Raw genomic sequence first — 72,089 nt, forward strand, 5'->3', positions numbered from 1 at the left:
TACCCATTAAAAATAAATTAAAATAATAATAAATAATAAATTAATATATTTTAATTCAACTATTAAAAGCATCATTAAATGACTCTGAGTAAGATCTTAAAGTTTTAATATTTTCCTCTATTTTTCTCCTTTTTTACTTCAACAAAACTTAATGTCTCGCGTCACTCTACCAACCTTATGCTCGTTATTTAGTATATAATATATATATATATATATATATATATATATTATTTAATATCACATTTATTGACAATACAGTAATTCCAGAAAGGTTTAAAAAGCCAGTGTCAAGGTTGGCTGTACACAGATTACGATCGTTAGCTGTTTAGCAGTAATCACATGATTCTGCAGCTGAGATCAAACCGTAATGTAAACGTCAATTTAAATTATATTATCATTTTTTGTCATTCAGACCATTGATAATTATTTTTTAATAAATAAAATTAAAACTTTTAATAAAAAATAATATATATTAAAGTAATTAACACAATTAAATATATATTTGTGTAAGTTCATACTCACATACACGTGTATGTATTTATTTGAACAATAAATATTGTTATATTTATATTTATAAATATTAATTAGAAAATAATTTTTTTATATAAGTTTAAAAAATTTTATATTTATTTAAATCTTTTATTTAATTTATATCTAACGGTTAATTTATTAAATGTAAATTAAATAAAAGAATAAAAAATTATAAATTTACACTAGTGTGAGAATATCTTGTCTCATATTAAATTTAATATTTTAAAATATATTTATTAATTTATTTAATTTTAATAAGTAATATAATTCCTTCTTTTTTTTATCATTATTAATTAGTGCTGATAATGAGAGAGTTTCTTCAGCATGTATGTTCACTTGTAATAATTTGAGTAGCCTTGTACAATGGTACATACATATATATAATAATTTTCTGTAGAAGTGAATTTGTAAAATTATTTTATTGTTTATTTTAAGGTTTATAAAAACTAATTATTCTAATTCTTAATTTATTGATTATATTCTATCATTAATTATGTGCTTATTATTGTTTGTCATGTAATTTTTTAATAAAATTTATCAACAAAAAATTTAAAAATATTAAGTTAATAAAATTAAAGATCAAATAAAAATAAGACAAAATATTTTGGACTTAACGTTGGCAATTACTATGAAACCATAAAAAAAAAATGATCTATTTCATTAATGAGTAATCTTATATAAGTTTGGATACTTAATAGGTACTAAAAAATGTGTTAAAATAAATAAGTAAAAAAAGAAAGTATTATTACTTATCCATAACAAAGGTAACAAAACGTGAGTTCAGCCAGGGATGAAATAAGCATATAAAGAAGGTTAGGTTCCAATTCGATTCCTTTTCTGTAAGAAACAAAAACTTCAATTTCTTTTGTAAAAGGATCACTTCACATTGGTTGGTATGTTTAGAAAACCAAGAAAACAAAAAATTAAACATTATATTTTACAGAAAAAAATTGTAAAATTGTAAAAATTCTAATATGATAACAATTAAAAATTTTCAAAGATTAATTTAATAATTTGAACCTTTAAAAAACTTATTAGATGCTATTTTTATTTTTGAATAACTAAAATTAATGTTTTCTCTTCTCATTGCTTATAAGGGAAAATTAAAGAAGGAAGGGAGAGAAATTTGAGATAAAAACAATGCAATTAAAATATATAAAAAATAGTATTTCATAAAAAAAATATAATAATAATTGCAAGAAAAAACTATTTTTTGGTTAAATATATACATCATGAGACTTAAAAAGAAAGATAAAATAAATAAATTGGTAAACGTTACAAGAAAAATATGTATAAAAAACATACAACTGGTATAAAATTTGAATTATATAAAATGGAAATATTTTTCACAAAAAAACAAACTAATTGATACCCTCTTAGGCATCTCACATTTTCTTACCCACCCCCCTTCTCTCTCTTTCTCTTTCTCTTATATATAGGAGCTGCAGCATTGGACACTTTCCATATCTCATTTCTCAGTCAGTGTGATCCTTTTCATTTCTCTTTCTTCTCTCTGTCGTCTTCATCTTCATGAAGGTTTCTTTTTTTAAAGTTTTCTTTTAATGCAGGTATATTCGTAACCCTTTAAAGATCTCAACTTGATTTTCCTCACACACTCTTTCTTTTTTCTCTTTTTTTTTTTTTTCCTGCAGATGGCTCCTTCAACGAAATGGGTCACACATGAAAGGAACAACAACAAAGGTGGTGTTGCTGCTGCTGCTCCATCTGAACAAGAAAGCGCTGGCAGCAACCGCCTTGGTCAAATGCTTGTTTCTGGCAAAAAGGTTTGCGGATACTGCAAGCGTGAATTCAAGTCTGCAAAAGCCTTGGGTGGACACGTCAAGTTCCACTACAACAAGGACAATGCAATGGCCAAGCTGAAGATCAACAACGGCACCATCAAGCAAACAGGGGTGCAATCACGTGTGGTACCCCACAGCACTCTTAACAACACCCTCAGCAGAAGAGACAAAAAAGGTGGCGGTGGTGATGTGGTCATCACTGATTTGTCCAAGTCTTTATCTGGGCCTGGTTGGAAGGGTCAGAGAAAGAGGGGTGGTAGTGGTGATGCTGGTGGTAACGGCGAAAAAGATAAGAAAAAGAAGAGAAAGATGATACAAAATGAGTGTGATGACGATGAAAATGACGAGGATGAGGAGTATGAAGAGGATGATGAGGATACATATTATGATGAAAAGTTGTTGATGGAGAAGTTGAGGAGGTGTCGTGGACACAAGATTTGCAAGACTAGGAGGTTATACAGGTGCAAAGTTTGTGATGAGGATTTTGCTACAATGCAGTCGGTCCTTTGTCATGTGAATGAGTATGCAACATCCAGTGATGATGATGATGATGATGATAAAGGGACTAAGGGAATTAAAGAAGAAAAGGGAAAGGTGGTGAGTGAAGGTGCTATTTCCATTGAAGTTGATCAACTTGTTGCTCGTGAGATTGATGGAGAAGGAGCAAAAGGTTCCAATGAAGTTTCTGAAGTAGTGAATGAAATGGATCAAGAGGTGTCAACTGCAGTTCCTCCTCCAAAAATGGTAGCTTTTGATCTGAATGAAGTGCCTCCTAAGGAAGATGGAAGAACAAAAAAGAGTTTGAATTAAACAAATTAATAATGTTATGTTTAAGCTAAGTGTGTTATGTAATGCTTTGTGTTAATTAAAGTTATGCATGTCTAGAAATATCTGAACTCATCAGATATAGGTTTTGTTGGAAAATGTTGTTGGTTTCTGTAATGATGGTTTTATTTCAACCTCGTTTTCTTTGTGAATCTGTGTATCCGTTTTCCTTTTCTTTAAGATCTGTGAGAAGAAAAAGACACAACTTAAACTGCTTGCTGCGTTAGATAATCATGGTGTTTGAACCGCTTAAATTGTCTCATTCTTTTCTCTTATAGCATTGCTGTTATATTCTAAAGGAAAATTTAATGATAGGTTTAGAGTCCTTTTTCTCAGGTGTGCTTTTTTATGTCACAAGCTCATGGCACGTTTCACTCATGTTTACTCTTTTTATTTGAATATTTAAAGGAAAGAAACTCTTTTTAGAGGGCCAACTCTATATCCCACTTAGAAAGATCAAAGGTTCATTCATTGAAAAATGAGTAACTAAGCTATATTTTCAAAAAAGTTATATATATGAGCTTGAAACTGAAGTAGATGGCTAAGTTTACCTTTCAATTGGCATATTAAAATATTTAAACTATAATGTGAATTTAATTTCATGGAATGCTACCTCCACTTTAAATTAATGAATATTTAGTAAAGGAGTAGATATTGACACTCCTTTAATATATATATATATATATATGTGTGTATGTAATTAATAAGGTATTATTAACATAATTTATAAAAGGGTGTCTATATATACTATCAGTAAATAATTCATTGATTAGCTTATAAAAATGAATATTGACACCCTCTAATAAATTATATCGATAATACTTTATTAACTATATATATCGAAAGGAGCGTTGATATCAAAATTTATTAACTTTTTTACACATTTTAAAATTTAATAATTTTAAATTTGAGAACTAGAATAATTTTAATATTTATCAAATTTATTAAATGATACTAATTCAACAAGATTTATTGTTGAAGTAAGTAAATTTATACCCACATGTACGCGTGCACATATACATTAACAATTTTTTCATGTATTATACAAGTATTATTTATTAACTTAAAAAATTAATGAAAATAATATTTTGAATTAATAAATATTTTATTATATCAAATAAATAAAACTATTAAAGTTAAGAAGAACATTATAAAAATAAATTAATAAATTAAAATAAAAATTCATTAAAAGATAAAAATATTATATATATATATATATATATATAACTAATTTAATAATTTTCAATATCTACACAATTAATCTAACTCTTAAGAATTACTTCATCTGATAATTTGCTACAGTTATATTAAACTGCTGAAAAAATATTTAGTACAAAAATATTATAATACCAATGATGCATTGACTCGTCACCATCATTTATTTCTCCCATTACTGAAGGATGAAACCAGCTATATGGTTTCGTCTTTTATTTTAATCATAATTTTGGAAAGTAGAAGATGAAAACAATTCAATTTACTGTTGTCATCTTTAATTCTTTCATATTATTTTCATTTATTTATTTAGAATGTCTATTTTTATTTTTCATTTAATTGCATCACTTATCATTTTTCCCCCATCTTTATCCTTCATCTCACGCTCTACCACACGTGAAATTTTTTTTTTAATCAAATAATTATTTTTTTAAATATAATTTTTCTTTTATTTATTTTCCATTATTTCGTTCATTTTATCTCTATTTTGTTATCTCATCTTTTATTTTCTGTTTTTTTTTTAATCTTATATTTCTCTTCACTGAGCCATTTCGTACTCCAATTTACAGTGTGAACACATTATTTCCCTTTTGAATAATGCCTCTTCTGAATCAATGCTTTCCGGCAACATTCAATAAGTAAACTTCGTAAATCACTTGTCGCAACTCTTTTTTTTTTTTTTCAATTGAAAAGGTAATAATTATTGCTTAATATTATTGGTTAAAATTTTTCATAAATCCAGAAATTTTTTTTAAAATACCACAGAATTTACTTTTTTTATTTCCTTATTTTTCCGAGTGAAAACAATTGAGCCCAGCCGAGTTAATGCTCTTAAAGAAATTAACAAAAGAGTGGTTAATTAATTTTTACTATGATATTAAGTATACTCGTATAATTAACCTTATTATTTCTCCCATAAAATTGATAATAAGAGTAAACACCAAAGCTTATTATAGTGTAAATTCTACCACCCATAAAATTGAAAAAAAAAGAATAATAATAAAATAAATTACTTTTGTGACTTTCAAACATGGCCAAACACATGCTATTACTGAAGCTGCCGATACCATTCATTTTAAACAGTTCTATTATAACATAAGGCAAAGGACTCTAAACTCTGTGAAGGAATCACATTAAAATAAAATTTTAAAAATGATCAAATATCATGCATAAGGTTACTGCAATTGAATAAGAAGCATGCTCCTTTCAGTTGTGCGCTCATAACAATTTCAAATATCAATCTTCCAGTACGAGCACCATGACAAAATAAAATTGAAATATCCGCCATAAAAAATTGAAATATCTGCCATAAAGAAATGAAATATCTGCCATAAAATCTCTGATCATCCTAACTGAGGGTTCTAAAGGTTACTGGGAATTAAGAAAACTTGACCTAATAGAGTTAAGAAAGTTGATCTAAAAAAATGCAGTTATATCATGAACAAGCATTACATCAAGGCCAAAGCAATATCCACCCACTTGTTATTGCTTACCCTGAAAATCATCACCAAGAAGTGCATTTAGAAAAGCACCTTTTATAACAGATTGATCATTGCCATGCTCAATGTTATCCCCAAACCAACCTAGGTCAAATAAAGCATCTGACTGTGTAAAATCTATCTGATTCAAAATTTCTTCTTTCCTGGAATTGTAATCAGGGAGCTGTGAAACTGTTTCATGCTTGATATCATGATCTGTAAAACAAGGAAACAGAAACTTTTATTCATTCAAAATATGGGAATATTCCATATTTTAAAAACTAAAGGGTATGAATAGTATGCTAACCCTGAGTGATTTCAGCTAGTGCCCCATCCACGGAGCACATGCTCATAGGAGTATAGTCTGTCATAACTAAAGCAGCAGATTGAGCAAGGGAATATGGCTCCCCTTGTTCATCCCATTCTGTCTTGACTGCTTCGTTGGGCATATTGGTTGTCTCTTGCAAAGAATCATTGTTTGAGCCTTTTGAACTCTTTGAATTGTAGACTATTGCTTCTAGCAAGCCACTGCTCTGTGGATAAACAGCTTCTGATTGAATAGGCTCAATCGGAGTTGACTGAATCAATGTATCAACAGACTCAAGTGAAGGAAGTGAGGATGTAGGCCTGCCCCAGCTACCATGTTGAGTTTCTGCATATTGGAGTGAAGGGAGCTCCAACTTCATTGCCCCATATATGGGCGCAGAAGAAGAGGTAATGTTGCCATTTAATGAGGCATGGCTGCCAGTAAGGTTACCATCATAAAACTGATCACTAGTGTCAAGAAGAGGATCATATGGAGAAGACAATGTAGGATGGTCAGGAATGTTCTCACAAGGGTAATTGCCATACTGATTGAATACCGGGACAGTATTACCTATACAACTTCCAGAACTAGTGTATAGCATATCTGACTCTCGAAGGCGCTTTGAGGAATGCATTGGCGGGAACATGTTATAATTATGAGGTGAGCCTGAACTTTGTTCAAACAAGCTGCTGTCAAGCATATCAAAAATTGATGGCCCATTTGATAGACCCGGGCAGAAATTGAAAGTTTTGAAATCCACATCAGGTATATCAAAATTGTCAATTTGCGAAAAATCATTGTGTTGGGTTGCATCATTTGTCAAGTTGCCAACATTTTGACTTTCTTCATTGCCATTAAGCAACTGTTGGCATAATTCATCAGGGTAGATTGGTAAGCCAGCCCTTTGCATTCTTTTAACTCTTGTATTCCAATAATTCTTGATTTCATTATCTGTACGTCCAGGCAACTGGAACAGAAAAAGGAATGAACACAAAAACAAATATCCCAAAAAGAAAATGCAAGAAATACATTGAATTCTCCATACCAGAAAACACATAAGTAATGGTGACTATGCAGAATTAAGAAAGAATGCCATAGAGAAGGGTATTATAGTCATTATGTAGTGGGTATTTTGCAGCTTAATATTGAATTCTTTGTCTATCCCTTTCCCCTCTACCCTCTTATACTCTGTGCATTCGCGTGCAAGCTCACCTTAGAATGTGACAAGAAGCCTGCTTTAGGCTATGTCCGCAAAAGACTCTCCCCAGCTTTGGCCATACTTGCTGCCAGCAATTATCAAGTCCGAGCTTCACTAGACAAATTTTTCAAGTATTTTATTCTTTAGCTGACAGATAAAGATGGTTTCCATTTAGGATTAAAATACAGCATAGCTTACTAAGACCATAGTACCCATCTGCATAACACATGTTCACTACACTATTTTATTTTCCTTAATTTTATTTTCTGCTTCCACATTTCTCAATTCAAATTTATGGATTTTGCAAAAACTATGAGATTATCATCCTATCTTACCAAAGTTTTAAAACGTTTACAGAAATCATGTCTTCATAAGAAACAATTATAATATGGAATAAAATTAACTAAGAAATCGATAAAAATAAACATTGCATTTCAGAAACTATGGATCATACAGCAGCATGCAATACAGATGCACACCATTTGCGTGTCATAACATACACAGAAAACAGATACAGTTTAAACTATCTATATCCAGATAACAATTAATTCACATTAACGATGTACAAAATTTTATTAAGCATATTGCTATACTTGCACATGGTCTCACTGAAAATCATAGAGCTTGCTGAAGTCCATAAATTCTAACAATTAACCATAAGTGCCTATTTGAAAAAATTATTTCATTTTTATGGCAACTTCAGAAAAATTAATTTAAATTGTTTTTATACAATATTTATAATTTTGTTTCTGTAGCTTGAGCAATAATAAGTGTATTCCATATATTTGTTGAGCATGGAAATAGCCAATGTATTGATTAAATTTATATACAAAAACAAGGTTTATTTAATTCAAAATTTATGTGGAAAGATTCCTACATACTACTATTGCTGAATTTGCATTCTTTCCTTTTGGGAGGGAGGTGGAGGGCTTATTTGGCTTAAGTGGCAGGTAGGTTTACATTTAGGGATGGAGGGAGTAGAGGCAAACCTAAGTAAGAGTATATTTTGTACAGAAATATCTTTTCTACCAGATCAAAACTTAAATGGAAAATTTTTTCCTCTTATCAGCTTTTTGTGTTCAACCCTACTCAGGTTATAAACATTAAAACCAAAAGCAAGAGAATAATATTACTTAAAATTACCTGTGATGCTCAAACAACAGCAAGAGAATATTCACAGATATTCTATCTTAGCTTTTGCAATTTAATGGAACTACATGCTTCATAGAATATAATCAACAGATATAATCTTCTTTCCTCAGAAAGTACAAAAACTTTGTACTAAACATGTTACCTTTAATCTTTATTAACTCCTTAAAAACTTCTGTAACTTAACACCCCATAAAGCTTTTATTTGGCATTTAGAGGTCAAAATTGAGAGGAGGAAGCACCTCAAAGGCTCATCAAATCAATCAAAGAATGACATAGTTTTACTGTCAGATAACTTAATAATCATTGCAGTAAAATACTCAACAGAATATTCATATAACATTATAAGTTCTTGGTAACAAATATCAGAAAACCAATCTACATCAACAAGAATGAATCAAGAAGCAGAGATATTAAGCAGTACAAATCAATTATTCATTAACATGGGATCACACAAGCCCTTAAAGCTAAATATACAATAATACAGCAAAATCATGCCAAAAGTTTTGAAATGTTATTTGCAATGACATTACCATGACAAATTCACAATGCTTACACGATCCAACAGAATCAAAACCACCCAATGAAAATTGTATTGTCTAAGTGCCAACTATAGATTTGCAAGCATCAAGAAGAATGAGTAAAAATATAACTTGGGAGGAGCACCATGCTGAAGAATGAATCATATATAGATATGTTTATATTGACAAAATAGTATTATATTCTATTAATATAGCATTCTCCATACCAGAAATTTGTCTTTAGCTTCTGACTCCTCTCCATGTCATAAATGAAGTATTTTTCAGATGCAAATGACTATTTGGATAAGCTTCTTGCATGATTTAGCTAAAAATTAGCATAATATATGATGACAAAACATCAAAGGAAGATACATTATAACAAACCTCTGCAGCCATTCGAGCCCATTTGTTTCCCATCTTAGCATGGAGCTCAATGATTTTTCTCTCTTCCTCAGATGTAAATGCACCCTTTTTTAGATCTGGTCTTAAATGATTTGCCCATCGTAGACGGCAGCTTTTCCCACAACGGGCAAGTCCTGACTTTGTCAGGACTGCATTCCAATTGCCCTCACCGTACTTTTTGACATATTCTACCAAAATTGCATCCTCTGCTGCTGTCCATGGACCTTTCTTTAGAGGACCTTCTCCTCCCGAGCTACCTTCACCACCAGCTTCATCACCCATTGATGATGATCGGCGACCCCTCAAACATTTTCGAGAATCACCCCTACTTGTCATGCCACTCATGGCTCTCAATTTACCTACAAAAGTAGAGAGAAATACAAAGATTAAAGAGGTTAAACTTAAAAATAATGCTTCCGAACGTATTACAGAGTTTTTCAGCATAGTAAATTCCACATTCGTTCCAGTAATTCTAATGCCTAATCCTGTTATAGCATCTGTGTATCATTTGTCGTATTAAGAATTAGATTATAATTTATTTCTTTAGTTACAGCATAGTAAATTCCACATTCAGATTTCAAGTTTTCAGCCATGCATATAAGATGGTTTTATTTGAAATTGAAGCTTGTGAAGTTCCAAAACCCAAACTTACATACCGATCAACCACTTGAAGAATCAAAATCAAGGGAACCCATTAAGTCTACAATGTGTGTTACTTTAAGGAATAAGACTAAGGAGGATAAACAATAAAAAAATAACAAAAACGCAATTTGAACCCAACAAATAAACCAAAAATCAAAGATAAATAAAATTCTTCAGCAACGAAGGTAGCTAGCGCATGCTCATTATTGCATAGAGCAAGCAGAGATGAATAACAAAAATTACATACTACAACCATCTTAGTGCGTGGAATTACGGAAAACTAAAGTCGCAATTATATTTTTGTCAATATTGGAACATTTAAGTCCTCATTAATAACAGTCTTTGTAAGACAAGAAAATAAAACCCATGGTCATTTTCACTCCTTGCACTAGTTCAACATATTTCAGCCATGTTGATAAACAAAGATTTTATCAATCAAACCAAGAAAACATAGAAAAACTGAACAGAGCATAATAATAGCATGCATGGAGATTAACCTGAATAAAAAGATTTCCAGCTCAAACAATGATCTTCGGAGCTAAAAATGCCAATGGAAATGGGATATAGAAAATCAACAACCCTTCAAAGATAAGACCAAATATTTTGCTGAATTATGGATAATTGAAAGCTGAAAAACCCATGAATTGTTCAGAGAAAGCACAATGAAGATCTGGAATTACGTCACAGCCACTCCACGTAGAGAATCACATTTTTGAATTGAATTCAAAGCTGAACACAGCCACACCCCATTACTCCAAAACAAACAAAGAAAAAATATTTACACAGTGGAAAGAAAAACTCACAACCAGACATCCCTAAACAAAACGAAAAAGTTAAAATTGCAACGCCAAGCAGACAAAAAAAAACAAATAAAAGAAAAAAAAATCCCGAACGCGATCTGAGAAATGACCAGGAAATTGAATATATTTAATCAATGAAAATGGAAAAGTACAGATCCACGCGTAAAAGGAAAGAAGAGCTTAGTTTGAACGAAAAAGAGAAAGAAGAGTTTGATGAGTACTTGGTGTTTATTTTCACTGAAGAGGATTATTATATTGGTAATATTTAAAAACATTTTAATAAAAATATAAAAATAAAAAATGTATAAAGAAATTATTATTATTATTTGAATTTAAATTTTTTAAAAATAATATAAAATTATAATAAATAGATTTTTTAAATAAATTAATATATAATTAATAATTATTATTAATTTTTCTTGTATTATATAAAAGTGAAAGAAAGCAAATTTGAAAGCAAATTTGAAGGAGTAGATGGCATCTAAAGAGGAAATCACTCACAAATAACAGAATCAAAAGCACGGATGGCATCTAACCAAGTCTTCACTCTCTTTACAACTGAAGAGTAGGCAATATAATAGGATAGAGAGATTAAAGGTATATTTAAAAGAATTCGTGAATACTTGCTAAAAAAAGTTATTTTTTGGTTTATTTAAATAAATTTTTAGAATATTTTTCTAAAAAATTAATTTTTTTAAAATTACTTTATTAATTTTGTGGTATAAGTTGTTGTTTAAAAAATTATTAAATAAGTGTTAAAATAAATTATATCTAAATGCACCATCAACAATTACATTTTTAATTTTATAAATTTATTAAAATCAGTTTCGTTTATCACTAAATTCTGTAGAAAAACAAAGAAAATAAGACTATCAAACCTTTTTTGAATAATAACAAATGAAACTTTTTGGATTGATACTTTAGTTGTGTTCTACTTAAAATTAGATTTAATTAGAATTTATAAATTTCGTTTTTCTATCCTTCAAAATAAATAATAATAATTAGTGTAATTAATAAATAACAATTCATTATTCAACCAATCTTTGACAAGGTAAAATAAAATAAATAAATACAATGATTTACTCTCAAATGTTTTAAAATTTTTCCTTTACTCAGGGATTCATGGGATTATCGTAAGAAAAATAACAAATTAAATATAAAAGAAAGAAAGAAAAAATAAAGATAATAAAAAAAGTCATCATCGTAATTTTTAAATAAACTTTTAAAAAATAATTTATTTAACTAGAGTTAAGTGTTATTTATTTAAAGTAGAAAGAATTATTTATTTTTATATTTTAACATATTTTGAAATAAAAAAATAATTTTAAAAATAATTAATTTTAATGAGTTTTGACTATCACTTTTACGAATTGAATTAAATTTAACTTAATTGAAATGGAGGCAACAACGCCCTTAAATCTTTATGTTTAAGTTAAGCAAAGATTGATTATATTAGTATTTTATTTTAGAATTTTAAAATTGCGCTTAAATAGGTTTAGAATTTAAAAATAAGTCGTCGTTACTTGATTTTACGTAAGCAACACTCTATTCACATAAGCAAATTAGTAATGGTATTAAAAAATAATACAAATACATTTTGCTAATTTAGCAACAAAACATATATTGTTCAATTGAAAATTTGCACACACCAATTATGAAAAAAAAAATATTATTGTATAGTAAAATGAAACAATCTTTGAGTTGGATATAATACCATCATTAAAAGGAATTATTTGTCTCTTTTTATGTTGGGAACAATTTCAAATACAACAAAGTCAGATACAATCATGAAAGAATTTAGTTATTGAAAATATAACACTAACTTCACAAATACATATTTATGTTTAAGATATTAAACGTAATTAGCCTTTTTTTAAGGCTTGAAGTATGTTACTTGACTAAACTCTATGTTAATGAGTGAGACTATTAGGAAACGCAACATAACGAGCATGAACCATGAAAGAGTTCAAAATTCTATAAATTGTATCATGTAAATTAAAGTATATATTTATATGCTCTTATTCAAAATATTAATACTCTAAATTATTTTATTTATCTATTATAGAGTATAAACAATCAATTGTTTGCCATAAGTAAACCTGTTGAAGGCATGTTGTCAACCACAATTAATGTTATTTTGAACTCAATGTTAACATTGAAAGTTTATTACAAATGTCTATTAATGTTGTCTACTCTGTGAAAATGAAACAAGTCCAAAACACTGAACACAATAGAACTCATCCTAGAGCCATTAACAAGTTATATCAAACATAAACAATGCCCATTTAGAAATAAAGACAAAACAAAATAAGATATTGAAGGACATATAATTGGTCATTTTTAATGTATCCTTTTAAGATGATGATGAGAACAATAACCTACCTTATTATAAAAAGGACAAAAGTCATTGAACACTTATTCCACTAATTTATAGAACCCTATATCATACCTTTTCAAGAGTGTAGATGGCTATCATGATACAAAGAGTACTAAAAAATGCAAGACAATATGAGGGATATCACTTGCACATAAATCATCATAAGAAAAAAGAAAGAAAGAGTGCTTTAGAGTCTAATGATGCTGAAGACTTTTATTCAACATTGCTCCTAACACACGCAGATCTTTGTATACTTAGAGCTTACCTCATCTTTTGCACATGAATTAGATGAGGTAGATATAACAATTATTTAATTATTTACAAGGAGATACATTAGTTTATAATCTTCAATCCTTCACAATAACTTTTACACCTTTAAGATTCTTAAACTTGGTCACAACTCTTTGCAAAGTTCGTGAAGTTAAGAATATTCTTAAGGCTCAATAACCTTTCATCCTACCCAAATGACCCATGCACACTTCATAAAAAGTTACTGCCTTAACCTCTTAGAACAAATGCAACCTTAGCCTCATTCTCCAACCTCCACCCTAACACCTTTTGCCCTAGCAATCATCGAATCCCATTTGATAGCTAATTTAGATAATTTTGTTACTCATGTTCCATGGCTTAGGGATGATCTACTCTTTTTAGAAGGAGAGGGAAATGAGGGATATGGAAATGATGTAACAAATGAAGCAAGAGCTAGAGAAGAAGAAGAGTATCAACTACAAAAAACTAGTGATGGAAACCAAATGGATGACCTAATTGAAGACCTTGTAAGAGAAGGGAGTTGAAGGACACATAAAACTTAATCATTAATACTGTAATTTGTTAAATATCTCATAAGTCCATGTTGATTTGACAACCTTATTGTTTGCTATTGCAAAATTTTTGGTACACTTGCTAAAGAATCGACAACCACAATTGTAAAACTAGTGAAAATAAGCCAACTTGGTGTATCAATCAAAACACATAAAACGCTAAAAAAGAAAAAAAAAACTAAGAAGGATAACAATGATCACATCAACCTTCACACCAAGTTCAATCATATTGAAGTAATATACTTAACCATTGAGAAACTATAGAGTTCAAATTTGTCCCTGTTAGTATCTAAAATAGGAAGCAGTGTTATGAATACAAGGTAGAAATATCATTCATTCAATAAGAAACTTTTAATTGTTACAACCTACAAATGATGCATTGAGTTAATTATTCAAAAATACTTAGTTATTTTGCATTGTAATTCTTACTTACTCGAGACATGTCATCTTTTTTCAATGGCAAAGATGATTTAACCACAAATTGTGTCATATACTAAAACTACATAAGTGGTGAACATACTTATTACGCATGTAACAATTATATTTAGAGCACTTTCTTGAATTCTTTGACTTATTTATCATATGATGAGAACTAATTTCTCCTACTTTTGCTACTAAGAGGAGCGCATCTCTTAATTCATTATGCTCAATGTTAATTTCATCTCAATCATTTTGACCTATATAAGAATTTTTTTTATTTTAGAACCTCAAGTGCTCTTGTGACTCTATCCCTTTCATTATAAAAATCCTCTAAACTTTAACAAGCAAATACAATTAATTCCTTATATTGATACATGGATATAATAAGTCTACCTATGAGATGTAAGAACCAATAATTTGATCCATTAACCAAAAGGGTTTAAATTGAATCCTTTGCATTATTTGTCCATCTGATTAAATATTAGACATTTTGGAAATTCTACAAGCACTACAAGAATATGGTCATATCATATTTATAGCTGCAATACTTTGATATCAGATAAATATCGTATGTAAATGACTCTTTAAATCAAATCAAAATAATTATGGATAACCTAACTAGTGTAAGTACTCTAGCAATTGCCCTTTCAATGCTTTATTAATTTATTTCCAAATAATGGGTCACCACGCATGAAGGAAAAGTTAGCCTCAAGTTTTTTTTATATCAAATACAATTTAGGTACATATAAAATTATTGTAACAATTATTTTAAATTACATGAGTTAACAAATCTTTCAAATTTGCTAGTGAAAACGTTCACATAAGGAAGTTATCCTAAAGCCAATAAAAAATTACCATGTATTTCACATGTGACTCACATCTTCCCCCTTTGATATATCTCTGTAACCTAACCATTGTTTCACATATCAAAATTATACACGATTTCACTCTACTTATATTGAAACTTATCCATATCATAATCAAATAACATGTATTTCTTAAACTCAAAAGTAAATGCAAAAACATCTGACATTCACAATTGCATTACGAAATAGATGAGGCACACAATCTACTATGCGTATTTGACCACACCTTTTTTATGACCTTTCTCATTGCCATATCTTCATCGATAATTATTGATACAAGTGTCTTGTCTTCCTTGCTTCTCCAAGTTGTTCTAATATCTACACAATTTTTTTTAGTTTCATCTCCTATAATTACAACAATAAACAATGTAGTTTGCTTGTGATGATTTACACTTCAAACTACTAAAATTGAACAACAATACTTATCTTCTCATATATTGTATCAAATGCCACAAACTTACCAAATATTTTATTATCTTTTCAATTAAATTTATAACTAAAAAATAAATATTTCAATTTACCTTCCTCATATATAGTATAATAGCAAAACATCAGTGAATCAATCAATTTCAACTAATTAAGGTATTGTAAATCACTCATAAAAATTAATACATGCATGTTTTTTTCCTTCAAATCTAATTATACATCTCTTTTTAATGAAACTTTATTTTTCATATCCCTCTAATTAGGTAGCAAAGGAACTATATATAAGGCAAGGCTCTATACTAACCTTATTGAAACTATTCACTTGTGTTGATCCTAAAAGTTTGTAGGTGGTGTACTTGTTTTATACGTGGTATGCAAGACTAAATAGTTTTCTAACGAGAAAAAACACAATCTTTTGAAATAGTAAATATGAGATGTTCCAGCAAACATTCGTTTGTTATAGGCAAAGATTTCACGTGAAGATTTCAACCAATGAAAATCGTGAGTGTCAAAGTAAACCTTTAATTAGGTATGATTGCAACCAAAATTTGAAGTGCATATGAATTCTAGTCAATGGTATGCAACCTATTTTTTTAATGATCACAATCATGAATTACTAGATGAATAGTTTTGTAGAATGCTTCCAACATATAGGAAATTGTGCAAGTTAGATATAATTTCTTATTTAGTCATGGCTTAAGATTTTAATATCAATGTCAAGAATGTCTTCTAAGCTTGGTCATTGTCATCTACTTCAGCCATTTCATCATCTCTGTCAATGTCATCTGCATTAAAAAAAAATAAAATTTGAATCCATGATAAAAAGATTGTACTTTTATTCAAGTGACTTTAATAATATCTTTATTAATGCAATTGCTTTGGGAAACAAATTACTTGTTACTTCACTACTCATGTTATTCTTCATGTGTTAGTCATATATTACTAGCTTCTAATCACTTTAGCACTCAACATAAAGTAAAATTCATATGCACTTTAAATTTCATATGGCATGATTAAAAAGAAAATACAATCAAACAATAATATTTACCCAAAGATTGACATATATATTATTATAGCTTATAAAATATTTATATTTTACGTGCTTGTCAAGTATATTTGATTAATGTAGTTTTTGTTTATAAGAAAAATTTTATGGAAAATTGTTAAAATAAATATTTATTTTTTAAAGTATATCGTTCTTTTTTAGAGTTCAAACTTCTTTCTTTAATTATTGCCTTTGTTCCTATTTAGTTATGTTATTTGTCGTGAAGAAATTTGCAAAATTAAATAAGAAAAATTGTTAAAACTTATCATCATTATAATAATTTTTTAAATAAATATTATGCAATGTTATTTTATTGAGAGAAAATCTATTATGAATTATTTTTAATTATTCCTAGTTTCGTTGTACCTTAGGCAAAAAGACTAACCACCTATGATTGTCAAAGAAAGAGAACTTGTAGAAAGAAGACAATAGTTGAGATATTATAAAAGAATCGACAATTGTTAAGCCCATAGTTGCTAATGCAAAGTTCATTCATATATTTATAATTTGTTTTGGACTTACCAGAATTGAAGAATGTAAAAGTAATGGTTCATATTCATATTTTGATTACAGCTCAATATCATTCATATTTCTTATGAATATAGCATTAGTATTATAAAAATATGTAATCCTTAGAAACAAAACATGTACACACTATATTTTAAGCACTCACTATTATTGGATACAAATAATTCTCAACAAATAAAGTCAATTATTCATGTAAGCAGTTCAAAAGGAATTAACACAAACTAATAACAAGACAAATGGACACAATCATTAGTTTTACCTTTTGCATTTCTCCATTGTTGTTATTCTATTATTTTTATCAATGTATAAATCCCAAAAAGTTCATCCAACTTCATTCCTAAACCAGATTGCATCTTATAAAAAGCAATTATCATGGATTCATTGATAGAATAGAAGAAAAGTAAATTGCAAACATGACTTTGGTTCAAACTTAAAATTGTTTCAAATTCAGAACTTAATCCCCTTGAAGTGTTTGGTTCTAATGATTCTTAATAGATGGTTTTGCAGTGATTATTGCTTATGCGCACGAAACTGACGCTGTTTTGCTGATCCTTAGACGTTGATTATATGAAATACATTCATTATATTTCTTGAACTAATTGGAATTATCTCGAATGTGTTAGGTAATTTCAATTCAAGAATATCACTTATATTTTGAAAAAGAAGCATGCATGATGTGATTCCTAAAACGTAAATGAGATGAAGCAACTAGAATGTGGCATTGTGTATAAATTGAAGAAAACTAAAATTAAAGTACAGACCTTTATAGTTTGAGTCCTTCTTTCTCCTCCTAAGTATGACAACGTGGAATCCTAAGAATAAAGATTCAATTATGATTTGAGAGGAGCATTGAGAGTGATGATCGTCAAAATCCTCTCTGTTTAGAGATTGAATAACAATTAAAAAGAAAATAAATAATTCAAAAGTCTCCAAATCAAAACCCCCCTCCTCTAACTTTTTACATGACTTTTTATATGGCTAAGTCAAAGTTACCCAAAAACATAGTGTGAGGAGTGTTAGTTTGTTAGCAAAATCTATTATGAAAAAACCTTTTTTAATAAATATTGGTTATTTTTATGAAATTATTAAACGTTTAATTTACCTTTATTTTGTTACTTATCTTTTTATTATATATCTTCTTATTGCTTATTATACGATTACTTTTAGTCTTTTAGTTTAGAAGATAATTTTAATTTTTTCCTATACCTTTGGTGAAAATCAACTTTTATTTTTATTATTTTCATTTGTTTAGTTATTTAAAAGACTATTTTTTTTTAATCTTAGTTGTAGCATTTTTGTTTATTTTTACATCATTTTAAAATATTTCATATATTTTTATAAATTTTATTTATTATATATTTCTCGTAAACATGCATCTTTTATTTTTATTTTTAAATAAATTTTATCATTGAATCTAAAAATATTTTGTACTTAGTGATACATTAGTTCCTTAGGTTTGTACACACGTATATAAGTGATTACGTCGGTACATATGCACGTACATATGCACACCTGTATGAGTCCACATACACTCTTTCACACAAACATATATGGAATATTTTCTTATACTTAAATTTAAACTATTTCTAGAGTACACTTAAAGCCTTAGAAGAAATCAATATGTAGCCAGACCATAAATCATAGTGGAACAATGGAGCCAATATTCTTAAAAATTATGCTACAACTGTTCTAGTTTACTCAGCTAACTCACCATATATTACCTACACCATAGATTGTGTATTAATTAAAGACCGTAGTATTAAAATCAAGACTTAAATGCTATTTGAATTAGCTTACATTATGTTAAAGAAAAATTTAAAATGAAAATATTCATTCAAGAAAGTTTTGTTAGAATTACAGTTATTAAGTAAATAAAAAAATACACATGCACTTGACTACAAATACAACGATGACCATGGTTTTTGGTCAGTCAACGTTTATGAAAAACAAATGAATTAAAAAAAAAATATATGTTCACGCGCTTAAAACAGCGAGTGTGAAACCAAAACAATGTTGACTAGACTTCAGCACTACAATACCTCGAATTTTCACGACCACAGATGTGTATCTCGTTCAACATTTAGCAAGAGATTTAGAGTTCTGATACTGTTTGAAAAAAAGAGAAAAAATGGCCTTGGCTATGGTGGGAGAGGCACTAATATCTGCCTCTGTGGAGATCTTTTTAGATAGAATAACTTCTTCAGAGTTTCGAGATTTCTTTGCCAAGAGAAGGGTCGATGTTTCTTTGTTAGATGAACTGAGGATAAAGCTGCTGGCACTTAATGCTGTGTCCAATGATGCTGAGGAGAAGCAGATCACGGATCTCGCCGTGAAGGCATGGCTTGATGAGTTGAAAAATGCTGTCTTGGATGCAGAAGATTTGTTGGATGAAATCAACACTGAAACTTTGAGATGCAAGGTGGAGGGAGAATCTAAAAGCTTTACTACTCAGGTGAGATCATTACTTTCTTCCCCCTTTAATCAATTCTACAGGAGCCTGAATTCCAAGCTTGAAGCAATATCTCGAAAGCTAGAACATTTTGTGAAACAGAGAGATATTCTTGGTTTGCAAAGTGCTTCTAGGAAAGTCTCTTGTAGCAAGAGTACAGATTCGTTGATTGAACCTGTTGTGGTTGCTAGAGAGGATGACAAAGACAAGTTACTGAAGATGCTTTTATCTGATGTTGATGCCAGGTCTAATAATATAGAAGTGATCACAATCCTAGGCATGGGAGGTCTGGGCAAAACAACCCTTGCTCAATACCTTTATAATGATAGTGAAGTGGAGAAACATTTTGATTTGAAAGCTTGGGTATGGGTATCGGACGTTTATGACCTTTTCAAGGTAACAAAACACATTTTTGAGTCTGTCTCGTCCAAAGATTGTAATAGTACCAATCCAGATGTTATTCGTGTTGAATTAAAAAATAGCTTGAAAGATAAAAAAATTTTGCTTGTGCTCGATGACCTCTGGAATGAAGAGCGTAATGACTGGAATCAATTGATAACTCCTTTTGCTGGTGCGATAAAGGGAAGTAGGATCATTGTGACAACCCGACAACCAGAAGTTGCAAAGTTTACACATACATTTCCCACTTATGAGCTGAAATCTGTGACAGAGGAAGATTGTTGGAGGATACTCGCAAATCATGCATTTGGAAATGAAGGTTATGTCAAATATCCAAGTCTAGAAAAAATTGGTCGGCAAATTGCAAGAAAATGTAATGGCCTACCATTAGCTGCTAAAACATTGGGAGGTAGTTTGCAAACAGTTGATGAAAAGGAATGGAAAAGAGTTCTAGACAGCAAGTTGTGGGTACACAAGGATGTTTTACCAGCTTTGCGCATAAGTTATCTTCATCTTCCAGCACATTTGAAAAGATGTTTTGCCTATTGCTCAATCTTTCCAAAACAACATCTGTTGGACAGAGAAGACTTGATTTTGTTATGGATGGCCGAAGGCCTTCTACAACAATCCTCAGAGAAAGAACTGGAAGCAGTTGGTTCTGACTGCTTTGATGAGTTATTATCCAGATCCTTAATTCAGAAAGACAAAGCTGTTTCAGAGGACAAGTTCCGAATGCATGACCTCATCTATGATTTAGCTAGACTTGTATCAGGAAAAAGATCTCACTATCTTGATTTCAGTGAAATTCCAAAAAATGTGCGCCATCTATCTTTTTCTACGGACTATTATGACGTCTCTAAAAAATTTGAGAGCTTCTATGAGCTGAAATGTTTGCGGACATTTCTACCATTGAATAAATGGGCCTGTAACATAACCAGAAAAGTGCCACAAGATTTGTTGCCAAAACTAAAATGCCTACGAGTTCTATCATTATCAAACTATGGAAACATCACTGAGCTGCCTGATTCTATCGACCTCTTGGTGCTTCTGCGGTATCTTGACCTTTCCTCTACTTCCATCAAAAGGTTGCCCGATGCAACCTTCAAGCTTTACAATTTGCAGACTTTGAAATTGTCAAACTGTAGATCTCTTGTTGAGCTATCTGATTCCTTAAGCATGTTGGTGCTTCTGCGGTATCTTGACCTTTCTTCTACTTCCATCAAAAGGTTGCCCGATGCAACCTTCAAGCTTTACAATTTGCAGACTTTGAAATTGTCAAACTGTGAATCTCTTGTTGAGCTACCAGCACAGACAGGAAATTTGGTCAATTTACGACACCTTGATATCAGTGACACAAATTTGACGGAGATGCCAACACAGATATGCAGACTGCAAGATCTCCGTACATTGACTTCCTTCATTGTAGGCAAAGAAGATGGATTAAGGATCAGTGAATTAAGAAAATTTCCCTATCTGCGGGGTGAGCTTTCCATTCTGAAGCTGCAGAATGTTTTTGATCCCAGAGACGCATTTCAAGCCAACTTAAAGAACAAAGAGCAGATTGAGGAGCTTATGCTGGAGTGGGGCCGCGACCCACAAGATTCACAAGCTGAGAAGGATGTACTTGACAACCTGCAACCATCAACGATGTTAAAGAAACTGAGCATCAGATACTACAATGGCACAAGTTTCCCAAATTGGCTGGGTGACTCTTCATACCGTAATATTCAAGTACTGTGTATCAGTGACTGCAACTATTGCCTGTCACTTCCACCGTTTGGACAATTACCTTCTCTGAAAGAGCTTGTCATTGAAAGGATGAAAATGGTGAAGACAGTTGGTCAGGAGTTCTACTGCAGCAGTGCAAGCTCCCAATCTTTCCAGCCATTTCCATTGTTGGAAAGTCTTGAGTTTGAAGAGATGTCAGAGTGGGAGGAGTGGCTACCATTTGAAGGTGAAGGTAGCAAGTTTCCTTTTCCGTGCCTGAAGATTTTGCGTTTATCCGAATGTCCCTTGTTGAGAGGAAACTTGCCCAGTCATCTACCTTCTTTGGAAAAGGTTGATATCGCAGGGTGCAACCAGCTGGAGGCAAAATCATGCGATGTGCAGTGGAATACATCAATTGAAGTGACGAGTGTTAGAGAAGGGGGAGAGGGGTTGTTGTCTTTGCTTGACAACTTGTCTTGTCGTCACCTATCAATTGAAAAGTGTGACAGCTTGCAGTGTTTGCCAAGAATGATTCTCAATGCCAATTGTCTTCAAGAGTTGAATCTTACAAATATCAAGTCTTCGATTTCCCTCGCAACTGATGGTTGGCCCACGTCATTGCAATCACTTAACATCTCTAATTGTGAGAAGTTAGAATTTGTGTGTGATGAAAGATGGCACAAATGCACATCACTTGAACGCCTGGTAATCTTCGATAGTTGTGATTCGCTCATGTCCTTTCCGTTAGATTGCTTCCCAGCTCTTCGACGCCTTCAGTTCTCTGACTGTCCCTTGGAAGCAATTACTGATAAAGGTGGAAGGGCCTCTCCTAATTTATTATATTTTTTTATGGTCCATAATTGTAAGAAACTTAGGTCACTTCCAGAAGAGATGGATCTCCCTGCCCTTCAACGCTTGTGGCTTCGTGATCTTCCAGAGTTAACGTCATGGTCCCCAAGGTGGTTGCCTTCCAGTTTACGATATCTTGTTATTGATGTTGGAATAGTATCATCATCATTTATGTCTAAACAAGAGTTAGTTTGCCAATTCCAACGCCTCACTTCTCTGTCAGATCTTGATCTCCAGGGGAGTGGTTTGCGGGATGAAGATGTGATAAACACTTTGCTAAGGGAGCCATCACTGCCCACTTCTCTGACGTCTCTGACGCTATCCAAATTTGATGGTTTAAAGCGGTTGGAAGGGAAAGGGCTTCAACATCTCACTTCTCTTAGGGAGCTTGGCATCTTCAGCTGTGGAAGCCTCGAGTCATTGCCAGAGGAACAACTGCCATCGTCTCTCGAAGTACTGAGCATAGTGTGTTGTCCCTTACTAGAAGAAAGGTATGGAAAAGAGAAAGGGAAACACTTGACAAAGATTCCTGCCATACAAATAAACGGTGAAGTCATAATATGAGGGACTGCACGGCAGGCAGGAATCATCCGAAGGTATGGCCTTCAAATATTCTTATGAAAAACAATAACTAACGTAATTTAAATATAAATTATTTTTTATTTTCTAAGCACTCAGCTAAGTCCCAACAAAATAAACCACGTAAATAATAGTTATTTTTTAATTTATTTTTTTATTGCTTTTTTTTTTAATTCAAATGATTTACTTACAAACTTATATGCAATTTGATTCAATTATATGAATTGTTATTTTTGCAAAACTCTGAAACTTTTCTTATGGCAAACTATGAGCTTGTTTGTTTTTAGTTTTTTTTAAAAAAAATTTAAAAGTAAAAATAATAAAATTTGTTTGTTAATATAAGTTTTATTTTCATTTTTTCTTAAAAACAATTTTAAAAATTATTTTAAATATAATTTTTAAAAATAAAAAGTCAAAAGAGAAACAAATAAACCTTTATTGTCTCTTTTTGTACTAATTTATTGATATTATTATTTTCTATCTGATAAATTAGCTGACAAACATGTGTCTATTGATATTTTTTAGCTGGGATGGTGCCACTTGACAACACTCATTTCAGTCATGCTATCACATTGTTCTTTCTTCACAAAGCTTTCATTTGAAGGAGTTGGACCATTTACATGTTCTAAAGTTTATCAAAACTAATGGTTTGCTGATGTTATTTATTAATACCATATATTGGATTATAATTTATTTTCAAGACCAGAATGTAATGAATTATATTTATGATGTTTTTGTGGTATCTTCTAAACCTAGATTTTGCATTGGAGTTTGAAGGTAATTTATTAATAGTTTTATGAATAATTATTACTCCTGTTCTTTTGTCCCCTTTTATTCCTAAGTTATTTCAAAGTGCTAGTTAAGATTAAAATTATCGTGGATAGTTTAATGATATATGATTATTTTTTAAGGTTTAAGGTCTAGTTTTGCTAATTTAATCGTGAACTTAATTTAATATGAAAGAATTAATGAATATTTATTATAACAGTCAATATTCTATAATATATTAATATTGACATGCTAAAGAGAAGAATATAAAAAATAAAAATTAGTTTGAGTGATCATGGTATTAATAATAAAATACTTTCATAAATTATTTTAATATTATATATGTCTTGTATTGGTAGAAACTTAAAATAATAAAGTAAATCCATAACTTGATCTTCTGAAATTTAGGATAGTATTGCTTTTAATTTTTTTTAATAAAAAGATTGTTGTTAAATTTATCATATTAAAATTTATTTATCGTATTTCTTTTTATTTTATTAAAATTGTGTTTTAAAAATACTAATTTCTTAGCAAATTGGTCTATGCAAAGGATTACAATGATGATAAAAATAATTAGTGATAATTTTATATCCTTTAACGATTAATGTGATAAAACTAACAAATAATTAGCCACTCAATGATTATAACCTAAAGAAAATGCAAGTTCTTAAAAATTATTTTGTTTGAGAAAATATTTTGGCACAAAAAAGAAATCACTATAAACTAGTTTAATCACATTTTTAAGTGATAATTTTACTAATAAGTTAACCTAAATTAGGATATGAGAAGTACAAAATGAGAGAATAAAAAGAATTGTACAAGTACAATGGATGATTCTAGTGCATGTCTCTATGTGTGAAACCTTGTATTTTGCTCCAACAAAATATAATATACTCAAATTGTAACTTACATAAGTTTACTTATACGAAGTTATTTTATTGTAAATGATCACTAAAATAGCAAAAAGAAGAAAAAGACAGCTACCAAGACTTCTTTTCATGCTATAGTCTTATAGAAAATCAACTTGGCCATTTTTATCATCAATGATGCGCAAACTCAAAAATTACTTAAAATGCCTGAGAATATTTTATATATAATAGGAAAAAATAGTTGTCTTAAAAATTATGATCCATTAATGAAAATCAGTGACACAATAAGTAGAAATTAGATTAAAATTTTAAAAAATATGGTTTTCCTTTCATCCTTACTTGACTTTATCTTGAATTTATGGCCCTTATGGCATGGATTTAGGGAAAAGGGATGGAAATGAATGATGGTATTGAAAGTTTGACATCCTTACAAACTCTTTGTTTTGTAGAGACATATCGTAGTGGATTAGAGCGAATTAAAAGAGTTAGGAATAGTTAAATTACTACTAAAAAAAATGAGTGCAACCTAATTTACTAATTCTCAAAATTATATATATATATATATATATATAAACCTTTTATATTTTTTGTTGATCCTTTAATATAAAGTCTTTTTACAAAATTTAAAGAGCATTTATCATTTTTCACATTCATAGTTTTTCAATGATTAAACTTTTCTAACTTCTTAACAATTAATATATTAAAAAATTGAGTTTAACTAGAAATAAACAAAAATTATTATAATTTACTTTTTAAATTTCAAAAACTCAAAGTGTCTAATCGTCTCTCCCTAATTCAAAACCTTATTAGTCTATTTATATGTTCTGATTAGGATGAATTAAGTGGCCAAAATTTGAGCCTCAATAATATTTAAAAATCCAAATACAATTATTAAATAACAAGGGTCTAAATGTAATTCTGTAACAATATTTAACAAATTTGTCTCAATTTCAAAAAATTATAAAAAAAAATCAAACACAACTTCAAATCCAGCGATTCATATATGCATTTTGAAGCCCTAGATGTGTAAAACTCAATGCAACTGGAATCAGCCAAAAATGATATATGTAGACAAAGTATGGTCAAAAAAGTAGTCAAAGGTCAGAATAACTGAAAATACAAAATTAAAGCATTTATTTATAACAAGCACAATTTATTCAAATAACTAGAAAATAATAAAAATTTTAAAAACAAAATATATGAAAAGTGTTTATTAATTAAAATAAAATTATAAATATAAATCTAAAATATATTACATCAAATAACGACTTTAATATTTGAACATTTAGATTAAAGTATGGAGGTGCACGAGCCAATACCTTCAAGGTCTAACCAATCACTTACACATCTTTGGTGGTATCACCCATGTACATTGTGTTACAAGCTTGGGTTTTGTTTTTTGTTTTTTTTTTGGTTAAGTATCAACATTTTAATAAAGATAAATTTGAAATACAAAATTAATAATATATGTTAAGAGAATATTAAGTTAATTTACATATATAATTAAGCATTTCACTAGTTTTTTTTTTGCTAGAAACATTTCACTAGTATTTAGCACATTATGTTGAAGAAAATATTATTTTGCTAAAGCTAACTTGTCCATGCTACTGCAAACCATGTAATATCCTTAATAAAATTCTCATAGTTTACCTTTATTTATGTTGTTTTGAATAAAACTTAATGAAATTTTGTAAAGGATTTGGATACTTGGAACATTGTATAGATGTAAAAATATAGCCTAACAAAATCAGCAAAAATTTAAAATAAACTTCATTTATATAAAATTTCATTTATGAAAAAATAAAATATGTTCCATAGTTTATGGATAAAATGAAAACTGAAATTTCACATTATAATTTTTTATATACATATTTCAAATTCATGGTGCAATCCAACTATCTTTCTATAAAACGAATTTTTGACTAAAACTGAATATAAAATAAAAATTTTAAACAACTTAGTTATTGAATATTACATATAAAACTTTAACCATTTTTATAGTAGGATTCATTGAAATGTCATAAATTCTAAATAGAAACTAAATTAATATAATTATATTTCTCATAATAACTAATCCTAGTAAAGTACTTCCTTTCCTTATAGTCCTGTGTGAGTATGATTCTAAAACGGATTTATCTTCTATAAAATTCTTCTATTACCTAAAAATGTTTGTAAGGGTGAACTTCCCTTGCCCATTAAATTCTTATTTCAATAATAAAATTTTAGTAACATAATATTTTTCAATACATTATGCGTCAAATATGAATTTATTTACAAAAATCATTCTAATCAAACAGGAAATATTCACACACATTATTCATTACATACTCAAATAAAATCCATTTCTCCTTAATCAATATGATCATACAATTTCTGAACTCATGTCTCTTTTAATCATTTTATTTATGAAGTATGCATCAAACAAGAGTACTCTAGGTACTCATGAGCCCCTAAATCGCTGCTAGTATGCTCTTTCTAGTTATGATAGACTTACGCAAGCATGGATAGTTGTCATCTGCCGTCACACATTGATACAACGTGTGCTTTATTAGGCATTCATAGTAAAGGTATAGTCAAGAGAATCAATCAGAAAATAATGTAAGGCCTATAAATGCTTTCGCTATCAATTGTGTACACATAAGCTATTAGCATTCATCACCTTTATTTCCCTTAAATTTTTTCAAATTGCCTTCAGAATCTATACCCTTATTGTATCTCTAAACTATCCATATGGTAAGTCAAACGTAGCACATCACAATTACACTTTTTCAATACACGTGTTAAAATCACACTAATCAATGTATTATAACATATATGTTATAATCTCACATATCGATGTATTACAACATATATATTATAATTGCATTAATTAGTATCTTTGTGACACATATATCAGTTACCTCCTCTTTCTCTCTTTCTTGCCCTTTCTTAACACTTTTCACACAACACACCTTTCATCAGCATTTCTATATTTATCAATCTCATTAATAACTTCCACTATCAATCAACTTTCCTTCATCTCTTTTGCCTTATTCATTTCATTGACTCATGTCTAAGGTACATGCATTCATGCTTCATCCAATTCATGCATATATAATACGATATCTTTTATCATTCACCGATAGTCCAACCATTTATATCAATTTCGCCCAACAATCAACTTCTCAATCAAAAATACAACTATAAAATAGGAAAAACACATCATTACAAGACCAATACAATGCGTTGAAGGTCGGATACCTCAAGACTCAAACTAATTATGCAGTCCATAAGTATTTTGTCAATGATCACACTCTTCCGATCTTAAATAAAATCATCTAACCTGAAGTTTTATCCTTTCCTAGCAAACTTATTATTTCTCAACACTAATTCACACCTCAAAATCATTCATGCGTAATCATCAATAATAAAATTGTGGAACTTTTCAAAAATGAGTTTTCTTCATAATTTCTTATTATGAAACTTTACTCAGTAGTAATAAAAATACATATAGGTTACATATTCATAAACCCATTTTTATACTATATTCTCAAGAAAACACTTTGGATTTATCTTTCAAAATAAATTTTTCAAATTTCACAAATTGAATATACAGTTAAAACTTAGGGTTTAAGGTCAGCTCCCCTTACCTGAAAATAGATCCCTGAGGCTAAGTTCTTCGTGAGATCTAGAAAGAAGTTCTTTTGACTGGAAATATTATCCAAAGACTAGAGTTCCTCCTAATATAGCAAAATAAAGTACTATTATAAGGAGAGGAAACAAAGAAATAAAAACAAGATTTTAGAGCTGAGCTCAAAAAACTTACTTAGATCTGAGTGAAATAAATGTTTGAGCTCAGATCTGAGAGAGATCTAAAGTTATTTAAGGCTTTCTCTGAGAAAGAAGAGGAAGAGAATGAAGAGAATCGAGAGTGAGAAGTGGTTTTGTAGAAAAATGAATTTACTCAACACGAACTCCCTTAAATACCCTTCAAACTTATACGTTCTCACTAGAGCGAGTTCATTTTTGCTTGAGCAAACTCCTTCTCGCTTGAGCGAGAAAATCAGATAATGGTTTTCTAGCCTTGTTTTGATATTCTCACCTAAGCGATAGGTATTCTCACTTAAGCGATCATGGTTCTAAAGAGTTCCCAGATTTTCTTGTAACTCCTCACCTGAGCGAGCTCATTTCACCTAGGCAAGGTCACTTCTCGCCTGGGCAAGGTCATTTTTTGCTTGAGCGAGATTCCTTCTCACTTGGGTGAGAGATGTCAGATTGGTGTATATATATATATACACACACACACACACACACACACACACACACACACACACACACACACACACACACACACACCAGATTACCCGAAGTGGATCAAAGGAAAAATGTAAAATGCTGAAAGGAAAGTAGGCAGTAGCAGGACTACTAAATGAAATACAGAACTGTAATGTAAAGGAAAAAAATATAAATATGTAAGGTTAGATCATAAGAGACTAGAACAGCAATAGAACCAACTCAGATCTAGTAGAGGGAGAAGAGAAGAATAATGGACGACGACAGAGCCGAACAGAACTAGCAAAAGGGAGAAGAGAGAAAATTGATACAAAACAAGATTTTATTTAAATTGAAGAAAATAGCTTACAAAGAACTTGTCTCAAAGCACTTCTCTCTCAAGTATCTCTCTAAAATTGCTAAATAAAAGGGTGCCTCACATCATGGTCGATGACTCTTTATATAATAAAATAAAATATTATTTCTACAGTTTCGATTAATTAGGAATTATTCTCTACACTACAGGTCAAACTGCATCATAATTTTTGAATATCAATTCTGAAACAATCATCTTCATTTTGATAAATGTCTTCAATATTTGTTTTGGAATATTGCTTTGAAGACGATTTTGCTTCCTCATGACTTTGCAGAAGGAGAACATCTTTTAGATTTTGCTTCATTTTCTCTTTAGAATCACAACCTGATAAAAAGGCTGCAATTTTAGACTTTTGGTTAAGAAATTGGAATGTTGCAAGTTTTAATAATTTTGGATTATTTCCAAAAAATTCAGCAACATCTGGAGGTCCTGCGTGATCTGTATTGAATTGACCCCACCATTTTACAAAGGAATACCTTTGAAGAATGGGAAGAGTTTCTTCATTTTCTACTCTGCTATATCTATATTGCCATGAGAAAGCAAAGGCAGAAAAATATTTCAAATTTGCTGGAATTTTAGAATCCTGCATATACCTGTCTTTGAAAGTTGAATATCCTTCTTTTACAGGAGAGGGGAGAATTTCTTGAATTGGTCCAAAATAGTCTCACCATTTTAGGAACTAATTTAGAAAATAATATTCTTGATTCTTTTTAAAATAGATCAATCAAGAATGTCTATTGAGTTTATTTTGAAACCAAAAGGTTCATGTCCAGACATCAATGTAATCCCAGTAATTATAACCTACTGGATCAAAGGGCTGGGATAATTTTTTGTATGAGTTTAAGTTCTTCCCAAAGTTCTTTGAAGTTAAGACTTTGAGGATTTGAATTGTTGAGTGAGTTATAATGGATGGATCTTTTTGATCTTTGTAGTGCTTGATGGAGACAGAATCTGAATCTATTAAGATAAACTCATAGAATTGTCGAGTTTTATTTGAGGCATAACGTCTAAATTGAAATCCAGGAGGGAAAAATTTAGTTACGGCCTTGTAAGGATTCTTGTCCCAAAACTCAGGCTCCATTTGAATAACTAAAGAAAATTTTTCTTTAGCTATATAGTGGTTTGTATTTGGAGCTTTTTGTTTTTCTTTTGATATATTGATGGCTTTATTTCTTTCTTCAGGAAGACTGATTATCTTTTGGAATTGATTGAAAGACTGGATTATAGTGTTTAGACTACCTAAATCTATTTTCATATCATCTTCTAATACAATATATGCCTAAGATTTTTTAGGTAAACTATTCAAACTTCCTTGTTGGATAGCTAGAAGAGTGCTAATGGGGAGAGCATAATTTGCTTTAGTTTGTTTGGATATTTTTGATTAGGTTTGTGAAGAATCAGCCTTATTGGATGAGTCTTTTTTAAGAATTACAGATTGCTGAGTAGATGACTCTATAATCTGAATAGCATTCTGGGTAGATGACCCAGCCGGAGTTGATGACTCTGAAGAATTAGAACTGGAATCTGTAGAGGCAAACTTTGATTTTTTATTGAGGGTCAGAGCGAGTCTGACTCTTCCTCAATGGGCAATACCTCCCCTGAAAGGGACTATTACCTTTCTAGGCATGTTATTTATCCTGTAAGAATTCACGAGTAAGATAGTCAGGGAGGGAATTGGAAGTGCCTTTGAGATATTCTATGTCAAAATCAAATATACTTAAAATTGCTTGCCATCTTGCAAAAATTTGTTTTGATGCAAGGTTTTTAACATCTTTTTGTAAAATTTCTTTGGCAGATTTACAATCTACTCTGATGAGAAATTTTTTATTTAATAAGTCTGATTGAAATTTTGAAATGCATAAAATAATTGCTAAAACTTCTTTTTTAACAGCTGAGTAATTCTGTTGTGCAGAATTTCAATGCTTAGAAGTGTATGCAATGATATGCTCATGGGAATTGACTCTTTGTTTGAGGATACCACCATAACCAATATCAGAAGCATCAGTTTCAGCAATTTTAAAAGCTTGAGGAATAGGAAGATAAAGGCAATTTATCTATCTAACCCTAGATTTAATTTCCTTGACGACATTGGTATGAATATCAGTCCAGGACAGAGGATTCTTTTTAAGCCTATCATGCAAGGGCTTAATGATATTATTGAGATGAGGAATAAAATCTCCTACATAATTGAAACATCCTAAAAATCTTTGTAACTGAGTTTTATCAAGGATTCTATCAGGAAATTTATTAGCAAATTCAATAAATCTGCTAATGGGAATAATAGTTCCTTAATATATATTGTGACCAAGGAATTTGATATTTGTTTAGAACAAATTGATTTTTGACTTTGAAATAGCAAGACCATTCTTTTTGATAACATTGATAAAAACATTTATACGTTTGAAATGTTGATCAATAGAATGCGAGAAGATTGAAACATCATCAATATAAATAATGACAAATCGGAATAAGAATTGAAGATATCATTCATGATTTTCTGGAATTCAGAAGGGGCATTTTTTTAAAACCAAAGGGCATTACATTTCATTCGTATTGCCCAAAAGGAACAGTGAAGGCAGTTTTGTACCTGTCTTCTTCACAAATTTGAATTTGCTAAAATCCAGATTTCATATCAAATTTTGAAAAAATTCTAGCAAAATTGAGTCTGTTAAGAAGATCTTTTTTGTTTGGAATAGGATATCTAATCCACTGAAGAGCTTGGTTAAAAGGTTTATAGTTTATAACTAATCTAGAAGTTCCTCTTTCTAGTTCTGCCTGTTTGTTAACATAAAAGGAAGAGCACGACCAAGGGCTCTTATTTTTCTTGATAAGTTTTTTGTCTAAGAGGTCTTTAATCTCTTTTTGACAATATTGAAGAGTTTTTCATTCATCTGAATGGGCCTCGCTTTAGTAAGAATTTGACTTTCTTTAAAATCTTGTTTTGTATCAATTTTCTCTCTTCTCCCTTTTGCTGGTTTTGTTCAGCTCTGCCGTCGTCCAGTATTCTTCTCTTATCCCTCTACTAGATCTGAGCTGGTTCTACCGCCGTTCTAGTTTCTTATGATCTAACCTTACGTATTTATATTTTGTCTTTACATTATAGTTTTGCATTTCATTTAATAGTCTTGCTATTGCCTACTTTCCTTTTAGCATTTTACATTTTTCCTTTGATCCACTTCGGGTAATCTGGTATCAGAGCCTTTAGTATTTTCTGATATGGCCAGGTTTGCCACAGGTGTAACATGTTACATCTGTTCTGGGTTTCCTAGGGATATTGCTAGGGATAACATTTTCCCTATACTTAGGAAGTTTTGTATTGTATTTCCTTTTGTAAGGTTTTTTGTGAAATTCATCAGTCTCTTTCTTATGAGTTTGTTTCTTCTTTTTGATGGAGCAAGAAGGAAGACCAAATTGCTCGCAAAAAGAACCTAACTCTTTTTTGTTCAGGGCTCTTTCTTTGGCAAGTTGTTTATGGATTTTGTCTTCAAGACAAACTTTCATGGCATTTTTGACAATAATAGCATTGAGCTGGCCATAACTAAAACTATCATAAAGAATATCACCATTGACAAAATAACTTCAAAGCTTACTTCTAATAAGGTCTCCGAAAGATTTGGGTAACCCATCAAGGAATTTTTCTTTCCAAAAAGGTTGATTTCAATCTTCTCTAGTGTAAATTCTAGACATAAATATGTCTTTGTATAATTTATAGTGACCTAGGTCAGTACACCTAAGATTGGATAACAACTCTCCAGATCTTTCTTTCCATAAAGAAGGATCTCCAAGAAAATGTTGAGCTATACAATAAAGCAGAGTGTAAACAGCATCAAAAAGTTGTTCATTATTATTGACAATGGTCTTACCTTTGTCATCAATTTTTACTACAGAGAGAATACGTTCTCTATCAGTTTCAGTAAGATAATTATCCCACCAACCTTTAAGCTGACCAATAAAACTAGCTATAAGAATATAAATTTCAATCAAACTTATTAAATAAAAAATTTCTCATCAGAGTAGATTGTAAATATGCCAAAGAAATTTTACAAAAAGATGTTAAAAACCTTGCATCAAAACAAATTTTTGCAAGATGACCAACAATTTTAAGTTATTTGATTTTGACATAGAATATCTTAAAGACACTTCCAATTCCCTCCCTGACTATCTTACTCGTGAATTCTTATCGGATAAATAACATGCCTAGAAAGGCAATAGCCCCTTCCAGGGGAGGTACTGCCCATAGAGGAAGAGTCAGACTCACTCTGCCATGAGCATACCCATGCGAGAGCAAAGGCAGAAAATATTTCAAATCTGCAGGAATCGTAAGAACAGATAGGATCACCACAACTGTCCTCTTGCCCTAGTGAGAAGGGATCTCGCTCAGGCGAGAAGCAACCTTGCTCAGGTGAGAGATACTCAATCAAGCAAGGAGTCGTAAGAAAAATGGGTAGCTCTTTAGAACCAATCTTGCTCAAGTGAGATGTAGCTTACTCAGGCGAGATGCTCCTTGCTCAAACGAGAATAGCAGAAATTTAAGAGGTTCCACTGTCTAGTTTGTTCGCCCAAGCGAGGATGAGCTTGCCTAAGCGAGAGTAAGGCTCGCTAAAGTGAGAGCGAACAGACTTGGAAGGGTATTTAAGGAACTCCATCATCGAGAAATGTTCATTTTTCTCACCAGATAGCCTTCCTCTCTTAGAGAAAACCTTCTCAAGGTCAAATTTCTTTCTGATCCAAGTGGAAACCTCTGTTTAGTACGGATCTAGTGAGGAAATCTGAGCCCTCGAGCATTGTTTCTTTCCTTGGAAACTTACGTGGAGTTCTATCTGAGGAAATCCATTCCAAGTAAAGGGAGTTTACTTGAGTTGACTTTATACATTTACTAGATGCAGAAACCTATATGTATAATTTTGTCTTAGCTGAGAGTAAGTACGTGTATGAACAAACCCTAAGGAAGAATCTCAAGTAAGCATGGCTGGGTGGATTGATTATTGTTAATGAATATATTGAGTTGATGTATGTGATGAGACTAGCTAAGAAATGTTATGTTGAAATGCTTATCATATGACTTAGTAGCATTTGTATGAAATGTTGTCTTATTGGGGCTGAGTTACATGAGTTAAGGTCATAGGCACGTAATGACGAGGAAACATGCTGAGTTGAGGTAGTAGGCATGTAATGATTTGGGAAACATGTCGAGTTGAGTTGTATTTTATCTGGATCCAGTATCGGAATAGATCGCTCCCATACCAGAAGATTGTAGGTTCCTTTGGGGTTACTAAGACTGTGATGCCAGTTGGGGCTGAGTTGTTATTATTGTACTAAAAGAGTTGACAATGGATTGTATTGCTGCTTTATGTGTTGAAAATTATTGAAATAATAATCTGTATAACATTTATGTTCATATTCAGCTATTTAAGATTATGATTTTTATTTCGTAAGCTTACCCTTGTATTTTATCTGTGTTGGTATGTGTGTGTTTTTTGCAATGATCGTGCAGTAGTAAGTGAGTAAAGGTGATAAATGTTGTAGCTACTTCTCAAGCTGGAAGATCTGGCTGAGGAATGTCATAGTCGACATACTCTTGAGGGAAAATTGTAGCTTTTAAATTATTTTGTCAATCTAGGTTTTAGTGATATATAGGTCTAGACTGTTTACCTATAGTTTTTAAGAAATGTAATTATTATTATGCATAAATTTTGTATTTTGAGCTCCACGTGGAGCGACCGTTGTAAAGATATACGCTTATATAATTTTGGGTTATATGAAAATGCCCTAAAGGCTTTGTTAATCTATTGTTGAAATGTGGAAGTTTAATTTTAAAAAAAAATTCATTTGTTGTACCATATATGTATTATCTCATGAATGAATTTTGAGGAATTAGGAGTAGTAACTCAGGATATCATTGATCCTTTACAAAAAGAGGTCATGACAAGAGGACAATTGGGACAATGTTATCTTCTCTCTCTTGAGCGAGAATGCTCCAGAAGGCTTGGTTCAGAATGATTCTGTCTTGCTTGAGCGAGCGAGACACATCTCGCTTGAGTGAGAAACTCTACATAAAAAATTCTTTTTTTTCTAAAAATACGTGAATAAAAAATTGTGGGTGTTATAAATCACACTATTATAGCTCCTCTTTATTTCTTTTTTCCATATCGAATTCCGCACATGCTTGCCTCATGCAAATTTTACATTTCCAGGTAAGCATAAACTGACATCAAACCATTCGAACATCATATACCACAATCTCATATCTCAGAGATAATGCAATGCAAAAAAAAAGTGCATGACATCCTCATCTTTTATATATATCACACAACCCATAAGCTCTAGAGGAATAAAAATTTGCATTTGGTCATATTTCTCCACACCAGAACTGCATTAGGCAGCAGATACCAAGCAAATATCACTACCTTTCTCCATACAATGACCTTCTAAATTTTGCGTAAAGTTCGCACTAAACACAACTTTAAATTACCTACAATAAAAAAAATGATAAATATAGTAATAAGATTGCACGTTATAATTCTTATTACCAATCCTTATTACCATCATACTTCCATATCATCATATTATTCACATTTTTTCTCAATCTTTTACCTCCATAATTTTTCAACTATTGTCATAAATCTCCTTCCCATAAACACAATTATCTTCTCCAAAAAATTTCCCACATCTATTGGTACAAACTTGAGTTATATACAATATGAAGTTTTTATTATTATTATTATTATTATTGAGACATCTACTCAATTATTATTTTCATAATATAACTATTTTAATCATAAGTAATATGAAAAATCTCATCTATAATTTAAAATTTATTTTAAATTAATTCATCATGAAATTTATAAAATGAATTCATCTATAAACAATTCCTTATAAAAGATGAATTCATAACATTTTTTCATAATTTAATTTCATTAAAATATTGGGTTGATTGACAAAAAATCATTTTATATAATAATAATAATGTTAACATTTTAAAGTTTCAAATAGAGCTCTGTGTCGAATGTGAAAATGATATGCAATATTTAAAATTATAAATAGATGTATATTTCTTAAAACATAAAGTTGAAAGACTGTGTTGAGTTGACACTGTAAAATTTATTCATCATGATTTTTGTTTGTTCTTGCTAGGATGGTGACATTGGTATCCCACGCAAGCAAACAATTAATTAACAAAGGAAACTTTTTAGTATTAACAACGAGTGATTATTATTTTCGTTGATGATCGATTTATTATAAGACATTTATATGAATTATTGCAAATATTTAATAAAGCCTATAATATACTCTGATCTTAAAACACGACAACTTCATTTCCTTTTACAAACATAAAATGAAAAAATGACAAAGATTTATACGTAATATATTAAACCTTACTAGATTATAAAAAGTTAAATTGTCGACAATTAAGAAAAAAAAAACAGCTCCTCTAATAAATAAAAGGTTAACATATTTATAAATATGTAAATTGACAGTCAATTAGTTTTAATACATAGAAATTTTAATAAATTTTTCCATCTTTTCGGAAATTTGAAAGAATTTATTTAATTTTCTGAAAGTGACCTTTGTTATTCGATCTTATAAATGTTTTAATGTATTTCAAGATATTTTATGGAAATGTTTATCAAACTAATTTTTAAAAATTTTAATAAGTTTACATTTGAATTTATAAATAAATTTATTAAATTACTATACTTTGAAATTTATTCAATCAACATTTTAATTGAAGGATTTTGATTATAAAATAAATTAATCTGAGCGGGAAATAATCTTTTAATAGTAAAAAAAATTGAATTGAATCAAATATACAAAAGAAGATTACACCAAAAAAATGTATACGAATAATAAGTATTTGATAATCCATTTATTTATTCTTTTTTAGTAAATATATCCATGTTTAATTAAATAATCTAACCCTTTGTTTAGTACTGTTAACTTGTTTGAGTTTTTTTTTTAAAAAAAAAACATTTTTTCATTAAAGAATAATAATTTTTTTATTTTTTAGCGAGACATATGAATTTCATATATGTTTTAAAACTTATGATATTCATCTCATAATTAAACAGTGTGCCTTTCTTTTTTTTGGCAGATAATTAGAAAGTATATTTAAACAAATTATTGAAAACATATATTTTAAACGAATGTTACAAAAAAGAGTTTAATTGAAATATACTTTTTTTACACTATCATTAATTAAATATTATATTGTTATTATAAAAATATTTATATCATTAAAAGTTATTAAATTTTCTAATAATTAATTTAAAAATATATAAATATATTTTAATTGTTTAATTGTGTAAAATTATTTATACCAATAAAATAACATTAAAATCAAGTTTAAAATTGCACGTTATTAATATTACTCTAGATGAAAGATAACTTTATATTTACTCTTCTTAATAACTTTAACATAAAATATAAATATAAAATAATTAATCGATAAATTATAAGATATTATTATTTTAGCTAGTTGTTATACCACAAAATTTTAAATAAATAAAATATCTATAAATATGTTATTTGATCAAATTTAATTTAGATATATACTCACACTACATAATTTTTTAATATTGTCATATAATTCTAGATTCTCATATCAACAATAATTGATGTTTCTGTAATAATTAATATACAATTTTTTATAACATACTTTACTTAATTAATTTTATTGCCTTGTTATTACAAAAAGGACGAATCCAAACCAAAGTTGAAAACAACACACTCCCTTTTCATTACACTACACATCAGTTACTACTCACTATTAAGCAATGGAGCCTTCTTCTTCTTCTTCTTCTTCTTCTGCTCTTCCTTGTTTGCCAAACATCACGGACCTCACAGCGCAACACATAGGGTTTCTGGATGAACACTTGCGAACCAAACAAGACCTATCTCGCGAATCCTCTGATCTTCTTCTCTCCTCATCGCTCGCACAACAATATTCTCAACTAGAGTCACACCTCTTGAACCACCTCACGAAACGCGCCGTTTCGTGGATCTCTCGCTCCTTCAAATCCAAATCATCACTGCAACAACTCTCCCTCGCTCTCCAAAACCTCTCCCTCCGCACTTCACCACGTTCGTATAAAATAAAATAAATATTTATTATATATATTTTTTATTTTCAGATATTTTATTTTATGTTTTGTGTTTAGATGGGATTGGCTCGAAGAAGTTTCGGGGGGTGCTGAGTGAGGAGATTCCTCGATTGGCCAATGAAATGAACCGAATTCACTCTCTTCATTGCTATTTTGGTGAGTTTCCAGATTCTGTTACTGAGTGTATTTTTATTTTGTTTTTGTTGGTTCAATTTCGACATATGTCACTGTTTTGAAAGATATCAATTTGAGTGTACTTTATTTATTATTGTCATTATTTTGGATTATAAGAGTACTTTCATTTCTTCTTCTTCTTAAGTTATTGTTATTATTATTATTATTAGGGTCTTGAAATAGATACTTTCTGAAAATCAGTGATAGTATGTTAATAATGCTTTTTAATAAAAATTTTCTATTTTTGATTCATAGGACAAGGGTTATTATTGTTGTTGTTATTATTATTATTATTATTATTATTATTATTATCATTATTATTTCATTGCTACCAAATGCAAAATTAGTTAGTTAATTGATTGGCCTCTTAGACAGACTTTTTAAAATGTTCGACGACGATATGAATGCATATTTGCAATGCATCTTCTCCTGTATTAAGCTGTTTAGTGATGTTAAGTCTACTAGTTTCTTTTGCTAAATGCTTTATGCCTCTAATTTTTTGCGTATCTTGACTTAGCTACCTGTAAAGTTTACCTTACTTATTGTTTCAGATACTGCTGTACAGTTGGAAGCTCTGGTTGGGGATCTTGAAGATGCTGCTCTCTTTGTCATGGCTCGCCATGCAGGGAATATGTTTTCATTGAAGCCTGCGATTTCACCAATCTCTAACGTAAATATCGTTCCCATTTTTGGTAAGTTGATAAATGTATGTTGGAATATTAAATAAATCACTGATCATGGGTTGTTGTGCATGAATGTACTCTGCTGTAGGATACTGCACGAAAGCATGACAAATTGCTTCAGGCCATAAAAGCCATGAATGATATTGAAGAATTGTTGGTTAATGTTGTGAAATTCAATCCTCAGTGGCATTGTCTTCTGAAATCTGTTGACATTAGAGTAGATAAAATTTTGGCTGCACTCCGGCCACAAGTTTTTGCAGATCACCGGGCTCTTCTTGTCTCTCTTGGGTGGCCACCAAAACTGCTGCCGTCAAACAACGGAAGCGAACAAATAGCAGGCATTCCCAATCCATTAGTTCTTATGCAAGAAGATAAAAGAAGAAATTACTCTCGTAGTTTTATTGCTCTTTGTGCTTTGCAGCATCTGCAAAATAGAAGGGAAGGAAGACAACTCAACAATCTTGTAAAAAGAGAGAAGAATATACAGCTTTGGGCCATTGATGAACTAGTGTTTCCTGTTGCATCAAGGATGGAATACCATTTTGCCAAATGGACTGAGCAGCCAGAATATATGTTTGCTCTGGCATATAAAGTTACCAGAGATTTTATTACAGGAATAGATGATGTCTTGCAGCCTCTTATTGACAAGGCTAGGCTTCTCAGTTGTAGTGCAAAGGAGGCATGGGTCTCTGCAATGGTCCAAATGCTTTCTGACTTTCTAGAAAAGAAGATTTTTCCTTTGCTTGCTGAAAGGTACAAAGTTAAGCATTTGAAACCTGATGTATTATCTTCATGGCTTCACCTTGTGGACATTATCATTGCTTTTGACAAGAAGATGCAATCTCTGGTCAATCTGGATACTTGTTTCTTGGCAGAGTCTGAAAGTGTTGAAGGGCTCTCAAGAGGCATGTCAGTTCTATCAATATTTTGTAATAGGTATGATTGGCTGAAGATCTGGGCAAAAATAGAGTTCAAAAATGCTTGGAAGAAGCTTAATACAGAGCTGAAAGAGGAGAAAGCATGGGTGATTTCTAAGAAATGTAAATCTCGGATTGACACTGATCAGGAATCTCTGGCATCTACTGTAGAAGATCACAAAGCTCCACCTATTGCAGAATTGTTTCTTAAAGTTATCTGGGAAATGATTGAACGCTGTCAAACAATGCCATCTATGTTATCACGTGCCCAGTTTATTAGATCTACTGCAGGAAGATTCCTCTGGTATTTCTTTAAGATATTACTTTTGCGGTTCAAGGCAACTGATTTATGCCTTGATAATTCTGACAATGTTGCCATAGTTAGAGCATGTGGGTTAATAAACGCTGCCAGATACATTTGGGTTAAATTGCAAGAATGGAGCGATGCTGTGGATTTTTTGGAGATGAAAATTGCTGAAAATGATTCTGGCAACCCTGTACTGAATGATATGATGGATTATGACTGCTTTTTTTATGAAGAAATAAGAAGCTTGTCTGAAATGGAAACCAACTGGCTTATGGAAATTATTGCTGTTGTTCTTCGACAGTTTGAAATGCTCTCCTGGGAATATGTTCAAAACAATGTTAATTTTGAGCAAGGTCAAGATGGTACAAATCTAAGAGAGGCTGTTGATTTAGTAGTCTCCAATGATTTTGTTGATGCTTTAGATGCTTTAAAGAGTTGGCTTCATATTGTGAAGATAAATCTCAATACAAAGGATTTCTTGGATTTGTGGAGGAGCATTGCTGAGGGGCTAGATCATTACATTTCATGCAGCATTGTCACAAGTGAGATTCAGTTCTCTAAGATGGGCATCAATCAATTTGAAGCTGATATGCAAGCACTGATATTTATTTTTCAGCCATATTGTGCCCGGCCACAAGCATTTTTTCCTTGTATTAATGAGATTCTTAAACTTTTGAAACTTAGAAAGGAAGAGGGAAAGCTAATGCAAGCGTTTCTGTCCAATGATGATAATGGATCAGAGTGTTTGCATCTATATGGAATTTCTCATCTATCAGTTAATCAAATTCTTCAAGTTCTTAGATACAAAAGTTGGGCCAGTTGATTTATACAATAAATTGAAAAGAATTTTCTCTATTTGTGGTTTATAGTATACATAAATTTATTGAAAAATTTGACCCCTAATATTCCATGTGTGATTGGGTAAGCACATGGAACATTGTGACCTAGACTTTTTACATTTGAAAACAAGTGATTAATTGAGGAATGAGAAGTTGAAAAATTGTGATGCAGGGGGACAATTGTTATTCTGCAGTGAGCCCTCTCCCTCTTCCACTATCTCTTGCTTTGCTCAAGTGCAGTGGATCTCCCTACAATGTGTAAAAGTTATTGACAACATTTTGGAAGCCACCATTATTTATTCAAAATCTTCTTTTCTCTGATCCCTATCAAGCAAACAGTGCTCCGAAATCACTGAATGCTTCATCCATGAATTTCTTGTTTTGTCTTAGCTAAATAAGACTTTTGACATTGCATTTGTTTTAGCATTTCAACACACTTCAGTTTGTGGCATTGTTTCCAACAACCTGGATTATTGATTTCAATGTTTTCCTTGCATAGTTTTTATTTAGTTAGTGCTAAAATGTTAGTAGAGGGGGAGTTTTGGCATAATGATAAGATTGTTGTCTTGTGACTTGAAGATTGTGGATTCTCTTGAATATGAGCTATGACCTATCTCAACTTCAAAAACTAACTTGTAAGGTGAGGATTGTCTTAGCCTTTATAAGTTTTACTTAGGCCATATCCGTAGTTGACACGAGATTTCAAGTAATACGAATATTGGATATACTCTATTTGCTTGTGGGAAAAATGTTGTCTGCCGTATCCAACCATGTGAGAGCCTTATAGGCCCGGCCACACCTTTCAGTTCTAGAATATTAGCTCTTGGTCAAGCTCAACTATATTGATTAGCTAATTATTAGGCTATGATTGCTACATTGATTGATTGTAATCAAACCATGAAGTGTGCAATTGAAACCTCAAAACAACCAAGACAATCACAAAAAAATGTTTAAATCTTAGTCAATTCAATGTTCTCATGAATACATTATATAGTTTCATTAATGTTGGATGATATAATCAATAGTTTATTATGTGCTATGGGACTATATCTTTCTTTCTTGTACTGTACTGTTTCTTTGTATAAATATAGATACAGGGGAACTAACAAGGTTGAGTTAGTTTATTATTTTTCATGCTAAATGAACTTAGTCTTTGCCTAGGGTGTTGTGGGTGGTGTTTCTGGATACCTGGGATGTCACTTCCAGCTAGAGAGAAGCAAGCAGAGATGTTGTGGCGTTGGGAGTTGGAATCATCCCTGATTGACGCATTTTTGTGAAGTGTGTTCCAGTTCTTTTTGCTTGTTCTGGTGTTTTCTTTGAAGCTCAGATATTATTTAGTGTTTTCTGTGTGATTTTGGTGAGTCAAGCCTATTTATTTCTACCGTTTAGTAAGGTAATCCTACTAATTGTCTTGCGTATTCCTCCCTCAAGTGGGGCTTGGATTTTGGTGCAACACCAATGGTACCTGTAGGTCTTCATTCTTCATTTCAGTCTTCTCTATTACCTTGTGTTGCTCTTGCTAATGGTTCTTCTGCTTACTGCTTTAATGATAGAAAGTGCCACTGCCTGTCCTTCATTTTCCCCCCTTTATTGTCAATCTTAACGTCTATTTCAACTTTCCTATTAATCTTTAGTTTGTTGGAAAAATTACAAATACTACGAATTGCAGTATTCACTTTTTCCGAATTTCAACATATAATACTGCAATAGTAAACAATACTACGAATTTCAACATATAATATTTCGTTGCATTAGTCATTTCCATTCTTACCTTCAACAATTGGAAAATGGTTTGTTTACCTCAACGAAATTTCGTTTGTGTTTTCAGCATTATATGTTGTTTACTTTTATATTAACTTCTCTTTGCATATTCAGAAGTAATAATCTTTCTTGGTATTGCATATCCGTGTATCAAAGAAAAAAAATCATCATATTAATTTTCTTTATTTCAACGAGTCACCAAATTAGTTTGAGTTTTTATCGTATAAAAGAATTATATTAGTCTTCAACGTATACATTTTATCTTTGAAACAATCAATTATCAATTAAGGTAAGAAAATAAGTCGAGAAAAACTTTACTCCAGATTGATTCATCTTCATCCAGTTCCATCATTGTCTCAACTTGTTGATGTTTATACTAAAGTTCTGCCCACTGTGCTTTGTAATGCTATTGTGTCCAAGTTTGGCCTATATAACACACATAGTCCAACTTGAAGGGAGGTATTACACTATAAATAGAAATTTATTTTGTTAGGCAAGTAATATTGTACCCAAGTTTGTTTGTTAACCGGTGATTATTGGTTTCGTAGTTTTTCGGATCTTATACTATAAATACTTTTGTATTGAATCATTTAAGAGTGAACATTATTAGAATATAAAAGAAAATAAATATTAACTTTCTATGACTTTTTTTGTCCTTTCATGAAAAATCAAATTTTTTGCAATGTAAATTGCATATCTATTGTCACAATAGACATCAGTTTGGTTTAGTGAGCTTAACATGAAGATCAAAGATATATTGAATCCATTGAAGCCAATGCATGATACTTAGCTTCAGATGGGGAGCGAGAAACAATGGATTGTTTCTTAGACCAAACCAAAGCTAGTCCAATGAAGGCACAATAGCCGGTGACAAATTTAAGGAATCAATACAAGAAGCCCAATCTGAATAAGCAAAAGCAGCAAACCTTATATCGTAAGCACTAGGAAAGAATAAGTCATGGGAAGAAGAATCTTTAGGGTAACGAAGAATTCCAGTTGTAGTATCAAAATGGGGTTGCATGGGTTTAGGAATGTATTGACTAAGTTTTTGAACAACAAAATAAATACCAACCCTTGTAGTGGTCAAGTAAAGTAAATGGCCAATTAATCGATGATATGAATAATGATCATAAGGACTGGGGGCAGGGGGGTTAAGGTCCAAAGGAGCAGTAATCAGTTTACAAGCCAAGAGACCAGCATCTTGCAATAATTCCAAAGTGTATTTGCATTGATTGATGATGAGACTAGTCTTAGACTTGAAATTTCAAGTCCCAAGAGATAGCTTGACATACCACTGCTTGCTAGTTTACTTTAATCCATAGAGTGATTTATGAAGATGACAAACCTTAGAGGATGGAATGTAGGAGAGACCTAGTGGAAGGCTCATATACACTTCTTCATGGAGATCGTCGCGAAGAAATGCATTATTGACGTCCAATTGTTAAGGAACTAATTGTTGGCACAGCTACAAGTAAAATCCTGATAGTAGTGAGTTTGACAATTGAAGAAAAAGTATCAAAATAGTCAATTCTATTTGAGTGTATCCTTATGTAACTAAGTAGGCCTTATGTCTATCTATAGTCTCATCTGCTTTGTATTTGATCTTGTAAACCTATTTACAACTATTGAGTTATTTTTTGGAGGAAAATCAACAATTGACCATGTATTATTTTGATTAAGAGCATCTAATTAATCCCTCATGGCAATTTTTCAGCAATCATGTTTGAAAGCCTGTTCATATGTAGTTGGCTCAATATATGTAAAAATATTAAGGCAAAAATATTGATAATTATGAGAACATTTAGAGTACAACAACATAAATGAGTGAGGATATGGTGAAGAGGAGTAGTTAGAGCTTTGAGCATCACAAGGGGCATAATGACAATGATAGTCATGTAAGTAAGTAGGGTAGCATTTCAATCTTTTAGACTTTTGAGTAGGAGAATTTGTGGATGAAATGTCTATATCTACAACAAAATTAGGTGGATCAAGTTCAACATTATTAGGTTGAACGATTGAAACATCTTCACTAAAATTATTTTTATTGAAAATTAATTGCGGTAAGTAAGACTGTGAGACTAATTTAGAATCATGAGAGAAATGGATTGTGTTCTCATAGAAGACAGCATTGCGACTAACAAACAATTGATGAGAGGAAAGATCAAAGAGTAAATATTCCTTTGTACCATCTTTGTAGCCCAAAAAGACTGCTTTTCTAGCTCTTGCATCAAATTTTGTCTGTAGGGCCATCCAATAACTTTAAGGTGAATGAGACTAGGTGGTTCATTGTAGAGTAGTTCATAGGGGCACTTGTTTCCTAACAATGTTGAAGGAATTCGGTTGATAAGGTGAACTGCGTGTTTAATAGCAAAAGACCATAAATTCTTTGGGAGCCTAGCTTGATGAAAAAGTGCTTTAGCTTCATTGAGAATACACTTATGTCTCTTCTCAACTACCCCATTTTGTTGGGGTGTTCCACCACCGCAGGTTTGATGAACAATTCCTTTGTTGAGATAAAATTCAGGCATTATAAATTTCACACAATTATCACTTCGTATACATTTAAGTTTCTTGTTGAATTGTGTCTCTATGTGTGTGACAAATTGCTAAAGGTGTTGTCTCACCTTAAATTTTGATTTCAAATAATTATCCAAGTGAATTTACTATAATTGTCAACAACGGTTAGAAAATATCTTATAATCCAAAATAGAATTAGTAAAATAAGGTCCTCATGTATTAAAATGTATCAAATCAAATGAAGTATCAAAAGTAGTTACAATGAATTATCACATGCAATTAATTTCACACTTTCTTAATAATTTAAAATATCACGTTACACAAATTAATACAATATGTCAAAAGTTGAACAACTTTAGACTCAACTCAATCATACATTATAAAATACATTGAAACAAAACTACATACCACAGATACATTGCCAGATATCGCACTCTCTCGATCTTAATAAAATCATTTATCTTAAAGTTTAGCCTTTTTCCTAATATACATTGTTTAAAATAATAATTCACAACATTAACCATACATACATAGTAATCAATAGCAAAATTGTAAAGACCTCTTAAAACTAGTTTTATTCATAACTTTTTCTATGAAATTTTGTTTAGGTAGCTCCATAAATAAATAGGTTTTTCATGCCCCAAAATCTATTTTTAACACTGTAATTTTAAGAAAACATTAGGACTCTACTATCCAAAACAAGAAAAATTTAAGTTTTTAAGCCAAAAACTTAAAAATAGGAGTTAGGCTTTGAGATCAATTCTCTTTACTTGAAAATAGGTCTCTCATAGCAAAAAAATGAAAGACAATGTCTCTAAGGCCAAGTTCTCCTTGAGATCCAAAAGAAAGGTACAACATTTTTTTTATGGAAGATATTATCCAAAGACTAAGATCTCCCTAAGTATTATAAAGTAGAGTAACTTTTAAAAGAAAGAAAATGATGAAATATGAGTGAGATTTGAAAGAAAAATCTAAAAGAAACTTACTGGAGATCAAGTGAAAAAGATGCCCAATCTTGGTTTCGAGAGATGTTTGGAGAGTAATGAGGTTTTCTAGTTAGATGAGGGAGTGAGAGAATAGAGAATAAGGTGAGAAATGATTATTTGCTTTGAAAATTATGTTTTTAGAATATTAGAATAACTTAAGTATTTATTTTTTTAAAGGATTCTTGCTTGAAGCGAGAAAATCAGACAAAATTTATTACTTTTTTGCTGAGATTTTTTGCTTAAGTAAAAACACTCCAGAGTACTACCATTTTTTGTTGCCTATTTTTGCTTGAGCGATAGATTTGAGTGAAAATATAGATGAGAAATTTTAAACTATTTTTTCTTGAGTTAAAAAAAATATTTTTTTTAAAAAAAATCTTTCAATTTTTAAAACCAAAACAATAAATAAAAATTAAGGCGTTACAACCATTAGGTATACATTTCTTTTCTTTTCTTTTTCTAACTATGATTAATTTAAATGTCACAAAATAGCTTTACTGCTCCAACATTTGAAGATAGCAATGATGATGCCATGAACCTGCTTGCTTCTACTAAATGTTGCGAGAGAGGTCATTTTTCAGCGAAGTCCAGAGTAAAGAGTAAGGGATGTAGGGTTTAGGGCTCGGATGAGAATGAAAAACATATAGACCGACAAAGAAGAAAATCGATTTTGCTTAAATTAAATTTAATGTTTATAAATTAGAATAAAAATATATCCATATTTATTTGTCATGAATTGAGTATTGAATTACTCTTAAAAACTTTAGATTTATTTTTATCAAAATCTATTTTATTTCATCCTCTGCGTAGTCTTTGCAACGGGTCTCAATCCCATCGTCTGCGTAGCCTCGTGATATTAACGCCAAGTTTTACATATTATTTTATTTTCAACACAAGTTTTACATAATAACAATAATATATATATATATATATATATATATATATATATATAAATTTTTTACAATATGAGATAATATAATTACAAAAATTGATCGGGAGAATTATTTTAAAAATAATATTTTTAAGTTTTATTTACAATTTTTACATAAATAATAAACAAAAAAATAAAAAATTATACAAAGATTAAAATAATATTTAAATCATTATAACAAATATTTTTATATCTTTATCTTTTTATATTTTTATTTATTAAATAAAATGTTAAATATTTTTATATTTTAAAGTAATATATATTATTTTATGATATTGAATTTAAATCTCAACAAAAATAACATGATACTTCAATATGACTTTAGTAAAAAGCATACATGAGTTAAATAAAAATAATAATATATATTTTTCATAAATCAATAAAAAATATTAAAATAAATAGAAAGACATGAAAAATTTTAAAAATAAAAAATTATTTTACATAATATTATATTATCATGATAATAATTTATTTGACATTACAGTGGATAAAAAATATTTTTAAAAATTCAATTTCATTAAATAATAAATGCATGTCTTTTTATCTCTCCAAAAAATATTTGAGGTAATTGGCAAGAGGAAGAATAAACTTGAAAAATAAAATAAAATAATAATAATTACACTTTAATACATATTTAATTTCTATAAAATATAATAACATTTTTCGACTAATAATTTTTAAATATTCATTAACAAAATTTTATTATTGAAATAGTATCCTAAATACATTTTCCATCTAAGATGGTGTCTAATTTTATCATGAATAAGATTAAATAAAAACGAAGACTAAGATAATTTTAAAAAACCATCAAAAGTAAAATTTATATTACTAACATTTTTCATACAACTTAATTAAAAAAATGGATTATTTAGTGTGTAATTTATATGATGAATAATTGATGGAAAGTAAAAAATATGAATTTAATTTTAATACAATATAGATATAAAATTATTATATTATTAACTGATTAAAATATATTTAAATATAATTATATATTAAATATCACGACCCTTTTTTAGAATGAATCCATGACATAATAATACAATTTACTCATGTATAAGATTTTTTTATTTTAAGAAGATTCGAGACTTACTTCACGATAATCACTAAAAGTAAAAACTAATTATTTCAATAATAAAAATCATATTTTTAGGCATTATTACAAAATCATAAACGAATGCATACATAATTGCTCTGTAATAATATTTACATAAGAGTTGCTCAACATAGAGCTCAAATATAGATTATAAACAAAATTACATATTTCAAAATTGTGGCTAAGTAGTCTAAACTCGCTGATAAGACCTAGACTAACAAAATAAGTAAGACTACAACTCTTCTAAAAAGGCATGCTAAATTTCAGAGATCCCTCAATCAGATCTTCCAGCATAAGAAGTAGGTGTATCACTTATCAAATCTGCTCAAATACCACCGTACAGTTATCGCAGCAAACACACAAACAAATGCAAGGGTGAGCTTATATAATCAACAATCATAACTATAGAGTATGAAAATATCAGAAATATTTATATAGCTTTTATAGTTCTCAGCAAAGTAATGCAACAAGCTCAGCTAATCAATGCAACATGTTCAACCCATTCTCACCTCATCTAACGTAAATGTAGCAATCAGTTCCAATTGGTTTCATATATCAAATATTCCAAAGGAACTATTTTCGATCTGAGAGCGACTCATTCTGGTATCTGGATCTAGACATAGCACAGTTTAGCATTTCTATTTTTCATGTCTAACCACCTAAACATGTAACTCAGCTCTAAAATGATAAAAATCATCATGATGCAACACAGCTATATAGATACATATATTCTCAGCAAAACAAATGGCTCACAACATTTTATCATTCTCTACAATATGTATAGAATTACAGTATTTATCAGCCAGCCTCAGCATAATATATTTTGCAAAATTTACATATATCAAACATGTTCAGCATATCGTGTTATAGCATTTCAAACATTTTTAGCATTTCTAAAGAGTCCCCCATTTTTCCTGTGACTCCTCGCCTGAGCAAGATCTTCTCGCCTGGACGAGGTCACAACTAGCTTTATACAATCAATCAAATAATAGAAAATCTCCTCAGCCATAAATACTCTATGTTCTACCCTAAGATTCGTTCATACATCAACTTCTCCTCAGCTAAAATGAGATTATATACGATGTCACAATACCTAAGTGAGTAATAAAGGCTTTCTAAGGTAAGCTTCCCTTACATAGAATGAGTTTCCTTAGATTGAACTCCACGTGGGTTTCCAAGGAAAGAAACAATGCTCAAGGGCTTAGATTTTCTCACAAGATCCACACTAAATAGAGATTTTCACTTAGATTAGGAAGAAGTTCAGCCTTGAGAAGGTTTTCTCTGAGGGAAGAAGGTGAGAGAACAAAAAGAAAATGAGAGAGAAAGTATGTCTGGTAAGAAATGAATGTTTCTCTATACTGAAGTTCCTTAAATACCCTCCAAGTTTGCACACTGTAACGCCTTATATTTCTTTCCTCAATATATGATAAATTTTCATAAAAATTTAAATGATAAAGTAAATTTTCTTTCAAAAACTCTCTAATAAGAAAGAGACATTGAAATGATATAAGGTTCATATAAGTGCTTTAGAAAAATAAAGATTTCTAAAATTTTCATCAGCAACAAACAGAAATAGTAGTTTTACAACTGTTTCAAAAGAATGCTATAGAACTGAAAATATCCATTACATAACTCAAAATAACTAAGTCCTATAGCAGTTCTCATCCATCCATGCACTGTGAGCTTGGTACTATTCGTCTTGGTTTCCTGAAAAATATTGTGTAAGGGTGAGTCTCTACCCTACCACTCATACATCACACATATTCATCACAAAACACATCTTATCACGATTAAAGAAAACATCATGGCATTACATATCACAGTGTCATATAAATCATGTTTTCATCTCAACACATAATATTTCACAGATTCACAATTTCTTTTACTTTTATCCGCTCTTACCGCGTCCTATGGCCATAGTTATCCGATGCCTCTATCCCGAGGTCTTACACATCCATGTAAATAGTCGCCGGATGGCCCAATATAATACGGATACAACGCATGTAATAGACAGCCCCTTAGCAAAGGTAATGGTCAGGAGTTAAGTCTGGAAACGAGTGTGCGGCCATGTGGTGCATTCGAACATAATATTTCGTGCACAATCCCGAATATCACTCACCACCCTATATTTCTCCAAGATATCCCATATCGTCTCCATCTTCCACTCCTCTAGTGTATCTCTGTAACTATTTACATCATATCCTTTTCCATCTCATACCCTTTCAAGTATATTCATATGTTCACATATGCCATTTCTCATGTTCACACATATTTTTCATTATATTTTCACATACCTTTTATCATATACATCAAACCATGGCATATTCACAATACACATCATTTTTACATGAAACATCCATCTCTTTGTATATTTCATATCACAAAATCACAAAATCATATCAATCATCCTCAATATACCTTATCATGTCCTATTTGAACATAATATCACATTTTCACCATGTATTCATCATAAAATCACATAAACAGCCAATTATTTTCACTTTTCACCGATTATTTTTCATTAAACAAAGATTATTCCATATATAATCACATACATGATAAGATCTATAAGAATACAAGTAATAAACATAACAAAATGATAAAGTAGAGCCCCCTACCTCAAAACAGAGCTTTTACAAAGATTTAACCAAAGATTTAACTCTAGAATTGAGTTTTTCCTAAGAACATCATGAACATCTATAAGAAAAAGAAGAAGAAGAGAAACGAAAGGTAAATCTAACTTCAAACTTAGAGAAACTTACTTGAAATCCTTTAGAACGGACGTAGAATCACAGATCTGAAGAGAAATCTAAGTTTATGAGGTTTAGTATGAGAGAAAATGGCGAGATATAGCCTTAGAACCTTTGAAAACCTTGGATAGGAGTGAAGAAATAAAAATTTCACCTGAAACCCCCTTTTTATAGAAAATTTTTGAAAGTTACTGTTCACCGCCGGAAACACTATTCACGGTCACTGTTCATGCCAGAAATATTGTGCACACGTATTGTACGCGGATGTGACGTCAGCCATGACGTCATGATGATGTCACTAATGATGTCATTGTCACTGTACATACGTGGTTTACTGTTCATAGGCAGTTTTACTGTTCGCTTTTTTTTTTTTAAATATAAATTCTATCCAAATCTATTCCAATTATACTTTAACAAACCTCATTTTATTAAAATCAAAATACAGGATGTTACACACACTCTCGCTTGAGCGAGACCTGTTCTCGCTTAGGCAAGCTCATCCTCGCCTGAGCTAGCTGTATTCTCACCTAAGCAAGAATGGGTCCAGAGAGTCTCCCATATTTTCTATGACTCCCTGCCTGAGTGAGGTTGCTTATCGCCTGAGCAAGATCCCTTCTCGCCTAAATGAGGTCACAGTTGAGGAGGTCTTATCTTGTCTCACCTGAGCGAGATTGATCTCGCTTGAGCGGATCGTTCCAGAATGCTCAAATCTACACGAATTAATCTTGCTTAAGCGAGACACTCTGCACCCAAAACTCTCTATTTCCCAAGAATGAAGGTTTCACAAATCTTTTGATATACCCCTGTGTTTTCACACTCATACAACACCTAATGGTTGATCTCAAACCCTCATAGCTAATTATATCAAACACAACAATCACTCAACACTACAAATGCACAGCTCTTATTCAGCAACTATATAACTCACATATATATATATATAACTCCAAGCCATTTTATACCATCATCAGCATACAACATCACATTCAAAATACAAATACGGTATAGTTAAATGATTACAACATCATCTTTAAAAAAATAAAAATATGCATATAACACAGGCATGACATTAAATATTATAAATGTAATTATTTTTAACATAATAATTTAATAATAATATAAAATATATATTATTTATTTTACTAGATTTAAAATCAATTTTAAACTAAATCCAAATTTTAAAACCAGTTTTAAACATCCATCCACACATTAGGTGTATATAATTTTAATAGTTATAACAAAGTTGCCATGATTAAACTCAGCAATACAAGACTTTGTTATTAAATCAATGCATGATATTCTATGATCTATTCATGGTACGAAAATTGCTGGGACGTAATATTAAAGAAGAATCCCGTTATTATACTTGAATTATTTTGTTTATGAGAGAATTTGGAAACTGGGGATTTTTTTTGTCGTTATATATTAATTTTGACTCTTATTCTTAAATAAAAATGTCTTTAAGAACTTTTAAATAACAATATTTTTAAAATTTATTTTAAATAAGATTATTTTTAGCAGTTATATTTTTTTCCCATTGCACACATGGTTCCTCTTATATGGAATATCTAAGTTTTGTAGTTAATTTTTATTCTATTTAAATACTATTAATTTATTTTAATTTCAAACATAATCTAAATTAAAATTTAAATCTTGATGCACTATATCAAATTAAAAATATTTCTTTTAACTAAACTATATTTTAAGACTATTACAATCTTAGTTTATATTATTTAATTTTTTTATTTTAAAAAATTTATCTTCTTAATTTAATCTAATTTAATATAATAAATTATTCATTATTAACAGTTGAAATATTTATTCTTTGTAATTTATTAAATTTTGAAAAAGTTATATAATATATTTTTGTTTCTAATTAAAAAAATTATTTTAGTTAAATAATTAAAAAAATTACAGAAAACTCACTAATTTAATATATAAAAATGACTGCGGATGAGGTCTTTTGGCATGTCGTTGCCATTAAGTCGAATGAACTGCCCTTTAAAGAACCAGATAGCGAAATTCCATAAAGAATGTATTAACCGCTTAAATGCACCTAAATTTTGCCCTTTTTTCTTTTCTTTTAACCTCTAATATATATATTTTCTATAATTTACAAAAAATAATTATATTTATCTTAAAAATATTCACAGTACAGTAAAATTAACTTTTTGAACAAAATATATATTTTATAAGTTATACTCAAAGAGATTATATTATATATTTTCTATACTAATTTTTTCTTCTAAAAAACTTCTCTTAAAGTAAACTCAAATTCTTGAAATAAAAGTCTTTTAAGCGAATAAAATAGGCATGAAAAGAGTTTTATTTTCGAAAATGGGTTCATTTAACTTAATTTAGAATAATAAAGATTCAATGTAATTTTAAAAGTTATAATAAAATTTGAAAGCTATGTAAGCATAAAAGAAAAAGAAAAGGAAATGTATAGTATTTGTTTTTTCTAATAAGATACTATAATTTTGGTTGTCGTTCTCAGGTAGTGCAGATAGGGCTTATAGATATTATAAAATATAGAAAAGGAAACGAAATTGGCACTTGAAACCTTGCTTTCTTGGAAAAAGGTAACGTAAAGGCATCAAAGTTACTTTATCAAATATCGAAAGATTAACAATCAGTCTCAATTAAAGTTATTTTCGAGCCCAGTCGTCAATTTCCATTATTTTTTGGGTTCAGTAGAAAAAGAAGCATGAAAGAGATTGATTCAAGTTCAACAACAACTCCAATTCATTAATCTATGAAGTAACATGAGCAAAATTCCAATTTTAATAAAAAAATTATAATAATAAAATTTTATTTAAAAAACATTTATAACACTTTTATATTATTTTTTCAATAAAACTTTAATATATTTAAATACTTAAACTTAATATTAAAAGGTAAAAATAGCAAAATTTATTTATTTAATATAGTTCAAATTTACTAATCAAGCCAATTCTTGTATACAAATATATATATTCCATTCTTCTTTAGCAAGTCTTTAGGATCATTGGTCTCTGGTTAGTGCCTTTCCTTTTGTTTCCAATGATAAAGTAACGGCGTGTATTCAAAAGGTGAGCCAAAGGAATATGTTAATGTGTGCCAAAAGAACCGACATTAGCTTGTGTGGTTTGTGCTAAAAATTGAAGTCATAATAACATATATTATATTTAACATATCAAAGGTGATTTTTTTTTTTTCATTTCAAGTCAACTTAATGAATTAAGTAATGAGGTATAAATTGAGTATGCATGATTTCCTGTATATTTCTTTTTTTTTTTCTCTCCTTATATCTTGTAAAGTTTATTGTAAATCTCTCATTAAAAAAGAAAATTATCTTTTGTGCAATCAATTTTTTAATTCTATAAAAGTAACAGGTTAAATATTCATTAGATTTTGGATTAGTGAAATTTTAAAAATTGTTGGATATTATCTATTATTTTTTAGTCTAATTATGATTACTTTCACATTTAGTTATTAAAAGCATTTAACTCATTTTAAGTGTGTGAACTTGATTTATTTATATGATAAATAAGTTAATCATATTGTTACAATACAATATTTGTATTCATATGACTCTTTTGATATGATTGTCTCGTTGATATTGTATGAGTTTATTACACATGTGTATATATAGAAAAGAGAAAATGAATATGCAAATTTGATTAACTAATTTTGTTCTCACTTTGCAAGAAGCTTTTTCTTTGTTCTCTCCTCGTGAAAAGAGGCTATTTTACTCTGCCAAAGTTTCCTCTAATTTTAGCATTTTTTTCTCTCCCATTGCAATGTTTTTGTGCTTTTATGACCATAGATCTAAGCTAGTTTCATTCCTTGAAACCTCTCTGTTAGTGTAGTGCTACTAAAGATGGCCCCCAAAAAAATAGAAAGGCTGGAAGGAGGAGATCGACCTGATGTATAGGAGTAAAAGGTCAAATTAGCCTCACGATCCCTATTGGATGTTCTGGAAGTGGACATGCAAGTTGATAAATGTAACATCCTTATTATATATTAAATAATTTCCCTTATTAATATATAAGATTTTGAATAAAACTCAATGGAAATTATAAAAAATTTGGATAGTTTGGAGAGTTACAAAAATATATAATACAAATTAATAAAAATCAGGAAATTTTAAGAAAATTTTATCTGCAAAAAATTCTCATTTCTGATAGAAATAAAATACATTTCTTAACTTAAATTTATAGTTAAAATGAAAGTTAAAATTTCACATTATATGTATACGATATCTTTAAATTCATGAAACAAACAAACAATTTTTCAATAAAATAAATTTTAAAATAGAAAGTCAACTAATATTATTATATTTCTCAAAATAAATTAATCCTAACAGAACAATTCTCTTCTTTACAATCCATTGCAAACTTGATCCTAAAACGGATTAACTTTCTTTATTTTTTTCATTTTTATTACTTGAAAAATATTAATAAGGGTGAGTATCATATACCCTACTAACTTTTATTTAATTAAAACAATTGAAATAATATAAAAATTATTATCTCATATAACATACATCAATATGGAAATGATTTATAAAATAATTCTAATTAAACAAATAACATTCACACGCACCACTTATCATTTACACCGTCTAATAAGAAATTCAAGACATAGTGATATAGGTAAATAGCCCTCATTAATGTCTAGATTATATACTAGGCAATTCATTCAAAGAAACGGGTCAAAGCTTAGCAACTTAACATAAAGATACATCAGGCAAAACTAGTGAGGTAGGAAAGCTAAAATTTAGTAGACAAACAATGTTGAGAGTAATTTTTCAAAGAAATCTCTTAGAGTTAAACCTAAGTCTAAGAATATTCAGCATAATAGGGAGAAAAAGGGTATTAGTAATAGACAATACCGAGTCGCTACCAAAATAACTAAGTTTCTCTAAAAATTTTGCGGTATGAAGCTCAACTTAAGTCGATTCTTAGACACATATTCAGTTAAATTCAATTTTAGGTTCTTTAATTATGCGATTAACAGTTTGAGGGTGTTTGGGGTAAGAAAAAAATTTTAAGTTAAAAAAAAATTGATGACTTTTCGAGGAGTTTTGAGGAGTTTCCAAGTCCCTGACACCCAAAACTGCTCGAAAAACAGGAAGTGGTCAGAAAATATTCTAAGTCCACAAACCTGGCTGAGCTCCAGTCCCTCCATAATTGCTCAAAAAATAGGACTGACAAGAAAATATTCTAAGTCCATAAAAACTGATGGCTTTTCGAGGAGTTTTGAGGAGTTTCTAAGTCCCTGACACCCAAAACTGCTCAAAAAGCAGGAAGTGGTCATAAAATATTCTAAGTCCACAAACTTGGTTGAGCTCCAGAGTCCCTCCAGAATTGTTCAAAAAATAGGAAGTGGTTAGAAAATATTCTAAGTCTGTCAGTCTAGTTGAGCACCAGAGTCCCTCCAGAATTGCTCGAAAAACAGAAATGAGCAAAGAAAATATTCTAAGTCCACAAGACCAAGACAAGCTCTCAAGAAGAAACTATTATAAGGCCATAACACTAAATGAGTCTCTTAGGTTTCTCCCAGAAATACTCGAAAGATAGAAAAACAAGAGTCTTGATAGGTCAAGTCATTGCAAAATCCAAAGGCAGTTACCAGCAGTTATCAACATTCACCACTACGCAAAGGAGATCGTGGCCGATAGCGGTTACGAAAGAAGCCCCAACCAACAACACGATCACAAGCAATCGTGGATAATGGACATAAACAATTGAAGGTAGTTACTAAGAAGTGCCCGCAAAAGGAGGAGAACGGTGGTGGTCTTCATGTCTATAAATACTCAAAAGCACCATTTTACAAAGGATGACTTTTTGCACCCTGACACCGCACCTAAATTCTCTGAAACGCTGAAACCCTGCACCGCGTCAGACACCAGCTACAAAGAGACCCACGGTAGCCGTTGTTGTTCATTGCTAGGAGTCGTACGTTTACATTCATGTACCTTTACATTATCGCATTTACCTTTCTGCATTTTAATTTCAGTTCTTGCTGCTTATGTATTTGTACGCTGTTTATTTCCTGCTTACTACATTTTTGTAAAAAACATCTACGCTTGATTCAATTCTGCACAATTACTATTCCCTATTCTTGCTTAATACTCTTTTACGCCGTTAATTTGAGCATCTCGTTAACAACACACTTAAAAGAACCCAAAGAGGACCTAAATCCAGTACCCAGATTAATCTTTGGATTATTTGTTTACTAATTGTCATTTTTCACCGTAAACAAAGGGATTTGTAATTTTGATTCAATTTAATTAAAATTATGAACATAATTGTCTTGATGAAAAACAAAATGATAGTTATCAACAAATTCACAAATGCATGTAATTCTAATTATCACAAAGTTTTAATATGAATTTGAACAATTATTCAATTCAATTATTAATTCAATTGAATAACCTAATTGAATCAGATTATGAATTAAATAAAATTATCATTTGATCTAACCCAAATTTAATTATCAAACTAGAATATCAATCGAATCCTAATTTAAATTCTAACCCACAAAAAAGTTAATCATAATCATGAATCACAAATATTATATTAGAAAAAAAAAAGAACAAATTCAGAGAAATTAATTTCAAAACTCCAATCGAATTTCCAATATCTAGACTCTATAGATTAAATGAGAGATTTTAGCTTTTCATTGAAACACTAACCCAAGCGTGAATAAGAAGAAGGTAAAAAATTGTGAAGAGGAGAAACAAGGATTCTAAAAGAAGGTGAAAGCCAAACTGAAATTCAAATTATAAAATTTTTCAATAAAAATAGCACACTAATTTAGAGTGTTATTAGCCTATTTATAGGTTTTGATTAGAGTAAACTAAATGGCTAAAATTTGGGCCTCAATCGCATCAAAAAGCCCCAATACAAATATTCAAAAACAAGGGTTCAAATGTAATCCCGTATACAAGATTCAGCATATCTACCTGAACTTCAAAAAATTATAAAAAATTGAAAAGACATCCAAATCTAGCAATACATATATGCATTTTAAAGCATTTAATGTGTGAAATCTAAGGCAACTGAAATTAGTCAAAACTGATATCTATAGAGAAAATTATGGCCAAAACAGTAGTTAGAGGTTAGAATAACTAAAAATAAAGCATATAAAATATGTTTAGGAATCAAAATAAAATTATACATATGAACATAAAATATGTTACATTAAAATAAAATTATACATATGAACATAAAATATGTGACATCAATTAGCTAGGCTGGTAGGATATGTAACACCTTATATTTCTTTTCTTAATATACGATAAATTTCCATAAATATTTAAATGGTAAAATAAATTTTTCTTTCAAAAAATCTCTAATGAGAAAGAAACAATGAAATGACATAAGTTTCATTGAGTAAAATTTCATTAATTCATAAGTACTTTAAAAAAAATAAAGATTCTAAAGTTTTCATCAGCAACAAATAGAAATAGTAGTTTTACAACTGTTTCAAAAGAATTTTATAGAACTGCAAATATCCATTACGTAACTCAAAATAACTAAGTCCTATAGCAGTTCCCATCCATCCATGCACTGTGAGCCTGGTACTATTCATTCTGATTTCCTGAAAAATATTGTGTAAGGGTGAGTCTTTACCCTACCACTCATACATCACACATATTCATCACAAAACACATCTTATTACGATTAAGGAAAGTGTCATATAAAGTATATTCTCATCTCAACACGTATTGTATTCTACAGATTCACAATTTCTTTTTCTTATTTTATCCGCACTTACCGCGCCCTGTGGCCACAGTTATCTGATGCCTCTATCCTGAGGTCTTACAAATCCATGTAAATAGTCGTCGGATGGCTCAATGCAATATAGATACAACGCATGTAATAGACGGCCCCTTAGCAAAGGTAATGGTCAAGAGTCAAGTCAAGAAACGAGTGTGCGGCCATGTGGTGCATTCGAACACAATATTTCGTGCACAATCCCGAATGTCACTTACCACCCTACATTTCTCTAAGATATCCCATATCGTCTCCATCTTCCACTCTCCAGTGTATTTCTATAACTATTTACATCATATCATTTTCCATCTCATACTCTTTCAAGTATATTCACAGTTCACATATGTCATTTCTCATGTTCACACATATTTTTCATTATATTTCCACATACCTTTCATCATATACATCAAACCATGGCATATTCACATTACACATCATTTTTATATGAAACACAATATATTCAAACATGAAACATCCATCTCTTTGTATATTTCATATCATAAAATCATAAAATTATATCAATCATCCTCAATATACCTTATCATGTCCTATTTGAACATAATATCATATTTTTACCATGTATTCATCATAAAATCACATAAATAGCCAATTATTCTCACTTTTCACTGATTATTTCTCATAAAACAAGGATTAGTCTACATATAATCACATACATGACAAGATCTATGAGAATACAAGTAATAAACATAACAAAATGATAAAGTAGAGCCCCTTTACCTTAAAACAGAGCTTTTACAAAGATTTAACCTAAGATTTAACTCTAGAACGAAATTTTTCCTAAAAATACCATGAACATCTATAAGAAAAACTTAGAGAAACTTACTTGAAATCCTTTAAAACGGACGTAAAATCAAAGATCTGAAGAGAAATCTAAGTTTAGGAGGTTTAGTATGGGAGAAAATGGTGAGATATAGCCTTAGAACCTTGGATAGGAGTAAAGAAATGAAAATTTCATGTGAAGCCCCCTATTTGTAGAAATTTTTTGAAGATGTCAGTGTTGATGTAAGCGATGATATCAGCGATGATGTCACCGATGATGTAAGTGATGACATCAACATGATGTCACTGATGATGTAAACGATGATGTCAGTGTGAGATCACCGATGACATAAGCGATGATGTCAGCGTGAGGTCATCGATGACATAAGCGTGATGTCAGCATGATGTCGCCAATGACATTAGCATGATGTCACCGATGACATCAACGTGATGTCACTATTGACATCAGGGGTTACTGTACATACACAATTTCTTTCTGCTCACAAAGTACTACAGATTTTTCTCAATAATATACTACAGGCATGACACAAAGCACAGGATGTTACAGGATAAATGAAAATAATAGTGAAAATGTAACCTATAATTCTAAAATCCAAATTCACAAGTAAATCTTCTATTTAATGAACAAGATGCAAAAAGAGCTTAGTAGATCAATTCAAGATTTGTTAGGGATGAACTTTGGCTACTCTTAACAACCCCAAGGAGCTAAAGTCAATTACCCAACTAATAGAGCTCTAGACCTAGGCCTCTTAGATCATATCACTTCCCAGCTTCTTAAAGATGCTACTGAACTTCTGTTTCAATTTTAATGAATTGCTTTTGCTGGATTTGTAGAAAATCAAGAGGTATGTCTTTCTTTGGATTAATTAATGACCTTATATTTATTTACAATTTAAATTTTATTGTTCTTTTTGAACCTAGAATCAATTTAGCAAAAGCTAATAATGTCATAAAAATATTAAATTTTGATAGGTATGAAAAAATTGATGTTATTAGTTATCTTTGTGATAGGTATAAAAAAATTGATGTTATTAGTTATTTTTGTGGTATATGATGTCTTTGGATTAGTAATAGGGTCTCAGTATCTTTACTTGCTAAGCCTAAGTTTTTTATTCATATGAAAATTAGAGTTTCAGGGTGTGGGGGTTAGGTTTTATCCTCTGTTTATGTCAGCCATCAAGAAAGTCTCAGGTCTGATTGTTGGAAGAAATTAGTTGATTTTAACTCCTCCACTTAATATCGTTAGTATTTGACTAGTGATTTTAATTCTATCCTTTGTGGATAAAAAAAAGTTAGGGGTAAACCTTCTAATCCTATCCATACCAATAAGTTTGTTGACTTCCTGTTTCAATGTGGACATTTAAGGGCAATCATTTTACTTGCCATAGGAAAATTTTTAAAGAGAGGTTGGATAAAGGTGTTGCTAATGATTATTGGCATCTTTCCTTTTGTAATAGCTCTATTATTCATATCTTTCTATTGAAGTCTAATCACTCTGGTCTTTGGCTTAGAGTAAGGAATAATAAGTCCTTTAATAAGAATAATAGGGTCTTTAAATTCCTTGCCACTTAGCTTACTCATTCTAATTTTTATAACCAAGTTAGAAAATTTTGAATCATGTAAACCAATTCAATGAAGTATAGAATAGTCATAAAGTACCGCAGCAAGGTGAACAAGGAGAGAAATAAGAAAACATATTCATGTTTATAAATTTTTCTCCCCTTTTGGTTTTACTTTAAAAATGAGAGATATTATTTATCTAATTATCATTGTAGACTTGTGAATGATGTATGTAGATGTGGTTAATGTTGTTAATACTAACTATATTACTTATGCCTTAACAGTGAGCGAAAATCCTTATTATGATGAGGCCAAATCCTATAAGGAGGCAATCTAGAGTAAAGAAGTATTAGATTGGTTAGTTGCCATCTATGAGAAGATGCAGTCAATTGAGAAAAGTTGACTTAGTACCATTACTAAAGGGTGTAAAGCTAGTGAGTTGTAAATGGGTGTTCAAGAAGAAAGAAGAAATTCTTAGAGTTAAACTATCAATGGTCAAAGCAAGGCTTGTGGCAAATAATTTTTCATAGAAAAAGAGATTGACTATCATGGAGTGTTCTTATTAGTGGTAAACCATAACACTATCCAAATTCTCTTAACTATGGTGAATACTTTAAATTTGGATTTGGAGCAGCATGATATGAAAACTACTTTCTTGCATAGAAATCTAAATAAATAGATTTATATGTCATAACCTAATGGGTTCCTTAAGGCTAGAAAAGAAGATTATGTATGTTTGTTGAAAACAATCCTTGTATGGTTTAAAATAGAACTTGAGGTAGTGGTATAAGATGTTTGGTACTTTTATGATTTCTCATAATTTTGTTCACGATTAATAAAATGTTATTAGATGGTTCACATATTTATTGATTGTTATACATAGATGACATGTTAATTGCAACCAAGAGCATGGTTGAAATTAATAATTTCAAATTAGTGGAGTAATATGCTTGAGATGAAAGACTTGGGTGCAACAAGAAAATTTTGAGCATGGAAATTTGAAGAGACATGAGTACATATCTACTTTATGTATTTTAGAAGAAATACATTGAAAATTTGTTGTACTATTTTCAAATGAAGAATTATAAGGTGATGAGTACTCCTTTGGCAACACATTTTAAACTTGATGATAGCGCATTTCCTAGTATGGATGAAGAGGAGTATATAAGTGACACTCCTTATTCTAGTGTTGTTGGAAGCTTGATGTATGTCATGTTTTGCGCTAGACTAGATTTGACTTATGTTATTAGTGTGATAAGTAGAGTTATGAGTAATCTAATAAAAGCTCACTAGAAGGCAGTACAGTAAATTGTGTAATATTTGAAAGGTACTAGTACTATTTGTCTAGTTTATGATTCTAATGAAATCAGTATTGATCTTATTGGCTATACTGATTTTGATTATATGGAGAAGATCTTGTGAAGATGAGATCATTAATATGCCATATTTTTACTTTTTATGTATGTGCTATTAGTTGGAAAGCAATATTTTAACTTACTATTGCTTTGTCTACTGCAAAAACAAAGTACATGTAAACAATAGAAGGAGTTAAAGAAGGTATATGGTTGCAGAGTTTTATTGATAGTTTAAATTTGAATGTGTAAAGACATATTCTTTATTGTGATAGATCATATTGAAATTGACTAAAAATTAAATATATCATAAAAGATCAAAATATGTTGATGTTAAATTGAATTTCATTCAAGATGTGTCTACTGTGGATAATTCAGGAGATAGACTAAGCTTTCATCTATAAAAAAGTATAGCTTAAACTTGATGAATATTTATATAGCTTGAGTTTTAATTATTTTTTGTTTTATAAGTTAGAAAGAAAAATCATAAATTATTTTCTCATCAATTTCTACTTTCCGACCAATTCTGAAAAATCTAAAAGCTCATTCCGTCCTGTGGACTTAGAATATTTTTCCTGTAAGTTCCTATTTTTTGAATAATTCTAAGGGGAATGTGAGACTTGATAAAAACTTCCAAAATACCTTGAAATGTCATCTTTTTGACATAAGACTTCCCTAGACCTTTTGAAAACTCTTTGAAAAGTAGTTTTTCATAACGAGAACTAAAGACTTAGAATCTTTTTGTTTAGTTCCCCTTTTTGGATCAAATTTTGGCTTATTTCAGCTTGGAGCTTGAAAAACCCTAGAACTCCTCAAAAAGTTCTCCCTTTTCGCAGAAATTATGGTCTCTCTCAACCTTCCAAAATTCCTTGAAATTAAGCTTTCTTTTCAACAAAGAATAAGACTTCTCTAAAACTTATTGAAATGTAGTTTCTTTAGCATTTCTAAATCTTTCCAAAACATCTCAAAGAGTAGAACCTTCAATAAAACTTTAGTGCTTTGTATTTCTCTTTGAAAAAACATAGTCTTTTTCTTATAATAAACGTTTGATAAAGACTATATAACTTAAAAAAAAAAAATTTCACGAACATGTCAACAATAGAAGGAGTTAAAGAAGGTATATAGTTGTAGAGTTTTATTGGTAGTTTAAATTTAAATGTGTAAAGACATATTCTTTATTGTGATAGTCGGACCACATTGAAATTAACAAAAAATTAAATATATCATAAAAGATCAAAATATGTTGATGTTAGATTAAATTTCATTCGAGATGTGATTGAAGATAAATTGTTCTTTATAAATAAGATAGCCTACGTAGATAATTGAAGAGATAGACTAAGCTTTTATTTACTGAGAATTTTTATATAGCTTGAGTTTTAATTATTATTTTTTATATAAATTATAACGAAAAGCTATAAATTATTACGGTAAGTTATGAATTATTAATATTTTTTTCTATATCTTATTTCTCAATTTGTGATAGATGTAGTTTACGAATCACGTTAATTATTGCATTTTTTTTTTATGTCACAACACGAGGCTGTTTGCTTATGAAATAATATTATAGGTACCTGCACTACATTAGCGCTTAGATTTATGGCCTGCATTCACTTCCAATCGTTCCTTTTATCCACTTCTATTTTTTTTCCTTAAAATGAATTATATAATAGCATATTCTGTTAGAATATTCGCAAACTCCATTAACTCCCACAGTGATTATTGGAGTGAAGTGTCATTTTTGGCCTAAAAATGGAGTGAATTGTCATTTCTAAAATCTCAGGGGTGAATATTTTTCCCACTATTTTCTAGCAATATCATTATTTACTGGAATCTTGTTTAAATACTTACACAATTAATATTTATATTAAAACTTTTCTAATAAGGCTACTTTTGTAAAAGAAAAAGAAATCACGTTATCCTAATAATTTATGTAAATAATAATTTTCCTGTACGTCATCTTAAAAAATAAATAATATAAATAAAAAAGAGTCGTACTCCTAATAAATTTCAGAAAAGCATAATATGTTTAAAAAATGTGTTATAAAAAGGAAAGAAAGAATGTTGTTAACCCTCTTATAATTAATGTATATGCCTTCTCTTCAAATGCATCACAAATGAATCCACTTAACAATTATATTAATATAAACAGAATATATTCTTTGACCCAAGTCAGTACCATTCATTTCCTTCATTTTCTGTCATTTTATCTCCGATATGATGTATCGCACATGGAACATCAATGGTGCTAGAAACCATCCCATTAAGTAATGTTAATCACTTTTAAATTTTCTCTATTAATGGATGTTATCTCTGTTTTGGATATGAAATTGCTTTTAAAAAAAATCAATTAATTAATTAATTAATGTTACTTTATTGCTTCCTTTACTTTTTCTTTAAGATTTAAGATCTTGTGTTAAAAAAAAAAAATCTATTTTTGTTATGTATTTTATTTACATTAATTAATATTTATTTAAGAATATGATCTTCTCGACTATTATAAGTCTAAAATACTTACACTCAATTTGAATCTTTCATTTAACTTACATTTAACAAGTTATAATTTATTACTTCTGGCTATTAGATGTAAGTTGAATAAAAAGTTTACATAAGTGTAAGAGTTTTTAAACTTACACTATCGTGAGATGTGTATATGATCATAGTACAATATATGAACTCATGTGATAATGAAGGACCTATGAATAGAGAGCAAGATACAGATTAAGTTTACATTAATTAATATTATTTAGAGATATGATCTTCTCGACTAGTTTAAGTTTAAAATGTTTACACTTGATATGAACCTTTTGTTTAACTTACATCTAATGGATTATAATTTATTATTTCTGACCTTTAGATGTAAGTTAAATGAAAGATTCACATAAATATAAGAGTTTTTAAACTAACACTAGTGTAAAAAGATCATTTTTTATATATTTATTATTTTCTATTAAGTAATCATTAATTATTAATGCTAAAATTGTAAGTAAAATATTATTCTACATTTGATAAAAATTATTGTTTAACTTGTAATTATATATTCTATTTATATTGATTAGTATGTTATTTATTTATTATTTTATACTAAATAAGTATTATTTATTAAGGGTATGTTTGGAAGAGAGCTTTTGGAGGGAAGGGAAAAGGAGGGGAGGGTTTATTTTTTTAATTTTATATTAAAAAATTATGTATTATTTAGAATGACAAATATATTATTAATTCATTAAATTTTTGTTATTATATTAATTTATATCTTTTATTTTTAAAAATTATTAATTTTAAAAATTATTAATTTTAAATATATTTATTTAAAATATAAAAATAAGTTATCTCCTTCCTTCCCCTAAAAAACCATCTCCCAAACATATGTTAAGAGTAAGAACTAAAATAGAACTGTAAAGAGGATAGAATAGTTAAATGGGTAACATACAAGGAAAAGAGTAACACTAATGACTAAAATGTATCAAAAATTAAAATATAAAAAATATTAATTAAAAATAAAAAATAAAACTCACATAATTTTTTGAAACTATACTAAAGAGTGTATGATTAGGATTATTCGAAACGAGAGTCCATTTACTAAAAGTTATAGTAATACAATGAACGAGTAAGGAGTTGCGGTCTGAACAGAGAGAACCACTAATGCACGTTTGGGGTCTCCGATTGAAAACAAGACAATAGAGAAAAGATTTTGGCCATAACAGTCCTTTGACTATTTGTTTTTCCACTTATTCTCTACAAATGTCTAATCACATTCTTTATTTCTTCTATTCTTTTCCATTTTCCTTTTCTCCCTCTAAAGCTTCATTGCTTCTCTCTTTATCCTCTATCTTTGTAGAAACAAAAGAATATTGAAATAAACCTATTGCGCCCTACAGAGAGGATTTCAAAATTCAAACTCCAAAGTACGAACCAAACATTCTACACTCTACTTAGGTGAAGAATGAAGAGCATTCATTCAAAGCCTTTATAGTGTTATTATGACCTCTTTTTAGAGTTTAGTATTGTAATCACTTCATGTAGTGCTTAGAATCTGTACCTTGCTCTCTATTCATAGGCCCTTCATTATCACATGAGTTCATATATTGTACTATGATCATATACACATCTATGAAGAGATGTTGATTGAGAAAGTCATGTACTTTCCTTCTGTCAATTACCTACAAACCTTGTTAGCAACGTCAATTTAAGATTTGTTGAGATTAAAGTAATGACAGATTTGATTTTATCTCAAATAAAGATATTTTTAATTTATAATACTATATCAAAGTCTTATTTAAATCAGATTTTCATTTATTTTAATATACTAAGTTTTTGTTTTAGTATTTTAAATGAAAATATATTAAATCCACAAGAAAATACATATTTTAATTAAAAATTAAATTTTAAAGATATTTTCCTTGAAATATTAAAGTTCAGATTTATTATATAAAATTGAATTATCAAATCCAATGTATAAAACAAGATTGAAGTTGTGAATATATTGTGTTATAATAACTTACAACCTTGTTAACATGAAATAATATACCAAGTAAATAGCTTATATATCTATTTTGCATTCCTGAATAATCATGGCCTTGGAATTAAAAAAGTTAAAAAAGAGTAGCATCTTGGGATAACCTGTGTATATAGAATTTATTCCCATATCTTGGATAACATATTAATTTGGTTAGATGAAGCTTTTCTAAGAGTGATTAGTGTGAGCAATAAGTTGAATAAAGGGTGTAAAAGAAAGAAGAGTTGGGGAAGAGATATCTAAATCACTCAAATGATATTGAAAACGATATTTTGAGATTCCGAATTGATTTTTAAGTGCCAATAGCCTAACTCAAGTCTGTCTTTATTCACGCAGCAAACGTCCAAATTCACCTTCACATCACTCACAGTTGTATCACTTCAACGATAAATTATATAATTAAATAGCAAGTATTCCATAAATTATGAATTTATAAATATATTATAAAATATAAAAAGTTATGAGATTTTAATTTGATGTATTATTAGTATAAAAATTATGCTGTTAATGAATTAGAGATCATTATATATTTAAATTTTAAGTTAATAATTATAAAAAATAATATTTTTTAATAACGTGATAATTTTTAATTGGATGATAGTATAACAAAATATACTACCAATTTATTTCAATGTAATTCATATAAAAATATAAATTTAAATTTTTTTTAAAATATTTTATCATGCATGCTTAAATTTTTATTTTATAATTTAAAAAGAAACTGTTTTGATTGATAGAACACACCAATTTAATACTGGTGATGTTTGTAAATATATTATTATATTTAATATTAGTTATGTAAATTTAAATATTTATTAAGATGTAATAATAGAAATTAAAGATTTTATTTGATTGGATAACTGACTAAAGAAAACAAATCATTTAATTTAGCATAAAGCTCGAAAAAACGCGTCACAAAACGACAGAAACGCGTGATTACATGTTTTCTTTCGATAAAAAATTAAATTTATAATATAAAGGCTAATAATGTTAATATCTATTATTTAAATTATATTTTTTAAAAATTGTAATTTTAATTCATTTAACTTTATTTAGGGGTACTTATTTTTAACCGACAGCCAGCAATCATTCGAAATTTTCATGAATTATGACAAAAAATATGAATCGTGTGAACCAACATAACATCATTTTTTTTTTTCAAAATTATATTCAAGTGCTACAAGATTACGTTGCATGTCGTATTTCGAGCATTTTTCTATTCGCTCAAAAATTTACGTGAAGTCACCTTCTTATATTCTGACCATATATTGATAGCCATTTTTGTATATCAACTTGTTTATTTGTTAGATAAAAATGATTAGATATAGAAGAAAATGCATTGACCCAATTTAATTTGAGAAATTTTCAGTTAGACTAATTGAAGATCGTATATAGTCATTATGAAAATCAGAATTAAAATTTAAATAAATGATGAGAAGAGAGTCTTGTAATTAGACTGATCCTTAAACGTAGTGACAATAATTAAAGGGAACCAAGTTGTGTCCTACCCTACCCATGCCACTTCATGCTTAATTATGTCCTTAATGTGATTATTCAAATTTTTTGTATAACTTTAGATTAATTACTTCATCAAATTCTCTTTTCCATGGGCATTCTTTGAGGCACCTCAACCAATTTGTCATGATTCTATAAGAAAATCCAATCCAAACCAAACCAAATATTACTATCATCTTCACTTGAAGGTAGCCATATATAAATGTGAACACCTTTGAAAATTGAGCTTTAAGAACACATATGAACCGTGATCAAACCAGAGGCATGAAGACATGAAACAAGACAACCAAAAATATAAAATGTTCAACTTAAAGCCAAACTCTTATAATATTTCTCTTTCCTTTTGCAAGACATGAATCAGGCACATAAATCAAAATCGTCAATTCTAACAAAACATTCCATTTTAGATATTTTCTTTTTCATAGCAGGACAAGAATCAGGCCACATATTTTAAATTTTCCAACATTAAAAAAATATTTCCTTATAAATTATTTTGGAAAATATACACATAGACAAGTATAGAAGAAGAAAAAGAAAACTTTATTGACATATAATATATCCATTCTTGGAACATATGTACTACTCTAATAGCATTAGCACATGGATTCAGAAAAAAAGTTAGGTCATGTCTTTGATCGAATCATGATGTGTTTGGATTTTTTATGGAAAACTTTCAAATCATAGTTCGGACAAATCCGTAAAAGTTTATCAACAAATTATAGTTTGAAGGTTTTCAAAAGGAAATCAAAGCCACACACATCAGTAACTAACTATATTTTATATGATTCATAAGGTAAGAAGGGAAAATTGAGAAAGGAGAAGAAGGATAAGAAAATTCCATTAACATAATTATCCATTCCAGACACATATGTACTTCTCTACTAACATTGGCACCTATGGAAAATTCTTTTACCAAAGGTATATAGCTCATATCTTTGGCCGATCCATGCAGTCACCAAGTGCATTTTATATGATCCAAACTAAAAAGCGAGTATAAGATAAGAAATGAAAAATTGAGGACAAAAGAGCTAGCTAGCTAGCTAGTCCATTCTATCTCATATAAATAGCCCCTTGTGAAATCCCAAGCCAAATTACACAAGTATATATATATATTATATATGTATTCACATATTAATTCCCTACATCAAAATTGCATATCTCATGCTATCATTTACCATAAGATGATTCATTTCAGAAATCTGAACAAATTCACCCGAAACCCAAACCCCATCTGATCCGTTAGCTTGAGGATGAGACACACATGAGAGAATTGATATAGGGGCATGAAGAATGCCATAGATAAGTGAGATTCCACTCCAACCATGTTGTCTTCTTCCTCTGTCGCCTCGAAACATAACTAGTTCAACCCCGTTTGAAGCTTCAAACATGTTTTCATCTGCCACCCTTGAACTCTTCTTTGTGTTCTGAAGTTTCCTAGTCACTGCAGCCACAAGACGCCACATATCTCCAACTATATATTATACACCTGTGAAATATATATGTATATAGCTAGTAGAAGCAGCAATAGAATTAAAATTAGTATATAGTCTCCGGAGCTTGTGTATTATAGAAATCAAAGGGAATTGAAGTGTGAAGAGAAGAGAAAAGGGTAGGAAGTGGCGATAACTCTTCCTCTACTAGGCCTTTGATAATGGTTATTTGGTGGTGGTGTTGATAGTGCTTGTGTTTATCACAAAAGTTTTATGGGTTCCTTTGGTTTTAAAGAGGGCAACTCTCACTAGCATTTTCATTTCCCATTAATGAAAAGGTGGGCCATGTTAAGCCCAACTTGCCGACAAAGCTGCCTAATTGTACACAAAAGTGTGGTCTTTACTTTTGAATTTTTGTTTTACTTTTGTTTGAGTTATACTTGTACATTTGTTACCCAATGTAAACATATAACTAGTTTTAGCACAAACACATGGAGGAATTTTTAAGGTATAGCTTTACAATTCATGCGGGTAATATCAACTTGAAGGGTCCCATACACACATGCATGAAGCTCAAGACAAAATGTTTAGTTGCAAATCTTATCAGAATTGGGTATTCTCACCAATCATTGGATCAGTAACTTGTTCTCAGAGTCACAACCGTCTGATGAGTGGTGATCTTTCTACAGATAGACATTGCATTAAAATTCCAATTAATCAGTGGATTTGCTATGATACTTCGGTTCTTTTTTTTAAATTTAACCTATATTCTGATTTGGTTATTCTATTTGTTTAATCTGTTATTGTGGTTGTGGCTGCTATATATTATATGAGTAGAGTATTAAATAAAAAATCATTAATTGAAACTGTGACTAAATGCATACGTAAGTTCATAATTTGGCTATTCTACAATATGTTTATTACATTTCCAATATTTTACAACAAATCATAACTCTCCCCAATACTCTAGAAAAAGCAAAGAATAGAGAAAAAAATAAAATAAAACTTAGGCACCTAAATAACCCCTTCATCAGAGTGACGCTAAAGTTTATAGGTTCCCTGCAAATCTGGCTAGGTTGTGTGGGAGAATCAATACCTGTACCAAAATGCGATAGGGACATATGTGGTGGTATTTGAATTAGTACTATTGCTCCACTAAAAGGAAGACTCAAACCAATCTAATTGTGGAAACTAAAATGCAGATGAATGCGACAAAAAACTAATTATGGAGAAAACTTAATACCTTGTTCAATATTTATATATAGCTAACTACATGATCACTTCAGAAACCTAACAGCAAATGGGATTGGACTCTTTGAGGACCATAATCAATCAAAATGTGACAACTGTTGTGCTATATAAAATACTAAAATAATTTTAAGTATAGCAAAACATGATCATGATTTGTTTTAGCTAATTAATGAGTCAAATATACTTTACCAACTCACTATTTGTGGGTAATCACTAATCAATCACTGTCTTCTCTCTGTTAA

General features: G+C 29.9%; 4 protein-coding genes across 4 annotated transcripts; 2 read left to right on the forward strand and 2 right to left on the reverse strand.

Moving 5' to 3' along the window:
- Positions 1-5,520: 5,520 nt before the first annotated feature.
- Positions 5,521-10,961, reverse strand: LOC113855082 (transcription factor GAMYB-like). The gene is made up of 4 exons (XM_027486547.1): positions 10,565-10,961; positions 9,408-9,784; positions 6,156-7,122; positions 5,521-6,064 (listed from the first exon to the last, which is right to left on the reverse strand). The coding sequence occupies exons 2-4, from the start codon at positions 9,768-9,770 to the stop codon at positions 5,853-5,855; spliced, it is 1,542 nt and encodes a 513-aa protein (XP_027342348.1). The 5' UTR covers positions 9,771-9,784; positions 10,565-10,961; the 3' UTR covers positions 5,521-5,852.
- Positions 10,962-19,413: 8,452 nt separating this feature from the next.
- Positions 19,414-24,146, forward strand: LOC113855281 (putative disease resistance protein At3g14460). The gene is made up of 2 exons (XM_027486856.1): positions 19,414-23,350; positions 23,859-24,146. Exon 1 carries the CDS (start codon positions 19,479-19,481, stop codon positions 23,316-23,318), a length of 3,840 nt encoding a protein of 1,279 aa, XP_027342657.1. The 5' UTR covers positions 19,414-19,478; the 3' UTR covers positions 23,319-23,350; positions 23,859-24,146.
- Positions 24,147-38,343: 14,197 nt separating this feature from the next.
- Positions 38,344-41,913, forward strand: LOC113855337 (RINT1-like protein MAG2L). The gene is made up of 4 exons (XM_027486945.1): positions 38,344-38,678; positions 38,756-38,854; positions 39,424-39,542; positions 39,644-41,913. The coding sequence occupies exons 1-4, from the start codon at positions 38,372-38,374 to the stop codon at positions 41,600-41,602; spliced, it is 2,484 nt and encodes an 827-aa protein (XP_027342746.1). The 5' UTR covers positions 38,344-38,371; the 3' UTR covers positions 41,603-41,913.
- Positions 41,914-70,151: 28,238 nt separating this feature from the next.
- LOC113856288 lies at positions 70,152-70,760 on the reverse strand. Its single transcript, XM_027488042.1, has one exon. It carries the CDS (start codon positions 70,627-70,629, stop codon positions 70,306-70,308), a length of 324 nt encoding a protein of 107 aa, XP_027343843.1. The 5' UTR covers positions 70,630-70,760; the 3' UTR covers positions 70,152-70,305.
- Positions 70,761-72,089: the final 1,329 nt, after the last annotated feature.

This window comes from Abrus precatorius, unplaced genomic scaffold (assembly GCF_003935025.1).
Source record: "Abrus precatorius isolate BTA unplaced genomic scaffold, Abrus_2018 Scaffold11, whole genome shotgun sequence".
Classification (NCBI taxonomy): Eukaryota; Viridiplantae; Streptophyta; class Magnoliopsida; order Fabales; family Fabaceae; genus Abrus; species Abrus precatorius.

Bases quoted from the DNA above. Each gene is read 5' to 3' on its own strand.
- LOC113856288 (XM_027488042.1), bottom strand. From the start codon at position 70,629: ATGTGGCGTCTTGTGGCTGCAGTGACTAGGAAACTTCAGAACACAAAG.
- LOC113855281 (XM_027486856.1), top strand. From the start codon at position 19,479: ATGGCCTTGGCTATGGTGGGAGAGGCACTAATATCTGCCTCTGTGGAG.
- LOC113855082 (XM_027486547.1), bottom strand. From the start codon at position 9,770: ATGAGTGGCATGACAAGTAGGGGTGATTCTCGAAAATGTTTGAGGGGT. The intron at 7,123-9,407 runs GTTTGTTATAAT...TTTCTGTTCCAG, and splicing joins GGGCTCGAATGGCTGCAGAG to TTGCCTGGACGTACAGATAA. The intron at 6,065-6,155 runs GTTAGCATACTA...CTTGTTTTACAG, and splicing joins ACTAGCTGAAATCACTCAGG to ATCATGATATCAAGCATGAA.
- LOC113855337 (XM_027486945.1), top strand. From the start codon at position 38,372: ATGGAGCCTTCTTCTTCTTCTTCTTCTTCTTCTGCTCTTCCTTGTTTG. The intron at 38,679-38,755 runs GTTCGTATAAAA...TTTTGTGTTTAG, and splicing joins CTCCCTCCGCACTTCACCAC to ATGGGATTGGCTCGAAGAAG. The intron at 39,543-39,643 runs GTAAATATCGTT...ACTCTGCTGTAG, and splicing joins CGATTTCACCAATCTCTAAC to GATACTGCACGAAAGCATGA.